This window comes from Carcharodon carcharias, chromosome 19 (assembly GCF_017639515.1).
Source record: "Carcharodon carcharias isolate sCarCar2 chromosome 19, sCarCar2.pri, whole genome shotgun sequence".
NCBI classification, from domain to species: Eukaryota; Metazoa; Chordata; class Chondrichthyes; order Lamniformes; family Lamnidae; genus Carcharodon; species Carcharodon carcharias.
The window spans coordinates 70,152,100-70,223,773 of NC_054485.1; the positions used below are offsets into that span (position 1 = coordinate 70,152,100).

A 71,674-nucleotide genomic window follows, 5' to 3' on the forward strand; every position below is an offset into this window, starting at 1 on the left:
GGAGCTTTGACATATCATCAGATCTGAAACTGGTCAGTGGTGCAGAGCCTTCCATCAGAACCAATCCTTCTGAAGGTTCGGCTGTGGGTGAAGCTGGGAAGAAATGTGAGTGGGCACCAAGTGTGGTGAGAGCTTCAACCATTCATCGAGCCTCATTAGCCACCGACTCATTCCTAAGGGCGAGAGGCTGCTCAAGTGTGAGATGCGTGAGGAGGGCTCCACAGGCTCATAATATCTCGTAACACTGAAGTATCCCACTGACTGAAGTACAGCCACACTCCAGAACTACCTGGTATTCCTCAGTGATCGTGGTCAGCAGTGCACCCTCCCACCACTAAATGCTCTGTGTCTGGAGGACTCTTTCCCCCTATTTGCCCAGGTCCTGCTCCCAAATGACCTTAAGGTCAGTAACACAGGAGCATCTGAGTGACTGAGGCAGGTGAGTCTTGATCCTGAATTGGGTGTGTGAGTGACTTGGGTTAATCCGACACTCCAGGGACAGCTTAGACACAACTTGGCTCTGTATATAACCCGTGCGGTACCTTCTCTGTGAGTGTTTGATGGGACAGTGTTAATGTAGAGAAGTTATTCCATCCCCATTTTAAATGCGGTGAAGTTATTCCTTCAACAGTTATTTCCCTCCCTAACACCAAATGGACTGCAGCGGTTCAAGAAGGCAGCTCACCACTACCTTCTCAAGGGCAACGAGGGATGGGCAATAAATGCTAGCCCAGCCAGTGAAGCCCACATCCCATGAATGAATTAAAAAAAACAGTTCATATCCCAGTGTTTTTTAAATGTGATGAGGGTTTCTGCCTCTGTCACCCTTTCACACCTGTCTCCCTCTCTCCGTGCATGTGCTGATCTCACTACTCCCTATCATCGCTGCTTTGGATGCTGTGGGTCTTCCTCTTCTCATCTGCTGACCAGTGTTCAGAAGTTTGAATCTGAGGAAGTGTGAACCCAAGCAGCTGTCACGTGGGCGGGGCTGGAGTTGGAGGTGACCACCTGTAAATCCCAGCTCCTGGTAGCGGGAAGCAGGATCATAGCCTCTACCCCATACCTCCTCCTCCACCCCTCCTTCACCCCCATCACTGCTCCTTTTCCCCCATCCCCCCCTCCTTTGCCTCCATCCCCCCTCCTTCACCCCATTCCCCTTCCTTCACCCCATCCCCCCTTTCTTCACGTCTGCCCCACTTCTTTCATCTGCTATCCCCCCTCCTTCCCTCACCATTCCCCCCTCCTTCCCCCCATCCTCCTTCTTTCCCCCCCATCCCTCCTCCTTCCCTCCCAATCCCCCTCCTTCCCTCCCATCCCCCCTCCTTCCATCTCCCCATCAAAGCCACCCATCAACATGGTTAAATGTATAACATGGGACTACATTCTACGTTGGTTTTCTGTGACTGATGAGAGACTGTTTTCTCCAGACTGTGGAGTAAAAGTATAAAAGTTTGACTCTCCCAGTTTTGACTCCATCTCCCTTACTGGTGCTGAAGGGCCTGTCCTCCATTTAGACCCTGTCCCAGTTAAGATTGTAGATCTAAGGTGCTCCGCTCCATGGCCTGGTCCTCAAATCATTTCTCTCCCTCTTGAAGCTGTCTGCTTGCCATTCCTTTACTACTAGTTTTCTATTTTGTCTGGTGGTGAGGGGCATTTCTTTCTGACTCGAGGTAAAATGGGACAGATTGTAAAAGACCCTCTGTGAATCTGACATGAGGTCATCAGATGGTTTTACAGAGGGGCAGCGTGTGGATGAGAAATAGGTGGGGACTGAGGATAGACCCTTGGTTGGACTCCAGAGCGATGGGGGTGGGAAGATTAACCATTGCAGGATATTCTTTGGCTACAACTGAAGAGGCAAAAGTGGGCTAAGCAATAACAGTCCCACTCACTGGACACAGATGGGCCAAATGTCTATTTCTGTGCTTTAAAAACTAGAATAAAAACAATAAATTCTGGAAATACTCCACTGGTCAGTCAGCATCTGTGGAGAGAAACAGAGTTAATAACGCAGCTCGAGATGACCTTTCATCAGAAGCGAAGTTGGATTTTGGGTGGCTCTTCTTATTGTCAGAGAGCACCGCTCCTCAACTCACCAGCTGCTCAGCACCCACTGACTCAACCTGACCCGATCTGCCCACTTTTTCACCAGCACCGCCCTGTCTCTCTCTCTCCCACCAACACTGGCCTGCCTCCCCCCATGGTCTAACTGTTCGTTATTTAATTCCCCAGCGCTCGTCACCCTGGAATCAATCTCCAAATCACACTCCCCAAGTCACAGTGATGCTCTCCGAGCACAGATTTACTCCCAAATTCACTCCCCGAGTCAGATTCACTCAATAGGAGTCAATCCTGAAGCAGTTTCAATCTCCCACCCCACTCTCTTCTCTGTTACTCCTTCCCATGCCCCTTTCTCTATCATGCCACGCTACCTACTGTGCCTCTCTTCTCCCGTGTCCCCCCACTTGCTCCCGTGTCCCCCCCCTCTCCCGTGCCCCCCCCCCCGTCCCATGTCCCCCCCTCTCTCCCGTGTCCCTCTTCTCCTGTGTACGTGCTGATCCCACCACTGCACGTCATCACTGCCTTGGATACTGTGGGTCTTCCTCTTCTGATCTGCTGTCAAACACATCTGAGGCTTCACATCCCACACTGATGTTGTCAGTTTGAAAGTCTCCGAAGATGAAGAATGCTATTCCCACGCTAGAAATCTCTGTCAAACATTTACCAGGGGAACTGAGACAGCAACTGCAATAAGTGATGTTTTATTCAGATGGGACAATGACAAGTTTAAATCCCCACCTGATGTGTTGCTCAAAGTCACCTCCGTTTCACTGGTCAGTTTACCAAACTTCAGGAAACTCATGTTACTCCAGAAATATTTGGATTGGCTGTGAGAGACGTCAATCAGAGAGACCACCCACTCTGCCCATTCTCTCCTCTTCGTCTTTCACAGCTGGTTCACTTCCTGTAGGGACTGAAAACCAAGTGAGGAGATGGTGAGTGAAGGAACAGAATTTATAATAATTACATCACATAATATCCACACTAATGTTCAGGCAGTCTGACTATCCTGTGGGGAATCAGGTGTGGAAATGTCCCTTATGCTGTGTGAGAAGATCCAGCTGAGAGAGCTGTTTACTGGGTGCTTTGTGCTGAACTGTTTGACTGGAGCTGTGTGTTGGATATTGTGTTTATTGGAAGCATTTCCCTTCTGATTTACCGGCTGAGTTTTGTTGATGGGTCATTACTGAATATGAGAAGGTGAGGTGTAATTATCTGGAAGGTGCAGAGTGTCTGAAGATTGTTACTGATTTCCTAGTGTTGAGTTCTCTGTGTGTGTGTGTTGGGAGCTGGTTATTATCCTGTGGACTGTGAATGGACAGTTCTGTCTGTGTGTTGGGATTTGGATGTTTTCCGTCTTTTCAAATCCCTCCAAGACCACCACCCCCATTATCTCTGTAACCTCCTCAGAAAACGGGAAAAAAAAGACTTGCATTTATATAGAGCCTTTCATGACCACCAGATGTCCCAAAACTCTTTACAGCGAATGCAGTACTTTTGAAGAGTGGTCACTGTTGTAATGTAGGAAATGTGGCAGCCAATGTGTGCACAGCAAGCTCCCAAATTATATTCATAGTCTTGCAAAGCACCTTGGGATATTGAACTATGTGAAAGGTGCTGTATAGATGGGGGAAGACGGAAAACTTAAGGATATGAACAATCAGACTCTCTTGTAAAGGAAGAGATTAAACTAAGATTCTGCCTGGAATCTTCTGTTTCTGATTTTCACACTAAAGGCTCACAGCACACAGGCCCAGCCCTGGCCGGCCAGACCTCCAAACTGCAAGAAGGGCTGGGCCAGGGACCTGTACAGCGAGCTGGGCCAGTCCAGGCTGGGTTGGGCCTCCCTGCTGCGAGCCATGCCAAACCAGATGTCCCTCCTGTGATGTGGACAGGGTCTGCACGCTCTTATGCAGGCCAGTCCACAGGCTGCAAACCAGGCCGGGCCGGGCCTCCCTGCTGGAACTAGGCTGGGCTGGGCCTTCGTGCTGCAAGTTCGGTTGGGCTTCACCGTGCCTCCATGCTCTGAGCTATTTCTCGTGCTGCAAGCCAGACTGGGCCTGTCCTCTGTGCTGCGAGCTGGGCCCCAATGCTGCGAACTGGACCGGGCCTGCGTGCACTGAGCCTGGCCAGGAATCCTTGCTGTGAGCCAGGTTATTCTGGTCCCCTGTGCTTCTAGCCTTGCCAGGCTCTGCTGCGAGCTTGGCAGGGCTGGGTCCATGCTGGGTCTCCATGCTCCTCTGTGTCGTGAGCTGGGATAGGTGAGGCCTCCGTGCTGTGAACCAGCCCCAGCTAGGCCTCTGTGCTGCAAGCTGAGCCATGTGGAATGCCGGGCCAGGCCACATGCTGTGATCAATGCAGGGCCAGACCTGTGCTGCAAGCCTGAACCCCAAGCTGTGAGCCATGCCAGACCTGTGAACTGGGCCAGGCCTGATTGCTCTAAGCCTGGCTGGGCCTCTGTGTTGCAAGCAAGGCCGGGCCTGCATGCTCTAAGTAGGGCAGGGCCTCTCTGTTGCGAACCGTGCCAGGGCAGGCCCACACATTGCAAGCCGGACCAGGTTGTGCCTCCAAACTGTGAGCCAGTCTGGGCACCAATGCTGCAAACGGGGCAGGGCCTCTGTGCTGTGAGCTTGGCAAGGCTGGGCCTCCTTGTCCAAGCTATGAGCTGGGCCCCCTATTGAATGCTGGGCCCCCAGGCTGCGAGAAACACTGGGTCTCCATGTTTGAGTTGAGCCTCTGCAGCGAGCTGGAACTCCCAGGCTGTGAGCTGGCCTGGGCTGGTCCTCTGTGCAGAAACAGAATTGATCCAGGCTGGTGTTTATGCTTCACACGAGCCTCCTCTCACCCCTCTTCATCTCCCCCTATCAGCTTATCATCCCCCTGAAAGGCATCTATGCTGCTCACCCCAACCTTTCCATGTTGTGAAACTGAATTTAATAAATTCTGGAATTTGTGGAACTTTTAAAACAAAATCCCAAATGTTTTGCTTCAGTAAAAGGAACCTGCTGTACAATTGCCTGGTCTGGTCTACGTATCAACATGTGACTCCATCCCACATAATATGATTGACTCTTAACTGCCTCTGAAGTGGCCGAGCTCTCTCTGATAAACAATCACAGCACGGGAGCCAGGCACTCAGCACGGAGACCCAGCCTGGCACGGAGACCCAGCCCGGCACGGAGGCCCAGCCCGGCACCGAGGCCCAGCCCGGCACCGAGGCCCAGCCCAGGACTGAGGCCCCGCCCGGCACCGAGACCCCACCCGGCACCGAGACCCAGCCCGGCACCGAGACCCAGCCCAACCCTGCTTAAGCACAATAGCCCGGCATGGCCTGGCTCTCAGCACCAAGGCACGGGCCGGCTCATAGCACGGAGGGCAAGCCCAGCCTGGCTCATAGCATGGGGGCCTGGAATACAGCACAGGGGCCCAGCTCAGAGCATGGGGGTCCTGCCTGGTACGCAGCACGGCATAGGGGCCAGGCTCACAGCATTACCCTCATCGACCTTTTCTGTTACCTCTTCAAAAAACTCCAGCAAGTCAGTTAAACACAATTTCCCCTTTAGAAATCCATGCTGGCTGTTCCTTATCACCCATATTTTTCCATGTGAGTACTAATTCTATCCCAAATAATTGTTTCTAGAATCTTGCCCACCTCTGAAGTTAAACTGACTGCTCTGTAATTACTGGGCTTATCCGTACAATTCTTTTTGAACAAGGTGTAATGTTTGCAATTCTCCAGTCCTCTGGCACTACCCCTGAGTCTAGGGAAGACTGGAGGATTATGACCAGTGCCCCTGCAATTTCTACTCTCAGGTCCTTCAGTATCCTTGGATGCATCTCATACAGTCCTGGTGCTTTGACAGTCTATTCAACACTTCCTTCTAATCAATTTTGAATCCTTCTAGTGATAGAGTTTCCTCATCTGTCACCATGGCCTGGATAGCAACTATCTCCTTGGTAAAGATGGATGCCTGATACCTCAGCCATGGCCTCTTCATCCATATGTAAATTCCCTTTTATGTTCCTAATTGGCCCTATTCCTCCTTTTACCACCCATTTACTATTTATATGTCTAGAGAAGACTTTGGGATTCCCCTTTATGTTGGCTGCCAGTCTTTTCTCATAATCTCTCTATGTTTTCCTAATATGCTTTTTCACCTCCCCTCTGAACCTTTTGTATTCACCTTGGGTCTTAATTGTATTTTCTGACCGACACATGTCATAAGTGCACTTTTTCTTCTTTAATCTTAATTTCTATCTCTTTTTTCATCCAGGGAGCTCTGGATTTGTTTGTCATACCTTTCCCTTTCGATGAAATATACATTGACTGTGCCTGATGCAATTCTTTTTTGGAGGTAACCCATTGTTCAGCTACAGTTTTTCCAACCAATCTTTCGTTCCCATCTATCTGGCCCAGCTCCGTTCTTGCCCCAACATAATCAGCTCTCCTCCAGTTAATTATTCTCACTCTGGATTGCTTATCATCCTTTTCTATCATCATCCTAAAATGTACAACACAATGATCACTATCTCCTAAATGCTCCCTCAATGACACTTGATCTACTTGGCCTGCCTCATTTCCAAGAACCAAGTCCAACAGTGCATCTTTTCTTGTTGGATTGGACACATACTGCTGTAGAAAATTCTCCTGAACACAATCTGGGAACTTTTGCCCCTCTCCATCCTTTACACCACCAATGTCCCAGTCTACATTCGGGTAATTAAAGTCACCCATTATAACTACTCTATAATGCCTGTATCTCTCTATAATTTCCCTGCAGATTTGTTTTTCTATGTCCTTCTCACTATTTGGTGGTCTACAGACTACACCGAGCAATGTAATTGCACCCTTTTTATTCCTTACCTGATATCAAATTGATTCTGTCATTGAACCCTCTGGGACATCCTCTTTCTCCAGCACTGCAATGCTCTCCTTAACCAGTACCGCCACCCCTCCTCCTTTCCTTCCTTTCCTATCTCTTCTGAACACCTTGTACCTGAGAATATTTAACACCCAGTTCTGCCCTTCCTTGAGCCAGGTTCTGTTATCGCCACAACATCATACTTCCACATGGCAATTTACACCTGTAACTGCCCAATCTTATTTTCTATACTCCATGCATTCACATACATGGATAGTAACCCTGATTTAGATTTTGTTAGTTTCTCCCTTACCCCGACTGCCCCTATTTACTTACTAGTCTCTATACTAGTGCTATCTGTCCCTCTCAGTATTTTGTGCACCTCTAATATTTTCTCTTGGTTCCCACACCCCTGCCAAGTTAGTTTAAAGCCCTCCCAACAACATGAGCAAAATGCCCTGCAAGGAACTCTGTCCCAGCTCTGTTCAGGTGCAATCTGGCTTGTACAGGTGCTATCTCCCCCAGAGCCAGTCCCAGTGTCCCAGAAATCTAAAGCCCTCCCTCCTGCACCATCTTTCCAGCCACGCATTCATCTGCCTTATCCTCCTATTTCTGTATTCACTGGCACTGGGAGTAATCTGGAGATTTCTACATTAGAGGTCCTGCTTGTTAATTTTCTACCTAGCTCCTTGAATTCTGATTGCAGGACCACAGCAACCACCCCCCCACCCTTCCTACTTAAGTCATTGATACCAATGTGGACCATGACCTCTGGCTGTTCACTCTCCCCCAGAAGAATGTTCTGCAGCCAGTCTGTGACATCCTTGACCCTGGCACGAGGGTGGCAACATACCATCCTGGAGTCATGTCTATGGCCTGTCTGTTCCCCTAACCAATGAATCCTCTATCACTAGTGTTCTTTCTTCTTCCTCCCCTCCTGTACAGCTGAACCACTCGTGGTGCCACAAATCTGGCTCTGACTGCACTCCTCTGATGAACCAGGACCCTCACCAGCTTCCAAAGGGGAAAATCGATTTGTGAGCAGGACCGCATGGGACTCCTGCACTACCTGCCTATTTTTCTTGGACTGCCTGGTGGTCACCCATTCCCTCTCTGTCTCCAGGCCCTTAAGCTGCAGTGTGACCATCTCACTGATTGTGCTATCCACATAGCTCTCAGCCTAAAGGATGCACCACAGGGAATCCAGCCGCCGCTTGATCTCTGAAACCTGGAGCTCAAGTTTCTGCAGCTGACAGCACTTCCTGCACATGTGGTCAGCTAGGACATTGGTAATGTCCATGACTTTGCACATACTAGAGCACACATATTCCAGAAAATGACCAAGAGGCCATTTCCTTCATTCCCAGCAGACTGTGTGAAGTCCAGTCATATTGTCTCTCTCAGAGCTCCAAAAACACAGCAACAGGGAGGGGCTCCCACTGACCCTGGCCTCAGCTTTGGCCACAAAGGCAACAACTCAAGCCCCAGAAGTGGAGCTGAGATGGGCCAGGAGGCTGACACCTTGAGCTGAATTTTACGAGTCTGGTGTTGGTGGTATTGGAGGTGGGGATGCTGGGGAATTAGGGGGTTCGCCTCCCGGTGGCTCCCTAATGTTACGCTACATTGCCCAGCCCCACCCTCAGCCCCAGCCCCAGCCCCAGCCCGAGCCCGAGCCCGAAGTAAGCCAGAAGTAGCTGACTCTGACTGGGTTGAGTTTTACAACCACTGGTTACCGTCCCTATCCTTCCCAGAAGGTGCTGACTCTGACTGGGTTCAGTTCCAATATGACACTCATATGCCCAATCTACCTGTGTGACCATAGGAAGAGAAGGAGTCCCACAACTAGATCATGGCTGATCTCTAAACTCCTTATAGCTACCAATTACTGACATTTACATAGCGCCTCAATGTAGGAAAATATCCTAATGCAGTTCACAAGACTGTTAATCAGACAGAAATTGACACTGAGCAGTATTCCCACTTTCAACATGAACACCTGAAAAATTAAAAAAAAACTGCAGTTTATGAGGGAGGCGAAGGAACTGATTGGTTGGGCGGGTAAAGCGCCGAATGGCCGGTTTCTATGTTAGTTCAATCTTGGATCGTGACGAACAGGCCTAACCAGAATGCATAGCGCGGGTGAATACGGTCCATCTTCAACCGAAAGGCCACACTGCGCAGGCGCACAAAGGCCCTCTCACACACCACCCTGCCCCACCCCACTTCCGCACTTTGGCTCTGCTTTTCAGCGCGGGACATACGCACTCGGTTCGACTCCAGGAAACTGAGCGGGGCTGAGCGCAGCCTCTGCAACAGTGAGTGCGGCTCTCAGAGGCTGAATCACAGCCGCTTGGAGAGCATGCCCACTGCCAGCGCCTGGAGAAAATGATAGAGCGGTTTCTGGGTTGCGGGGGTTTATGGGAACTGCAGCCGCCATTAATCTCTAAATTTTAGTGTTTTATTGCAGGCTCCAGAGATGCTGCCTGCCCTACTGAGTATTCCAGTATTTCGTCTTTTTATTTCAGATTTCCAGCATCCACAATATTTTGGTTTTGTACTTCTTGCATGCATCGCTCACAGAACCGAGTCTAGAAACACAGGTCATTCAGTGCTGGTTTGCACTAGGGTGGCTGTTGGATGTGCAAGTTGATCCTTGTTCTTCTGTGTAAGTTTGCATCAGTTTGAGCTGAAGTGGCGATGGAGGTGGAGTGCTAAGTGCTTTTGAGTACAGTAGGGCCCAACAACATCTGATCTGTGATGGTCAAGCGAGTGTCACAATTCGCTGGGGATAGTGCATTACAATATAAAGCCTCACTGCTCCCCGAACCGCAACAAATGTGAAAAGTTTGATCAAACCACCAAATTGTTTAATTTAGGTTCAGAGAATACGAACACCAGCTTTGTAAATTTACTAAGTAAATAGCTGTTTATTGAACAAATTGTCTTAACCCGTGGCAAAAGGAAGAAACATGAACTGCTAATTTCTAATTCTGTAACCTAAACTCTACCCCTTCTTAAATTCCTATACACACGTACAAGACACAGAAGACACACAAAAACATGGATTTTAAGGGTGGGATAAAACAGTTCAATAGCACCCATTCCAGAGTACAGGATTCGGTGGATTGATTTTGATTAATGTCTTCCAAATTCCTTTCAGTTCTTTGTTGATGACACAAGGTGATCTTCCCAGCACTTTCAGTCTTTAGTTCACTAGTTGAGAACTTGCTTTTCAATATCTCTAATGGTGATTTTCCCCTTTTCCTCTTGATAGTGGCTATTCAGAGAGAGCAGGTTATAGAGATATGAGGAGAAAAAAACAGTTAGCTATTATTGTAGAATTACTGGAATCTTGCACATACAGGAGAAAGAGGTTTTAGATATTTTCTCTTTTCAGGCTAGGAGCTTTTTTCTTCTGCACTGCTCTCACACAAACCCTGGTCACCTGTTCAGGGGCCAATTAAAAATGTTGTTGCCAGACAGTTCCCTGTTAGACCAGACTCCTCCTCAGCACCATCCTATCTTTCATGGTACACTCTGTTCCAGGGCAGCAATATTGTATACATTCATCACAGGTTCCAGTAGACATGTCTTTCAAACTACAGCCATTGTAATTTTACTCCATAGTCCAACAGAAATAAAAAGATATGCTTTTACATGCCTTCACCCTTAAAAGAGATGAAACACCATTTCAAAAATGTGTTTCATCACAACGTAAGTGACACATGGACAACAAAACATGAGATTTACTTCCATTCATCCTTCCTCCCCCTTATACAATCTTATACAATCTTCAGCATTTTTTACCCCTTTAACTCATTATAGTGTTTTACAACCAGGACAATACATCTGCGATCGCATTATCTTTACCGGCAATGTGAACAATCTTTACATTGAATGGTTGAAACAATAAACCCCATCTAAACAGTCTCGCATTTCGAGTTTTAAACTTTTCAACGAACGCCAGTGGATTATGGTCAGTGTAGATTAGTGTTTCTTTGCTATTATGTCAGATATAATGTTCAATGTGTTGATGAAATAACAACAATGCTAGAGTTTCTTTTTCTGCTATAGAGTACTTCCTCTGATATTGATTTAGTTTCTTGGAGCTTCTCTATCTCTAACTGATCATCTTCTAATAGGACTGCACCTACCCTCAAGGCATGAGCGTCAATTGCCATTTTAAAAGGTTTGGTAAAGTCAGGGGTGGCCAACATTGATTCATTTATTAAGATTGCCTTTAGCTTTTCAAAGGCTGCTTGACATTCTGTTGACCATACCACTTTTGCTGTGAGAGGTACAGCTATTGTGCTGATGTTAGGCACAAACTTCCGATAAAACCCACATACTCCCAAAAACTCACAATTTCTCTTTTAGTTTTAGAAATGGGGAATTCTATTAGAGTGTTCACTTTTGCTGTTTTTTGCAACACTTGCCCTTGTCCTATGATGTGGCCTAGATAAGTTACCCTTGCTTTTGCAAATTCGCTTTTTGCCAGATTTATGACTAAGCCAGCCAACTGCAATTACTTAAACAGGTCTTCTAATTGTTTTACATGTTCTTCCCATCTGTTACTATATATTACAACATTGCCTAAGTACACCACACAGTTCTGTACTTCAGCTACGACTTGATTTATAAGTCTTTGGAACATAGCTGGGGTGTTTTTAAACCCAAATGGCATAACTCGATGTTGATACAATTGACTTGTTGTAACAAAGGCAGATATTTCTTTAGCCCTTGATGTTACTGGCACTTGCCAGTACCCCTTCAATAGATCAATTTTAGAAAGAAATGAGGCACTGCCAACCCTATCAATGCAATCTTCTAACTGAGGAATCGGGTATGAATCTGTCCTTGTTACTACATTTACTTTCCTGTAGTCTATGCAAAATCTAGTGGATCCATTGGCTTAGGAACCAACATGATTGGTGAACTCCAGCTGCTTTGGCTGGGCTCAATCAATTGATTTTCCAGTGTATATTGGATCTCTGTTTCTACCTGAGCTTGTTTCTCTGAGTTCAGCCAATAAGGATGTTTTATTGGCACTGAGCCTCCTATGTTCAAATTATGTTTAACTAACATATTACATCCAAGTTTATCCCTATAAATTCCCTTATACTTCCTAAGAAACTTTATTAGATCTTCCCATGGACTTTGCTCTAAATATGAGAACACAGTATCTAACTGTCCCATTATTTTTGTATTTGTACAATATTCAAATTGTAGGAGGTTCACTTTGTGCATTGTCTACTTCTCTACTGTCTCTGTCATCCTCCATTACTCCTACCACCTGGCATGTATGACACATTTTACAAAATTGCAGTATGTCCTTATGAAGCCTTGGCCAGATAAAATGCCTGTTCATCAATTCTTGAATTTTCCATATTCCCACATGTCCTGCCATAGGATTTTCATGTGCTACTCACAATATCTCCTTACGATATTTGGGCAGTGAAGAGGAGATGTTACACTCTCTGATCCTGCAACGACTACACAAGACTTAGGCTTCCTTTTAACCGGTTTTATTCAAGCATATGCAAGGGAGCCACAATCATTCCTAAGAATGAAGACCCAGCTCCCTGACTGATTACATTTCACTACCTTTGTATTTTTTCTTATCATAACACATTTAGAACATTTGAATGCATCCAATCGGTAACCAACACACCAGTTTCATACTATCTCTATCCTACTGAGTACATAAACGTGATTTTGCTATCCAATTATTCTAAAGCATGTATACATAATTATACAACCAATCAGGATTAAGGCATGTATACATGAACCTTGATTCTTACAACTCAAGATTGTTTGTGTTTCATCAAAGCCCCCTCTTTGTCCATTGTTCATCTTCCCATATCTAAGCTAAAACCATCTGCCCCTTCTGTATCTGAGAGAGGAGTACACTTAATTTAATTTATGTCATACTTTTGTCTCCAGTCTGACTCTCAAGGCTGTGCAATGTTTATCTAGTAATCTTCAACTCTTAATATGTTTAGCAGCCATGTCTGCCTGGAGATTTTAGGGTTTTTTCAGTAAATCTTTACTGTATTCTCTTTTAGCATTTTTAATTTCCCTCTAACAGGCAGTACCACTATCTGACGATTAACCAGTCATTCCTCATCTGCAGGTCTGTGAAGGTGTCTCCACTTCCTCATCAGAGCTCCGTTTTTAAAGTAATAGCACCCCAGAACTCCTTCAGCCTCAGCTTCAGTGTGAGCTGACTGTGCTAACTTGTTTAACACAGGATCTGCTTTCTGAGCCTCAATAAATGAAGACATGCCAAACACTTCCTTTGAATTATGCTCATCCTTCAAGAAAGTTTTGGCTATTCTAACATTTGCTCATGGTATTACTTTGACCTCTGGTGATGGACTTTGTTTACCCATTGCTCTGGTCACCATGTTGGAAAAATACTAGGAACTGTTCTTGTAACTGGTCCATCTTTTTAGCCCCTCTCAGACTTTACGTAATTATAAAAAAAAATTTCACTCCTGCCAAATCATTCCCCAGGAATGAATAAACTCCATCCATGGGTAATTTCTTAACCACTGATCCAGACAACAAATCACACTCCAATTACACTTTGTACAGTGGAATCGGCATATACTCTCCACTTATCCTATTTACCAATACTTTAGCTTTCATTGGACTTTCTGGAGGGAAAACTAAGCCCTTTTCCAGAAAAATAGTTTGAGTAACTCCTGTATCTTTTAATATAGTTATGGGTTTAGCTGCATCATTTGATGAAAAAGGGGTTACCTTCCCTTTAGACAAAAACCCTTTTTATCTCTCATCTACCTTATTCACTTCATCTGCATTCACAGCAGTGTTTATCTCCAGTCCCTCTTTTGTAGTTAAAGCTACAATTTGATCCGTGGCATTTTCTTTTTGAATTTCCTTTCAGGTTCATTCTTACGAACTCCCATAATTCCCATGGCCTTCCCTCACAACTTCCAGCATTCTGAACGAATGGGTCCCACTTTATTACAATGGAAATACTTAGGCCATTGAATTTCATCTCCACCCTCAGTACCTTCCTGCCTGATCTGGGGAGATCTCAAGGGAATCCCGGCTATCCATTCTTTACCCTGGCTACTTGCCTTCCTTTCACTGTCCCACTTTCTATCCTTCTCAAATTTATGGGGGTGATGGAAGAAAGGTTAAGTTTTATGGATCAGCTCATAATCGTCAGCCATAACTGCTGCCTGCCTGGCAGCTGCAACCCTTTAGTCTTCCACATGGGTTCTTATTACAGAAGGTATGGAGTTTTTAAATTCTTCCAAGAGAATGGTCTCTCTGAGAACTTCATAGGTAGTTTCAACTCCTAATGCTCATATCCACCAATCAAAATTACCTTGCTTAACCCTTTTTAATTCAATGTAAGTTTTCCCAGGCTGTTTCATTAAATTTTGAAACTTTTGTCTGTGTGCTTCAGGGACCAACTCATTTGTGCTCAAAATGGCTTTTTCACCACATCATAATCCCTAGAAACCTCCTCTGACAGTGAAGCATAAATTTCCTGCGCTCTACCTGTCAATTTGCTCTGCAGGGGCAATGTCCAGTTTTCCTTTGGCTAGTCCATCTGTTTAACTATCTTCTCAAATGAAAGAAAGAGTGCTTCAACATCTCTTTCCTCAAATTTTGGAAGAGCTTATACAAATTTAAACATCGCCCCACTGGGTTATGATCTGGAAATAAGTCCTGCCTCTCTTACTGGTGTCTCCTTTTTAATTACCAGCATTCTAATTTGGAATTCAATCTCTCTCTCTTTTTCTCTTTCCTCCTTGCCTGACCTCACCATTTCTATTTCCTTTCTTGTTTTCTATCTTTCTCCTGTCATTCTGCCTGTTCCTTTTAGAAAGCCCTTTTTCTTTCCTTTTCTGCTACCTCTAGTTCCAATTTTTTAATTTGCAGCTGAATTTGAGCCCATTCCAATAAATCACCCCTTGCAGAACTCGATCTCTCAGGTATTCCTTCCAGTTTTAAGTGCTGTGCCGTCTTTTCGATTATCTCTGCCTTCTTAGCTTTGGCAGGCCATCCTACTCTTAATTAACTTGCCAATTCAATTAATCTGGCTTTTGGGATCCCTTGGAAAATCATCAGGGACATCTCTGCTACTTGCAGGAAAGCTTTAATAGTTTCCAATGCTGTGTTATTTTTGATAGTACAAATGTGGTGTTTCTTTTTAACTTTTATATTTACTAAATCTACACCCAAATCGTCATTGTCTTTTGTTCCAACATATTCCAGGACGAGCCCCCAAACTTTGTCATGTCTCACTGGGGATAGTGCACTGCAATATCCAGCCCCATTGCTCCCCAAGCTGCAACAAATGTGAAAAGTTGGATCAACCACATAATTGTTTAATTTAGGTTCACAGAATACGAGCACCAGCTTTGTAAACTTAATAAGTAAATAACTGTTTATTGAACAAATTGTCTTTAACCCATGACAAAAGAAAGAAATATGAACTGCTAATTTCTAACTCTATAACCTAAACTCTACCCCTTCTTAAATTCCTATACACACATACAAGACACGCAAAAACATGGATTTTTAGGGTGGGATAAAACAGTTCAATAGCACCCATTCCGGAGTATAGGATTCGGTGGATTGATTTTGATCGATGCCTTCCAATTTCCTTTCAGTTCTTTGTTGATGGCATTAGGTGGTCTTCCAGCACTTTCAGTCTTTAGTTCACTGGTTGAGCAGTTACTTTTCAATGTCTCTAATGGTGATTTTCCCTTTTTCCTCTTGACAGAGAGAGAGCAGGTTATAGAGATATGAGGAGAGAGAAAAAACAGCTAGCTATTATTGTAGAAGTATGGAATTTTATACACACAGGAAAAAGAGGTTTTAGGTCTTTTCTTTTTTCAGGCTAGGAGCTTTTTTCTTCTACACTGCTCTCAAACAAACCCTGGTCATCTGGTCAAGAGCCAATTAAAAATTTTGCCAGGCGGTTCCCGGTTAGACCAGACTCCTCCTCGGCATCATCCTGCCTTTCATGGCACACTCTGATCCAGGACAGCAACATTGTATATATCCATCACTTTGTTCCAGTAGACATACTTTTCAAACTGCAGCCATTGAAATTTTAATCCACAGTCCAGCAGAAATAAAAAGATGTTTTATTACAGGAGGTAGACTCTAGTGGAGATGAAGTTGCTGAACAGAAGTGATCCCAAAAATGAAAAACAATGTTTTTAGCAACTGCATTTGCAAAAGCACGTGCGAACTGGGGGCACCATAAGAATGGTGCAGAACTGGACCCTGTTTTCACTGGTGATGTGAATTATAGACAAAAACTCTTCAGGTGACAATGTTTGGCTAATACCAGTCTCCTGTCTGAGAGGACTAATAACCAGAGTATGGTGAGGGAGTGGGGTGAGTGTTCACAGATCTGAGTTCCCTTAGCCTGTAAAACATTGATGTACTAATGGTGTGATATGTTTGTGTTACACTGATCCAAGGTTCATTTCATGTTCTGGGAAATATCTTGCATTTGGTCATTGCTGAATATTGTGTTATCTGTCTGCTGTTTTTATCAATCTTTTGTATAGATTTATATCCCACAATAAATCACTTCCTGACTTAACCCAGATTAACTGATTTGTCAGTAGGTCTGACAGCATCTGTGAGAGAGAAACATAGTGAACATTTTGATTGCATATGACACTTCTTCAGAGTTTCACAAATCCACAAATGCTGTCAGGCTTGCTGAGTTTTTCCAGCATTTTCTGTTTTTGTTCCAGATTTTCAGTATCTGCAGTAATTTGATTTAACTGATTTGTCAGCATGGTGTGTTGCTATTCATGGAAACACTCAGGAGCCTACAGTAAGAGTCCTGTACACAATATATTGGTCGTTGTCACTGTGGGCTGGTATACTCTCTCCTTCAACGGGTTTATAATTTCCAGTTCACAGGAAGTATAACATTTCCCGAGGAAACAAACACTTGCAGTTATGTATCAATTTCATGAACTCAGACATCTGAAAGCTCTTTACAGCCAGGGAATTACTGTTGAAGTGTGCTCCCTGTTGTAATTTAGAAAACGTGGCAGCCAATGTGAGCACAGCAAGCTCCCACAAACAGCACTGTGATAATGACCAGATAATCTGTTTTTGTGATGTTAATTGCAGGATCCATATTGACCAGGACATCAGGATTTCCTTCCCTGCTGTTCCATGACATAGTGTCTTGGGATCTTTTTCAGTCAGCCAAGAGGGAATTCATCTGAAATATTTTACCTCTGATAGTGCAGCACTCCCTCAGTACTGCGCTGGAGTGTCAGCTTCAGTGCTCAGGTCTCTGGAGTGAGACTTGAACCCACAACCTCCTGACTCAGAGATGCAAGTGTTAACTAAGCCACGGCGGCAAATAACTCATAATATTTCTGTTGTAATAGATTCAGTTTTGAAACAGTTAAGTCCCAAGGCTGGGAACAGAATCGTTTCCACTGAAACCCTTCCACTCCCCACAATCCCCTTCCCCACTCACTGAAGCTCTTCCCCTCCCCCGATCCCTTTCCCCACCCACTGAAACTCTTTCCCTCCCCCGATCCCTTTCCCCACCAACTGAAACTCTTCCCCTCCCCCTGAAACTCTTCCCCTCCCCCTGATCCCCTTCCCCATCCATTGAAACCTTTCCCAAACCAGCAAAATATCTCCCCACCCAATAGAGCCTTTCCTCATATATGTTCACCCTTCCCCTCCTATTGAAACACTTCCCACCCACTGAACCCTTTTCCCACCCACTGAACCCCTGCACCACCCCCTGAATTACTTTCCCAGTCCGCGAACCACTTTATCAGCTGAAATCATTGCTCTGCCCCGGAACCCTTGTCTGCCTGCTGAACCTCTTACCCTCCCTGTGAAACCTTCCCCAGCCCCTGAATCAACTCTCCAGCTCCTGAACCAGTTTCCCCGTAGCCTTAAACCACTTCCAGACCCTCACCTCCTTCTACACATCCCGGTATTTGTAAGATATCTTGAACCGTGAATGGTCAGAGTGCTGACACTACGGGACTCCTGTCTTATCTCGGTCCATATCTGAATGATTATTCTGAACTTTCAGTGTTTCCCTGCACTGGCCTCCCCTTCCCAATTTCTGGAATTCCCACATCTGCTCCCAGCCTCATTCCACCCTGGACGCCTTGTTTTCAGACACACTGATCCTAAAACGAAACAAGACAGGGGTATGAAGCAGTGATCAATGCAGTCAGTTTTATTTCTGATTACAGCCCATTATTCAGACAGCAGGAATACAGGGTCAGGGCTTAGGAGAGTGAAACAATCAAACAGAGCCTGTTTCCCAGGAACAAAGGTTTCATTCATTGAGAATGTGGAGAGCTCGGGCTGCTGCCAATCCATCACTAGATCTCCGATCTTGGCTTGCAACAATATTTATTTTTTGGATCATGGCAATAAGAAGTTCTTAGTCTCGTAAGTACCATGTCGGTACTTTGACAGGCGGAATGACAAGTTCCTCCAAATTCTCTGCACATGTCCTTGGGCACTGAAATTCAAAACGAAGAATGTATTGAATGAATCATCTATACACTGAGGAACAGAGAACAATAAGAAAACATGAAGCTGAGTCTGTCACTGTTTCTGCGACTGACTCTGGGCCAGATATCAACCTTAACTCTTACCGGAAGAGAGAATTGGGAGCTGGATTGGATTGGGGAGGAACTGAGAGTATTGTAGAGTGTTGGTTACAGTTTAGTAGGTCTTAGAAAAGTCTTTGTAATCTTAAATAGGTTAACTATAAGTCTATTAATTAGAACGATGTACAAATGTACAGTAAAGGGTTCAAGCTAGGAGCTGTCTCCATGCTTGCTTCAACACACAGCTCTGTCCAACACAACACTGACCTCTAGGACCTAGAACAAAGCTCCACAACTGACACCTGACAGATGGAGAGTTTCTGGACATGTTGGTGGAGATAGTAATGTTGGTCCAGGACACTGGGAGAACTTCCAGCTTCTCCCATATTATACCAGATATTCCCTGTCCCATGAACAGGTCAACAAAGTCTGTTTATTGTTTCATCCAAAACATGACATCCCCAGCAGTGCAGCACTCCCGCAGTGCTGGGCTGTGTGTATTGGAGTGGGACATCAACCCACAGCTTGTTCACTCAACTCCTGACTGAGACAGAAACTGACACCAGTTACTGACAATGAATCATTTCATCCCTTGTCACATCTACTTAATCCATCTTCTCACATCCCCATATCTATGAAAGCTGCAGTGTTAATCCATTTAAATAACCCTATTTGAAATCGTTTTACTCTCATTTCCCCTCCCCTCATATAATGAAAAGTTGACTCCCAATTATCCATTCTTCACCTGGGAGACTGGACAGTGAGTTTGGGGGAAAGGGACTGAAGGAACTCCCGATCCTGTCCTCACACACAGTCCACACTCTCTCACTCTGCAGCAGGTAGCAGTGATCAGGAGCAGCAACTGTGAATTCCCCCTCTGTAATCCCTGGGTACTGAGGGCAATGACAGAGTCTCCCATCTGGATTAGTGCTCTGGGTATGGTCTAACAAATCAGCCCTACCAAGTAATTTGTTTTCATTGTTGGTCTGTTTGGATCAGCTCTCAACATCCACCATCCCCATGACCCACTCAGATAGTGACTAAACTATCAGAGGATTTACCTGTGGAACTGGTTTACATTAAACTCTTCAATCTTTCTTATCTCATAATCACCTTTACAAAACCAACCAAACTATTACATGAAAAAAAATTGCTTAAAAAATGAAACTGAAGAGCACTGGCTGCTGAGAGATCAGTGAAATATGCAGATCTGTACCTATAGAGTTCGACCAGCCCCTGATGGGACTGGGCTGAGTCAGTACCAGAACTACAAGCACCAAGACCAGTCCTTTCATCATCTTCAGAGGAGTTCCTCAGAGTCAGGCTCAGAATGCTGGTGTAGAAATGTTCTGTATCTAGTCTCGGAGTGTTTCCTGCTTTTATAATCACACACCACAGGGAGTGTCTCTGTTTTCTGGTAAAAACCTTGGAAAAAGGTGTTTCCCTTTCTGTTGCCTCCTCATTTCTATGAATGTCACATCCAGTCAAGCACGACCTGCACTGCTGGTTTAGTGAACACTTGGAATGGACCCCAGCAGAGCCTGCGTGGCTAGTGTTCCAGCTAATGGGAACAGCTTTTCTTTGTCTACCTAATCTAGACCTGTCATAATCTTGTATACATCTATCAAATCTCCCCTCAATCCCCTTTGATACAAGGAGAACAGCTTCACCAACCAAATCTTGTAATTCAAATCCCTCACCCCGGAACCATTCTGGTAAATCTCTTCTGCACCATCTCAAGGACCCTCACATCCTTCATAAGTTATGGAGCCCAGAACTGGACACTATATTCTATTTGTAGGCTAATTACTGTTGTGTATAGGTTGACCATAACTTAGCTGCTTTTGTACTCAATACCTCTAAATATGAAGCCCAAAATCCCCTATACTTTGCGAATTATACTCTCAATACATCCTGCCAGCTACAAACATCTATGTATATGTACCAGCAAATCCCTCTGTGCCTGCACACTGCTTAGAACAGTGTCATTCTGTCTCTATTGTCTCTCTCTATCCGTTCTGAAAAAATACATCACCTCACACATCACACATATTAAATTGTATGTGCCTCTTGTCTGTCCATTCCACTAGTCTATCTATATCCTGTTACAGTCGATGGGTAACATCTTGTTTTCCACACTTCCAAGGTACAGATTCACATGACATCTCCTGGTCACCAACCTCTCTCACTGCTCCGTACATGACACTCCCGTACTCACCAACCTCTCACGCTGCTCTGTACACCACACTCATGAGAGAGAGAGAGAGATAATAGATGCAGGAAGAAGTGGCAGAAAATAAGTAAGTGAGAGAGCTAGAGAGAGAGAGGGAGAGAGATATGCAGAAAGAGTGAGAGATAATAAGGTGAGAGAGACAAAATCAGAAAGAGGGAATTAACAAGAGGTGCAGAGATGAGAGGCCTCACTCTAATTTTAAGGGATATTCAATCTTCTGGACTCGCCCACCAGAATTAGTTTCTCTTTATCTCTCCTATCTATTCCTTCAATAATTTAACACTTCAAAATATGGTCCCTTAACATACTATAGTGAAGGGGATACAAGGCTGGTCTATGCACCAGTCCTCATAATTTAAATCTTCTAGCAATTGTCACAAAAGTATAATTCTCATAATATTGTGATTTATTGTAAACATAGGTTAATAGTGGGTTTTGGATAGTTTCTGTGTGTGTGTGTGATTTAACTGAATTGGAGACAGCTGGTCTGGAGGCTTTGACTCATCAAAAGGAGCGAGGTTTGAAATGCTCAATACGTAAACATGGCTGAAGTCTTAGAATGTGAGATGAGGAGAATTTACATTTTTTAGATAAATTAGGGTAGTTTGAATTTCAAAGAGATGGTAGGATGTCACACCTAGCCAGAGAAGCTAGGCCAAGCAATGTGTTTATTTTTTGCCAAAAGTTACTGATAATATTAGCACCATGAAATGGGTTATATTATGAGAAAGGTAAAGTTCCAAAGACATATGGGAACAATGGGATTTATATTAAAAGGGAGAAACATATATAAAGGAGAATCAGGCTATGTAAGATCTAACAGAAGTGTGAAACACCTCTAGTATTTGTGCACTAAGCCTGCTGTCTACAGAAACTGAAGCTGGGAAAAGCCACTTTGAATTCTGCTGTCCAGGGTATTGTGGTGACTTGCCTGAGTCTGTTTAAGTCTATTTTATTACTGATGCCTTAACAGGGGTGTGACTGGGAGCCAGATTAATTAAGGGGTTTAGAAGTTATTATAGTAGTAATTTGTAGACCTATCTATGTGCTTCAAATCTTTTCTTTCGTTAATAAATATTTAATTTAGCTTTCTAAATTACATGTCAGAGGTACCATCTTCAGATCAATTAAACCAAGTGAATGTAAATGATCCCATGATACTAAGTCGCAGCAGAGCAGGGGAGTTATTGCTGATGTCCTGGTCAATACGGATCTTACAATCAACGTCACCAAAACAGATGATCGGATCATTATCACATTGCTGCGACTGGGAATTATAAACCCACTGATGGAGAAAGTGTACCAGCCCACAGTGACATTGACCAATATATTGTGTACAGGGCTCTTATTGTAAGATCCTGAGCATTCCAGTTAATAAGAACATGCCATGCCGATAGAACAGGTAGTTTGGGTTAAGTTAAGAGAAATGAATTAAAAGCAATCACTTCTTCACAAAAAGGGGGCTGGAAATCTGGAACACTCTCCCCACAAAAATCTGTTCAGGCTGGGGTGAATTGAAAATGTCAACACTGAGATTGATAGGTTTATTGTTAGACAAGGGGATTAAGGATTACAGAGCCAAGGCAGGTAGATAGAGTTAAGATATGGATCAGCCATGACCTAATTGAATGGTGTAACAGGCTCAAGGAATCACTCCAGTTCCTACATTCCTTAAATTCCTCTCGATTGTCCTCTCCACTCTCATCTCCAGCAATTGGTCAATGTCATCCTCTTCAACCTCCAGCTGAGCTTCCGGCCCCAAACCTTCTCCATAACAAAGATCACCTACTTCCCCCTCTGTTACGTAGCCCGTTTTCAACATCCCCACCCGTGCATTCATCCATCTGCTGTTGAAATCCTCATCCATGCTTCTAGACTAGACTTTGCTCTCCTGTCCAGCTTCCTATCTTCCACCCTCCATAAACTTCAGGTCAGCTAAACCTCTGCCATCTCTATCCTAACTCTCACACCTATTACCCCTGTGCTCACTGACCCTCACTGGTTCCCAGTCCCCCAGTGCCTCACATTTAAAATTCTCACTGTTAGTGATTTCTAATTTGGTTTAATTGTATAAATGTGGAGTGTGATCTCTAATTTTGTTCATACGAGACTTAACCAACTGGTAAAACAGGATTCTTTGGACAGTAAATTTTAGAAAGTTTATGAAAGAAAAGATGTCATTAACAAAGTGAGGATAATGATTGCAACTTCAGCCAATTGCAGAGTCTGTTCAAGTGTAAGTTACATTCACCCTCTCAGCTCTCTGGTTTCAATCTCAAACCCACTTGTGGACATTGACAGATGGTTCACACTCTGGAGTCTCCACAATCTGACTCACAATAAAACCTTACAAACCCTTCTTTTTAACCTCTGAATGATCATCACCCCATTTCAGAGTCAGGCTATTATTGTTCTATGAGTGGTTCTACCTGTTGCTAGATAAATTTGATTGCCTTTTATTTACATCTTTCCACCAAAAGCCATCTGGCCTCAGTATCAGACCGGAATACAATGGGGTGCTTCACATTGTTCCTTTATCTGATTTTGAACAACTCTCTATTCATTCAGCCAGACTCTACAAGGCCATGATGTGCTGTCCCAGGGACCTTATCAGGGTTTCAACTAGATTCAAAGATAAAAACAAAAAACTGCGGATGCTGGAAATCCAAAACAAAAACAGAATTACCTGGAAAAACTCAGCAGGTCTGGCAGCATCGGCGGAGAAGGAAAGAGTTGAAGTTTCGAGTCCTCATGACCCTTCAGCAGTTCTGTTGAAGGGTCATGAGGACTCGAAACGTCAACTCTTTTCTTCTCCGCCGATGCTGCCAGACCTGCTGAGTTTTTCCAGGTAATTCTGTTTTTGTTTTCAACTAGATTCCCTTGTTTGAGCAGTTTCAGCTGAAACTGCACTTACTTACACAAACATATATAGATTGATTATACATTAACATGTCAATGAAAACACAATCTTTCTGGATAAAACTATCAAATCCAAGCCCAGGCTTTTGGGAAAGGCCGAGGCCTTCAGGTAAAATCTTTAGAGAAGAAATTGAAAGACATTTCAATAAATGTGTCTCCAGGTCTTGCAGCCAAATTGCTATGGTGCTGGAGTAACAATCCCGAGATTGAGACTTCAAATCCAACTATGGAAAGTTACATACATAGGATTACAGTGCAGAAACAGACCATTCAGCCCAATTGGTCCATGCTGGTGTTTGTGTTTCACAAGAGCCTCCTCTCATCCCTCTTCATCTCACCCCATTTGCACCAATCACTCTATGTTGTTGTCCTGAATATATTAATCTCTATAATATTATTGGAAATTATTTTTAATTGGACTTGTGATAGGCTCTGCATCTGTGGGTGCGTCCAGTGTGGTTCAATTGGATTAAAATCAGCTAGTTTGGGTGCTATGATGTATTGTAGTTTTGAGATGTTAATTAGATAAATGCAACTTTACAGCAATATTTAATTCTGTGCTACCAAAACTGATTTAATACCAAAACTATACCCGGGGGGGGCAAGGCAGTTTTATTTTTTAAGTGACCATCATCTCGTGGCGATAGTGGGAGTGGGATGGGGGAAAGGAGGGACTGGAGAGCCACAAACGAGTGTTTTTAAGGGGTGGGAGGCAACTGCCAATCTGAACAAAATTGCAATTTGCATTTGTTGAATAAACCATTCAAAGGAATGGGTAAAATCTTGCAGACGCCAAGCAATGTGTTTATTTTTTCAGCTCACCAATAAAATTGGTGGAATGAAAAGGTTTACTGTTTGGAGAGGTAAAATTAAAAACAATGGGAACTTTACATTCAAAGGGAAATCTAGGTATAAAACAGACTGGAGTTTTGTGTGTGCAGGTCAGAGGCATTTAAGATCCAACCAGCCTGTAAGCCTATGACTGTTTATGCAAAGAAACCAAATTTTGAAATCGTAAGGTCAAATGTGCTTTGCCTGGTGTCTGCTTAAAGTCTATAGGTTATTGTTGCCTTGGTGAAGATTTACCTGGGGGTGATTAATTTGGGGATTTGTTTAAAAGTTATTATGTTAATAATTTGTAGACACGTTTAAGTTTGTTGTTCAATTAATAAATGTTTAATTTAGTTTATATAAAAAAACTCTTGAGGTTTGCTGGTTTTATTCCTGAATTCAGAGTTGCATCTCAAACATACTAATTGAAAATATAAGTTATGACAGTTGTTCAAGTTTCCCTCTGGGATTCAAACAACTCAGCCTTTACCAACCGCTGTGTCATAACAGTTGTGAAACTGAATTTAATAAATTTTGGAATCTGCAGAATAGAATCAACACAAAAACATGAACACTTTCAGGTTGTCCTAAAAACCCAAATATTGTCCTTCAGGGAAGGGAACCTGCTACAACTGCCTGGTCTGGTCTACATGTGACTCCAGTCCCACACAACATGGTTGACTCTGAATTGTCCTCTGAAGTGGCTGAGGAAACAATAATAAACCATCACAACACAGTCCAATAGTAAGAGGAAAATGAAATTGATCTGGATAATCCTGGCATTGTGTCAGAATAAGATTGTGATCACAGCCCAGTGAAATCTGTAAAGTCTCTCTTCCCAAGGTCTGTGGACAAGTACCCAAGTGAGGAGAGCTGCCCCAAAGACTGGTCAAGTAGCAGTGATACACACTGAATCGTATCAATCTGGAAACATCCCAGACTCCTCCATCACCATCCCTGGGTATGTCCCATCGCACTGGCAGGTGGGGAAGTCTCCATATTGACTCCATGGAGTCTCATGGCTTCAAGTCAAACAAGTTCAGTGAAAACTCCCACTCCCCTCCTTTCACCATGTTAATCATCTAGGGAAGCAAACTTACAACAGATCCAAAAACTGGGTATCCATGAGGTACAGTGAGCCATCAGCAGCAGCAGGATTGTATTCCATCACAATCTCACAGCCCGGCACAGCCCTCATTCCATGATTATCATCAAAACACCAGAGAGGCATTTCAGGAGCAGCATTGGGTATAGTTTGGAGTCCAGGCTAAACACCAAGACTAACAGAGCTAAACAGCCCCCAACTAACAGATCAGAGCAAAGCTCTGTAATCCTATCACATCTTGTCGAGAATTGTGAACAACCAGTCCAGTAACAGGGCAAGGTGACTCCATTCTCAACCATGTTGGAGTTCAGCTCATGAGTGCAAGACCCAATATTAAAGTGTCTTCAGCTAACAATAGTGAGTGGATAATCAAACCCAGACTCCTCCTGAGATGCTGGGAGAACTCCCCTCCAGATCACTCAACTCCTCCCCACTGTCGAGAAGGCTCAAGTCAGGAGTGTGATGGAATATTCACCATTCACATGGATGGGAACATCTACAACACTGAAGAGTCCGGACAGGATCAGGAACACAGCCGATCCCCTGATCAGAGCCACTACTATTAGACTCAATACCCACTCCCTCCACCACCAGGACACTATCCAGAGATCATACATCACAAGAATCTTCCTTCACCCTGAACATTAGTGTGGATATTATGTGATGTAATTATTATAAATTCCGTTCCTTCGCTCACCATCTCCTCACTTGGTTTTCAGTCCTTAAAGGAAGTGAAGCAGCTGTGGGTGGACTCTCTGATTGATGTCTCTCACAGCCAATCGGGGACAGAAACACTTTGCAATCCCAACCACAATGTTCATGTCAATCGCACAGAACAGCCAGTCATAGAAGAGATAAAAACAAAAAAACTGCGGATGCTGGAAATCCAAAACAAAAACAGAATTACCTGGAAAAACTCAGCAGGTCTGGCAGCATCGGCGGAGAAGAAAAGAGTTGACGTTTCGAGTCCTCATGACCCTTCGACAGAACTTGAGTTCGAACTCAAGTTCTGTCGAAGGGTCATGAGGACTCGAAACGTCAACTCTTTTCTTCTCCGCCGATGCTGCCAGACCTGCTGAGTTTTTCCAGGTAATTCTGTTTTTGTCATAGAAGAGAGGCGGGACTGTACGGAGTCCTGCGGTTCTGCGCAGACACTTGGAGAAGCGCCCGATCGGAACTACATTAGCCATAGTGCATGGAGCCCAATCGCCAGTGCGGATGGCAGAGGAATCGGGCGGGGAAAAAAACAGCCCGCGGTGCCTGATGGGAGTTGTAGTTCTGATGCGTGGAGCAGCGGTTGGCGCCCAGCGTTCGGGAGTTCGAATCTGAGAAAGCGCGAGCCCAAGCGGCTTCACGTGGGCGGGGCTGGAATTGGAGGTGCGCACCTGTAAATCCCAGCCCCGGGCAGCGGGGACCAGGATCGCAGCCGTTTAACCCCCTCTCTACCCTCCACCTTTCAAGCTTCTTCAGTGTTGTCGGAAATGCACTCATCCAGGCAAGTGGGGAGTATTCCATCACATTCCTGACTTGTGCCTTGTAGATGATGGACAGGCTTTGGGGAGTCTGGAAATGAGTTACTCGCTGCATGATTCCTAGTCTCTGACCTGCTCTTGTAGCCGCAGTATTTGTATGTCTAGTCCAGTTCATTTCTGGTCAATGGTAACGCCAAGGATGGGGGATTCAGCGATGCTAATGTCATTGAACATCAAGTGGTGATGGTGGATTCTCTCTTGTTAGAGATGGTCATTGCCTGATGCTTGTGTGGCACAAATGTTACTTGCCACTTGTCAGCCTGAGCCTGGATATTGTCCAGGTCTTGCTGCATTTGGGTATGGACTGCTTCAGTATCTGATGAGTCATGAATGGTGCTGAACATTGTGCAATCATCAGTGAACATCCCCACTTCTGACCTTATGATGGAAGGAAAGTCACCGGTGAAGCAGCTGAAGATGGTTGGGTCTTGGGCACTTCCGTGCACACCAATACATTCACACAAGGGAGATACTAGTCAAGCATGAGGTGTGTGATAAAGCCTTCACAGGGTTTTCAAGATTCCTGGACCATCAGACAAACCATACAGAGGAGAAACCCTTCAAGTGTGAGGTTTGTGATTAGAGCTTTTGTGACATCTTGGAACCTCCTGAAACAGCAGATGATTCACACAGGGAACAAACCATTCAAGTGTGAGATGTGCAACAAAGCATTCACACAGTCATCGACATTCAAGGAAAACTGATGCATTCACACCGGGGAGGAGCTGTTCATGCGTGAGGTGTGATATATCATTCGTGCACCTACTGACCCTTCATGTATTGTTTAGTTCTCTGGGTTGTGGCTGCAGTAACCTCGGTTCAAATCCAAGTCAGGGCAGGAATTTTTTGAAAAAGTATTTCCTCTCTGTGTCATCTTCTGAAAGAATTCAGTGATGAATCAATCTTTTTTACATGAAGAAATATTTTTTGATGAAAATCCCTATTTATTCCTTCCAAACCCAGCTCAGTTTCTGTTCTTGATGCTCCAGAATTCAAACCTATATCTTCTCCTAGATATTTCTCCCTTCCACAATCACTATCCCTCCTTTACGTCCTTCCTTTCATTTCATTGTCACTTTCCTGCTGCATTGCCTGATCTAACACTCACTTTCAACACTTGCCCCGTGAAGTTTGTTCTGCTCCCATCATTGTTCCTGAAAGGGGTACATATCCCATTCACTCCAATGGACATCCGGCCTTTGAAACCAGTCACAATCCTGTGTGAGCGCCAGTCAGACAAGTGCTGGGAAAACAGGGCTGGATTTGGGAAGGTTGGCAAGGCTGATTGCTCAGGATATTTTCTTGTAAATCTAGTAATTCAGTCAATGCTCACTGAAGAACTGGGATTGGTTTGAGTGGTTGAGGTGTGTAGAAATACCACACATGAATCACTTGAGAGCACCAGTGTTCATTTACATTTGAGGTTGTACCACCGCTGCACAGACACCAGTTCAGTTTTGTTTTGATTGAGTGGGTATGAACTGGGTTATATGATCATGTGCAGCAGGAGATACTTTTGTGGGTGAACAAGCTGGTGAGGTTAACCAGGTTAAACTAGATTTCCTGGTGAAATATGTATCCAATATTTTACCCAAACACTCAAATATTATCAAAAGATGTGAACAGGTAAAAATTCCCCATCTGAAAATCAGATTAAAAAAGCATTTTAAGCAGATGTCTTGCTGACCATATTAGTATTGCAGTCAGTCTGAAAAAGAAAAATAGTTACCGGGTTATTAATGGCAATTGCAATGGTATTTTAACATAGTTTAATTTGTTTTGCCTCATGAACGTTGTAAAAGTGAATTCCCTGACACAGTCAGCACAGAGAACTGAGGGAGGAACAGACTGATACAAACACCAGAGGATTCTCACAATTGTCAAACTGACCACAATTTGACGTTACAACGAATTCAGATGAAAGACTCCGGGAATGAATAAATCAGGGGAGCAAAGAGTCAGGAATTTATTTCTTTAACAAAAACACTCTCAAGTCGGAGAGTCCGATAGTAAGAGAGGGTGAGGTGATTGATGAGGAGATTTTTTTTTTCTTTTTGTTCATATCAGGGACAATTTTTATTCTTATTTCTGGTAAATGTAGATAGTTGTCTAATAACGAGAGCCATGGCAGGATACCTCACACACCAGCAGCTGGCAGCCAGTGTCTGACAGTTGGTGACATACAGGATAGCACTGCCACCCGCAGCTGATCAACCATCAGTTCAGACTTTCCTTGTAGAATTATTTCTGCATTATTCTTTCACAGCCTCTATAACCAAGTGGACTCTTAAATCCCAATGGAGTTTTCCTAGAGGTTTGAATTCTGCTCACAGTGGATCTTGAGCTTCTCTGCTGCCCATTTCCTAACTGACACCGAGACCCATTCCCCAATCACCCCTGTGCTCACTGATCTACATTGGCTGTTGGTCAAGCAATACCTCGATTTTAAAATTTCCTTCCTTGTTCGGGACTGTCCCTTTAAATTCAGGGTAACTGAAATGGGTCATGTGACCTGTGCTGGAGTCTGTCTGACAGTAAACCTGGGTGGGGGGGGGGGGGTGGGGGTTAATTGTTAAAGATCAGAAGATTCAGATTGTTTTATTCAGAAGGAGCTGCAAGGTATTCACACTTGGGGACAATGACAGATGTTTAATTCACAATTATTTTGGGTTTTTGTAATGAGTGACTTGTACCTGAAGCTGCACTGAAAGGATGCTGCATTTATAAAGGAGCTTCTATGCATATTGATGTCTTCTTTTGGTGATGTTTGGCGATCTGGTCAAAGGTTCAATTGACCATCTTGAAACGACTGGACTGATGATGGAAGAGGTTCAAGAGAGACACTGCTGAGAAAGACAGTGCTTTGGAATGACAGCTCCCCTGTGTGAGCACTGGAGGGTAAACAACACAGACAACTCTCAGTGTAACGGAAGCAGGTGATTCGGATCCATGTCCGTGTGGAGATGTTTGTGTATGTTGAGAGAGGATTAGGTGAAACAATCCTGTCACATGTCACACTGGAAGGGTTTGTCTCCCTGGTGGGCTCGCTGATGTTCCAGGAGGTCCGACAACTGTGTGAAGGCTTCAATACAGAACTCAAACCGACAGGGCTTCTCCCCTGAGTGTTGATGGACCAGGAGATACACTGACTGTGTGAAAGCCTTGTCACACACCTGAATGGTTTCCTGTGTGAATTCGCTGCAGTTGCAGGAGGTTCAAAGACTTCAGGAGAACTTCATCAGTATTCTCGCACTTGAAGAGATGGAGCAGGAGCTTTGATGAGTTTGTGAAGGTTTTGTTGTATACCTCACACATGAACGGTTTCTCTCCAGTGTGAACGTGCCTGTGATTCACAACGGCTCAGAATTGTGCAGAGACCTCATTACACACTTCATACTTGAATGGCTTCTCCCCAGTGTGAAAGAGTCGGCGTTGCACAAGTGCATATGACAGTATGAAGGCTCGTTTATGCACCTCACAATTGAATGGATTCTCCTGTGTGAATCACCTCAAGGACAATGATCTAAGGAAGCCTTTGACATATCTCACAATGAAACATCTTTTCCACATTGTGGACGTGTCAGTGTTTCATTAGCGTCGATGACTCTGTGAATGACCGGTCACACATCGCACTTTTGAATGGCTTCTCCCCTATATGAATGTGCCAGTGTTTTAACAGGCCTGAAAAATGTGCAAAGTCCTTATTACACACTTCACAGGTGAAAGGTTTCTCCCGTATGAAGACACTGGTGTTCATGGAGGGTTGATGACCGCGAAAATGATTTGTCACACACTTCGCAGGTGAATGTTTTCTCCCCTGTGTGAATACGTTGGTGTACACGAAAGTGAGATGACCGTGAGAATGATTTGTCACACACCTCACACTTGAATGGTTTCTCTCCTGTGTGAATGCGTCTGTGTTGCACGAGTGTTGATGACTGTGTGAACGCTCGGTTGCACACCTCACACTTAAAGGGTTTCTCGCCAGTGTGAATCCTCTGGTGCGTCAGGAGATCAGAAGATTGAATGAAAGACATCTCACAAACCTCACACCTGAAGGGTTTCTCCCCGGTGTGAATCCTCTGGTGTGTCAGGAGCCTTGTAGATGTCGCGAAAGCTTTATCACAAACCTCACACTTGAAGGGTTTCTCCCCTGTGTGGATTGTCCTATGGACCAAGAGATTTGATGACTGTGTAAAGGCTTTGCCACACACCTCACAGGAGTACAGCTTCTCCCCTGTATGAATGCGTTGGTGTGCGCGAAGGATTGATGACTGCGAGAATGATTTGTCACAAACCTCACATGTGAATGGCTTCTCGCCCGTGTGAATACGTTGGTGTGAGCGGAGGTTTGAAAAATGCGAAAATGATTTGTCACACACCTCACAAGTGAATGGTTTCTCTCCAGTGTGACTGCGTTTGTGTAGACGAAAGTAAGATGAGCGTGAGAATGATTTGTCGCATATCTCACACTTGAAAGGTTTCTTTTCCATGTGGCTGTCCTTGTGTTACGGATGATACAAGATTTACCTTGTGTTTTAGGAGATCTTATGAACTTGTGCAGCACTCCTTACACAACTGACACTTGAACAGCTTCTCACCAGTAGGAATGAGTCAGTGGTTCATGAGACTCAATGAATGATTGAAGCTCTCACCACACTTGGAGCCACTCACACTTCTTCCCAGCCTCACCCTGACCGATCACCCACAGCCAAACCTTCGGAAAGGTTGGTTCTGATGGAAGGCTCCACACCACTGACCAGTTTCAGATCTGATGATATGTCAAAGCTCCCCTGACCCGACCAATTTCCAGATGATGGTTTCACTGCCCAACCTTCTCTGTGCTAAGCAATACTGTGAAGGGACTGGATGTCTTCCCACAGTTATGCAGTTATTCCTTGGATGATGGTCAGGATCTATCTGCGGTGTCTATCCTCTCTGTATTCTCTGGTGTAGTACGGTGCAATCCTTCTGTAAAACAGGAAAAGGAAACATGATTTCTTCCAACTCCCTCTCCTCCTTTGCTGAAGGGGCTGACTCCTCAGTTAGAGACTGTTCCACAGTGAATGCCAGTCTGCTATTCCCCTGTGTGGGGGATCAGATGCAAGTCGTTTCTTTTTCCTCACTTGACAGTCACACACCCTCTGTTTCCAGCAGGGACACTGGATAGTGACCAGCAGCAGACAACATGACTTTCTTTCCTCTGCCCAGCCCCCCCATCTTCCCAGGCACTGTGAGGGCAATGGAAAAGACAGTTGGGCGGAGTGTAAAATTCACTATGAGCTCGTATCGTGTTGGCGAAGATCAGTATTACCTTTAAAATATGTGTTTAATATAAAAAACACACTCAGGAGAAATGTTAATTCAATGGAGATTTTGAAATTTCGCCCCTTATTTTCCAAATTTTTTTGAAGAAAACACACTGGGCAGGAAGTGCTAGAAGGTAAGGAAAATATTGCTTCAGTGTAGCTGACTGAAGGGTTCTGGTTTATCCTGGGAAATTAGATACACTGCATTCGAACAGACTGCACATCCCAAATTCAGCTATCAGCCACAGCACTGGGCAAAACTATCAAATCCAAGCCCAGGCTTTTGGGAAAGGCCAAGGCCTTCAGGTAAAATCTTTAAAGAAATTTCCGAGGAGGCGGCTCTCCCTCAGTCCTGCCGCTCCGACTGGGAACATCCCCTCAGAGGAACGGTATAAATTACAGTCCAGAGCATAAAAACAGTGTCCAACACAGACAGAACTGACCATTCACAGTCCACAGGATAATAACCAGCTCCCAACACACACACACAGAACTCAACAATAGGAAATCAGTAAGAATCCTCAGACACTCTGGATTATCTCCCAGATAATTACACCTCACCTTCTCATATTCAGTCATGACCCATCAACAAAACTCAGCCTGTAAATCAGAAGGGAAATGCTTCCAATAAACACACAATATCCAACACACAGCTCCAGTCAAACAGTTCAGCACAAAGCACCCAGTAAACAGCTCTCTCAGCTGGATTTTCTCTCACAGCATAAGGGGCATTTCAACACCTGATTCCCCACAGGATAGTCAGGCTGCCTGAACATTAGTGTGGATATTATGTGAAGCAATTATTATAAATTCTGCTCCTTCACTCACCATCTCCTCACTTGGTTTTCATTCCCTACAGGAAGTGAAGCAGCTATGGAAAAGGAGAGAATGGGCAGAGTGGGTGGGCTCTCTGATTGATGTCTCTCACAGCCAATCCAAATATTTCTGGAGTATGTTCTTTTGAAGGGTCATGAGGACTCAAAACATCAACTGTGCTCTTCTCCGCCGATGCTGCCAGACCTGCTGAGTTTTTCCAGGTATTTCTATTTCTCTTTTTGTTTTGGATTTCCAGCATCCGCAGTTCTTTGCTTTTATTTCTGGAGTAACATGAGTTTCCTGAAGCTTGGGAAACTGACCGGTGAAATGGAGGCGACTTTGAGCAGCAGATCAGGTGGAGATTGAAACTTGTCATTGTCCCATCTGAATAAAACCTCACTTATTGCAGCTGCTGTCTCAGCTCCCCCTGCAAACATTTGACAGGGATTTCCAGTGTGGGAATAGCATTCTTCATCCTTGGAGGTTTTCAAAGTGACAACGTCAGTGTGGGATGTGTAACCTTGGATGTGTTTGACAGCAGATCAGAAGAGGAAGACCCACAGCATCGAAGGCAGTGATGATGTGCAGTGGTTGGATCAGCACATGCACAGGAGAGAGGGACACAGCAGAAAGAGGCAAAGTAAAGAGAAGCAAAGGAGAGAGTGAGAGAGGAGTGCAGGAGAGAGGCAAAGCAGAGAGGGACACAGGAGAGAGGGGTCAGAAGGAAGATATGACTGACTCTGAGGACTTGGGGAGTGATCCCTCATTCCGCAACAGACCTATCTGTTGCTGGTACTACACCAATTGTCTGACCCGTGGCTCTGCCCTTCACCTCTCCCCTGACCCCATGTCCCTTTCCAGAATTTGAGAGGCAACAACATGTTCAAGGACTTTGGAGAGCAAACGGAGGTTGGAGATTGGATGAGGGTTAGTTTTTTGAGGAGAGGGGTGATAACAAATTTAAAGAAGAGGGACAACATCTGAGGACGGAGAACCATGAACAATGTCAGCTAACATGGGGACCAGGAGGGGAAGTTGGGTGATTAGCAGTTTAGTGAGAATAGGAGGGAACAGGAGGTGGGTCTCGTGGACAAGATGAGCTCAGAGAGGGTATGAGGGGGGATAGAAGAGAAACTAGAGAAAGATGTGAGTTCAGGACGAGGGCATGGGGGAGCATTAATGAAAGTTTGACCAGGTGGGTTAGTGGAAGGGAGGGAAGTGGCAGAGGCAACTGATGGGATTGTTTTAATCTTATTTCCCTGAGTGGAGAGGTCAATAACCAGGGAGCAGAGAATTAAAGTAATTAATGGAAGGATTAGAGGAGAGTTGAGGAGTAATTCTTTCACCCAGAGGGTGGTGAGGATCTGGAAATCATTGTCTGAAAGGGTGATAGAGGCAGAAACCCTCATAACATTTAAAAAACACTGGGATATGATTTTGAAGGAATAACTTCACATTTAAAATGGGGATGGAATAACTTCTCCACATTGACACTGTCCCATCAAACACTCACAGAAAAGGTACCGCACGGGTTAGATACAGAGTCAAGCTCCATCTAATCTGTCCCTTGGTGTCCACTGGCAGTGGATGGTTAACCATTTGTCCACCATAACCTTTCAAGTCTGTGTCTCTTGGACTTAAGGGAGTGGATATGAAGTTTGTACCTGGGGAAAGGGCCAGGGTGAGAGAGGGGAATGGTTTTATTGGGGCCTTGGGCATCTCAGGTGGAGGTGAGTGTGGGGATGAGTAAATCAGGATCTGCAGAAATGTTGTGGTGAACGGAGGCCCAAAGGCCTAGACAGTTGGGATTTGGAGAGTGTAGTTGTTAGTGATTTGGAGAATAGTTTTTTCCAGGGGCGGATACAGAAGGAGGTAGAGCTGGAATGTGGGAGGGGGATGTGGGTGCTGAGTAACACATGGAAGTGATCAGAGATGGCCTTCTCTGTGATTGATGTGATGAGAGTAGTGAGACTGGGTGAGACAGCGAGGTCAAGGAGGTGGCCGGGAATCTGGGTTGGGGAAATCACTGAAACTTCGAGACAGGACAAGCAAGGAAACTTGCGGAAAGACAATTACTTCTCACATACAATCTACACTTTGCCAGCATTAATTACTGACACACAAAAAGCAAATCCCGATCCTGTCAGTTCATTACTAGAACGTTTAGAATTGATCCAATCTGGTTGTGGATGAAAAGAAAGGGTCGGCCCAGAAAAAGGCATCAAATTTGGCAGCGATTACATTGAGACAAAAGGTCAAAGTTACAATACCGAACCCCATTTTGTCCAGCCCCAGTGGCCTAATGGATAAGGCACTGTCCTCCTCAGCCAGGGATTGTGGTTCAAGTCCCATCTTGGGTGGAGTAGAGTTTGGTCCAGAAACAAAACTCCTTCCCTCGACAGTCTAGGAACTTTCTGTTTAACTTCTCAATCAGGGAACAATGTCACCTCCACTCTCCAGGCAAATACTGTCCCTTTAACTCCTGTCTTCAGTTTACCCAACATCCCAAACACAGTTACTGCTTTGAAATGTCAACTGATAATATGTAAAATTAGATTGAGAGATTTATGTCAGGAAGGGTATTAAGGAATATGGAACCAAGTGGGGTGGATGGGGTTAATATACAAATCAGCCATAATTGAATTGAATGGAACAGACTTGAGGGGTAAAATAGCCTCCTCCTGTTCTAATGTTCCTAAGTTTATCAGTGGATCAGGATCAACAGGCAGGGAAATGGATTTGCGATGCCAAACAGCCATCATGGAATTAAATTGGGACCAGGATCGAGGGGCTGAATGGCTCCACCTGTTGCTGTAAATGTGTACAACAACGTAACATCATTAGGAGACAAACAATCCCATCCCTGTCCATCACCCATGCACCCTGTTCTCTGGGTTGTAATTTTTTATTCATTCAAGGGATGTGGGCGTTGCTGGATGGGCCAGCATTTATTGCCCATTCCTAATTGCCCTTGAGAAGGTGGTGGTGAGCTGCCTTCTTGAACCGCTGCAGTCCATGGGGTGTAGATACACCCACAGGATTTTGACCTAGCGACAGTGAAAGAATGACGATATATTTCCAAGTCAGGATGGTGAGTGGCTTGGAAATTTCCAGGTGGTGGTGTTCATCTGCTGGCCTTATCCTTCTAGATGGTTGTGGTTGGAAGGTGCTGCCTAAGAAGCTGCACTCATCCAGGCAAGCGGAGAACATTCCATCACACTCCTGACTTGTGCCTTATAGATGGTGGACAGACTTTGGTGAGTCAGAAGGTGAGTTACTTGCCGTAGGGTTCCTAGCCTCTGACCTGCTCTTGTAGCCACGGTATTTATATGGCTAGTCCAGTTCAATTTCTGGTCAATGGTAACCCCCAGGATATTGATAGTGGGGGATTCAGTGATGGTAATGCCATTGAATATCAAGGAGAAATGGTTAGGTCGTCTCTTGTTGGTGATATACCTTGCCTGGCACAAGTGTGGCATAAATATTAATGACATTAATATTTGACATAATGAGATAATAACCTGTTATCGTATTCGAGCACAATAAGTCATTGTCACCAAAATAAAGTCCAGGGGTTTGACAAGTTCTGTTTAATCAAAGTGAAGACCCTTTAACTGGATGGGTCAAACCGTGTGATCACAGGACATGCCTCACCCTCACACTGTACATCCCAGTGAGATCAGATATCACAATAGTTTATAAATGCGGTCAGTGTGAGGCAGGAGACTGCACAACCAGTTTAAGTGAAGGAAAGGGAACTGCACTGACTGTGACAATGGAAATATCACTCGCTAGCTGACACTTGGAAGTTAGTTGCTGTAGAAGGTTTGTCTCGACCTTTCATTCAAGCTTCAGAATTCGAGGTCAGCCGATGAAGACTGAGATCAGAAATGTCTTCACTGAAAGGGTTGTGAATCTTTGGAATCCTCTCTCCCCCAGGGAGCTGTGGATGTTCAGTTATTGAACATATTCAAGACTGAAATTGATGGATTTCTGGATGCTGAGGGAATAAGGGATATGGGGATCGTGTGGGAAGATGGGATTGAGGTAGATTAGCCCTGATTGTATTGAATGATGCAGCAAGCAGTAGGGGCCGAATGGCCTACTCCTGCTCCTATTTCTTCTGTTGATCATGTTTTCTGGGTCGTTGTACCTGTTATTATATTCTTGTGCAACAAGTCATTGTAACTGATATGATCAATTTTATAAAACACATTGAGGAGATCATTACCATGCTGGACAGGGTCTATGGAAGTTTGTCTATCTGGACTTCCAGAAGATATTTGAGCATGTTCCACACAGGAGATTATTCACCAAGATGAAGTTGCAGGGAATTGGAGGGAACATTATGACGTGGGTTGATAATTTGTTTGGGAGACAGAAGACAGAGAGTAGGGAGAAAGGGAATGTTCTCCGATTGTCAGGATGTGTTCGGTGGTGTTCCCTAGGGATCTTTACTTGAGACTTAGCTTTTTATTATATTGATCAATGACTTTGATGGAGGAACAGGATGGGGTAGTTTACTGATGACACTAAGTTAGGTGACACAGTAAGTAATGTAGACGGGAGTGAGATGTTGCAAAGGGACATTGATAGATTAAGTGACAAATCAGGTAGTTTGATTTAAGCTAAAAAGTGAATTTATTGTGAGTTATAATCTATACAGAAGATTGATAAAACAGCAGACAAACAACATCATATTCAACTTACACCAAACTTTGAATCAACCAAAATAACAAAACGTTTGAAAATGACTCAAGGTCTTTCCCAGAACATGAAATGAATCTTGGAAGAGTGTAAGGTGAACATATCACACCATTATTACATTGAGGTATGATGGGCTGAGGGAACTCAGGTCTGTAGAGACCCACACCCATTCCCTCACCATACTCAGGATAGTAGTCCTCCCAGACAGGAGAGTACAAACATTCCCCATGGTATTCGTCAAACACCCGTCACCTGAAGAGAATCTGTCTATAATTCACATCACCAACTAAAGCAGGGTCTGATTCCACCCCATGCCCACTCCTGAGAGCTGGCTCACTTTACTAACACACACACACACACACTCACATCAGGGGAAACTCTCTCAGAAAACTACAGATAGAAGTTTCTTTAAAATCCCTGTGCTTAAATCTGGCTCCCAATTCCGATGGTCAGAAATGACACCGAACTTTAGTGCAACAGGTTGCAAGTCATTTCCATCATACAAACACATGCAGAATTGAAGAGATCAAGAGTGGTTTGTAAATCTGTTACAGAGTGGACAACGACACTGCAGTCATCTGCAAACTGTAGATCATGTGTATCTATCGCGGTCAGTTTAGTTTAGGCAGGGAGGTGACTGAGGTAAATAAGTTTCCCATCTAGATGGTATTTAATACTGACATCAGAGGGCAGTTGATCTTTGATGAGATGAATAATCACTGTCAGGTAGATTGTAAATAGAATGGGGGCTATCATGCAGCCTTTCTGGAGACCAATCTGAATTTTGAAGGCTTCTGTTTCAGATCTCCCACTCGAGACAATTGCAGTTATATCATCATGAAGCATTTGTGATGAAGTTTCTTGGACGTCCAAATCATTGGAACACAATCCACATAGCCACGTGATTTACTGAGTCAAATGCTTTGGTCACGTTGATGAATGAAATGAAGAGTTCCTGGTGATGTTCTCAATTTTCTTCCTGGCAATAAAGGTCATGTCGGAGGTTCCTCTGGAAGTTCTGAAGCCAAGTCAAACTTCTAAGTGATGTCTGTATCAATCGATCCATGTGAGGGACTAATGCCTACTGACTTGTTCGATTGGTGATGAACATCAAGGCCCTAAAACAGCCTGACTGAAGAGAGAAATTCCAGGTGGAGCTCATGAGCAGCTTGCTCACTGTTTGGGTTCCAGCAGGGCTACTCAGCTCCTGACTTAATTACAGCCTTGGTTCAAACATGGACAAAAGAGCTGAACTCCCGAGGTGAAAGTGACTGCCCTTGACATCAAAGCTGCATTTGACTGAGTGTGGCATCAAGGAGCCCTAGCAAAACTGGAGTCAATGGGAATCAAGAGGAAAACTCTCTGCTGGTTTGTGTCATACCTAGCACAAAGGAAGATGGTTGTGGTTGTAGGAGGTCAGTCATCTCAGCTCCAGGACATCCCTGCAGGAGTTCCTCGGGGTAGTGTCCTTGGCTCAACCATCTTCAGCTTCTTCATCAATGACCTTCCTTCCATCATAAGGTCAGAAGTGGGGATGTTCGCTGATGATTGCACAATGTTCAGCACCATCTGCGACTCCTCAGATACTAAAGCAGCCCATGTCCAAATACAACAAGACCTGAACCAAGCTGGGGCTGACAAGTGGCAAGTAGCATTCACACCACACTTGTGCCAGGCAATGACCATCGCCAACAAGAGAGAATCTAACCATCGCCCCTTGATGTTCAATGGCATTACCATCATTGAATCCTCCACTATCATCATCCTGGGGGTCACCATTGACCAGAAATTGAACTGGACTAGCTATATAAATACTGTGGCTACAAGAGCAGGTCAGAGGCTAGGAATCCTGCAGCGAGTAACTCACCTCCTGACTCCCCAAAGCCTGTCCACCATCCGCAAGTCACAAGTCAGGAGTGTGATAGAATATTCCCCACTAGCCCGGATGAATGTAGTTCCAGCAACACTCAAGAAGCTTGACACCATCCAGGGCAAAGCAGCCCACTTGATTGGCACCACATCTACAAACATTCACTCCACCACCGAAGCACAGTGGCAGCACTCTGTAACATCTACAAGATGCACTGCACAAACTCACCAAGGCTCCTTCGGCAGCACCTTTCAAATCTATGACTGTTACCATCTAGAAAGACAAGGGCAGCAGATAGACAGAAGACCAGCTAGTTCCCCTCCCAGTCACACACCATCCTGACTTGGAAATATATTGCTGTTCCTTCACCAAAATTGGGTCAGAATCCTGGAGTTCCCTCTCTAACAGCACTATGGCTGTACCCACACCACAAGGACTTCAGTGGTTCAAGAAGGCAGTTCACCATCACCTTCTCAAGGGCAACGAGGGATGGGCAATAAATGCCGGCCCAGCCAGCGAAGCTCACATCCCGCAAATGAATTTTTAAAAAAATCTGGAGGAGGAGGCAGCAACTCAACAGTTGACACAAAGCCATCCAACTCAATTCCCGAACACTGGGGTAAAATAAAGGTAGCTGCACTAAACTCCTGTGCACGGACCATTGGGTTCGAGCTTCATCGTCACGAGGACTGGTTTGACGAATGTGATGCTCAAATATGTGACCTCCTGGAACAAAAATGATCAGCCTTCGCTGTCTGGCAGGACAGTCCAAGTTCGCAACTGAAGAAGGCAGCATTTCAGCAGCTCAAGACTGATGCCCAAAGACAAATCCAATAGATAAAGCAAATCTGGTGGGAAGAGATAGCCTGAGAGATCCAACACTATGCTGATCATCATGACATGCAAATCTTCTTTTGACTGTCAACCGAGACACATCCTGCCCTCCCCCTGACTTCCCAGCAGGGGTCACTGATGAGGAATGGGATTCCTGGCTGATTATCTCCTTCCATAGGCCAGAGATGCTAAGGTTAATTGAAGTCCTTCCATTACTATCCCAGGAATGGCTCCTACCTCCAGGTGCTTGTGCTGGTGGATCAGAAGCTGAAGCCTTTCTAACCACTGAGTTTCTGATTGCCTTTTTAGTCAGAGTGAGAGTCATGAGTGACTTGTACCTGAAGTTGTACTGAAAGGATGCTGAGTTTATTACAGGAGTTTCTATACATATTGATGTCTTCTTTTGATGATGTTTGGCGATCTGGTCAAAGGTTAAATTGGCCTTCTTGAAATAATTGGACTGATGGTGGGGGAGATTTGAGACAGACACTGCTGAGACAGTCAGTGATTTGGAATGACAGCTCCCCTTTGCGAGCACTAGAGGGTACACAACACGGACAACTCTCAGTGTAACAGAAGCAGCTGACCTGGCTCCAAGTCGGTGTGGCGATGTCGGTGTATGGCGAGAGAGGAAGAGTAGGTGAAAAAATCCTGGCACACGTTACACTGGAAGGGCTTGTCTCTCATGCAGTTTAGCTGATAATACAGGGGGTCTGACAACCGTGTGATGGCTTTATTACAGAACTCACACTGATAGGGTTTCTTCCCTGCTTGAGTGCATTGATGGACCAGGAGATACACTGACTGTGAAAGCCTTGTCACATACCTTACACCCAAATGGTTTTTACCAGTGTAGATCCACTGGTGCTTCTGGAGGTCGGAGGAGTGGGTGAAAGCTTTGTCACAAACATCACACTTGAGGGGCTTCTCTCCAGTGCGAATCCTCTGGTTTCCCAGGATGGTGAAGAAGTTATGAAAATTTATCACAAACCTCACACTTGAAGGGTTACTCGCATGTGGATCCTCTGAGGGAGGAGATCCAATGACCTTCAGAAGGATTTGTCTCCCATCTTGCATGGCATCGTCTTCTCCCCATTGTGAATGTGTTGGTGTCTCCGGAGGTTTGATGACTGTGTGAAGGCTCGTTCACACAACTTACACTTGAAGGGCTTCTCCCCTGTGTGAATTCTCTGGTGCCTCAGGAGACCAGAGGATTCGGTGAAAGTCATCTCACAAACCTCACACCTGAAGGGTTTCTCTCCTGTGTGAATGCTCTGGTGTATCAGGAGGCTCGAGGACCTGACAAAAGCTTTATCACAAACATCACACTTGAAGGGTTTCTCCCCTGTGTGGATCCTCTGATGGGCCAAGAGGTTTGATGATCGTGTGAAGGCTTTGTCACATACTTCACATTTGAATGGTTTCTCCCCTATGTGCACACGTTGGTGTACGCGGAGGTACGATAATTGTGGAAATGATTTAGCACACACCTCACACATGAATGGTTTCTCCCCAGTGTGAATGTGCTTGTGCGCACACAGGGTTGATGAGTGTGAAAATGATGTATTGCACACCTTGCACTTGAATGGTTTCTCCCCAGTGTGTATGCGTTGGTGCACATGGAGGGACTTTGGCTCCAAAAATGCTATGTTGCAAACATTGCATGAGAATGGTTTCTCCCCAGTGTGAATGCGTTGGTGTCTAAGGAATGTCGATATGCGTGAGAATGATTTTTTGCATTCCTCGCATGTGAATGGTTTCTCCCCTGTATGACTGCGTTGGTGTACGCGGAGGGTCGTTAACTGGGAGAATGATTTCTCACACACCTCGCACATGAATGGTTTCTCCCCTGTGTGACTGCGTTGGTGTGTGTGGAGATTTGATGACTGCGAGAAGGATTTGTTGCACACCTCACACTTGAAAGGCTTCTCACCAGTGTGTACCCGTCGGTGTTTCATGAGGATCGATGACTGTGCAAAAACTCGGTTACACACCTCACAGTTGAATGGTTTCTCCCCGGTGTGAATGCGTTGGTGTTCAAGGAGGGTTGATGACCGTGAGAATGATTTCTTGCACACCCCACATTTAAATAGTTTCTCTTCCATGTGGCTGTTCATCAGATACACCTTGACTATTAAGAGGCCTTACAAGCCTGTGGATCCTCCCTCACACACCTCACACTTGAACAGCCTCTCGCCTGTAGGAATGAGTCAGTGGTTCATGAGGCTCGATGAATTATTGAAGCTCTCACCACACTTGTAGCCCACTCACGCTTCTTCCCAGCTTTACACTGACCAATTGCCCACAGCCGAACCTTCGGAAAGGCTGGTTCTGATGGAAGGCTCCACATCACTGATCAGTTTCAGGTCTGATGACATGTCAAAGCTCCCCTAACCCAACCGATTTCTAGATGATGGTTTCACTGCCCAACCTTCTCTGTGTTGAGCAATGCTGTGAAGGGACTGGATGTCTCCCCAGAGTTGTGCAGTTGTTCCTTGGTGATGGTCAGGATCTATCTGCGGTGTCTATCCTCTCTGTAGTCTCTGGTGCAGTACAGTGCAATCCTTCTGTAAAACAGGAAAAGGAAACATGATTTCCTCCAACTCCCTCTCCTGCTTTGCTGAAGTGGCTGACTCCTCAGTTCGAGACTGTTCCACAGTGAGTGCCTGTCTGCTTTTCCCCTATGTGGGGAATCAGATGCAAGTCCTTTCTTTTTCCTCACTTGACTGTCACACACCCTCTGTTTCCAGCAGGGATACTGGATAGTGACCAGGATCGGACAATGTGGCTACTTTCTTTCCTCTGCCCAGCCCCCCATCTTCCCAAGCACCATGAGGACAATGGAAAAGACAATCGGGCAGAGTGTAAAACAGGCTATCAATTCACAGTGAGCTCATGTCATGCTGGTGAAGACCAGTTTTACCCTTACAGTATGTGTTTAATATAAAAAACACTCAGGAGAAAAGTCAATTCAATGGAGGTTTTGAAATTTCTCCCCTTGTTTTCCAAAATTATTTGAAGAAAACACACTGGACAGGAAATGCTAGAAGCTAAGGAAAATATTGCTTCAGTGTAGCTGATTTATCCTGGGAAATTAGATACACTGCACTCGCTCAGACTGCACATCCCAAATTCAGCTATCAGCCACAGCACTGGGCAAAACTATCAAATCCAAGCCCAGACTTTTGGGAAAGGCTGAGGCCTTCAGGTAAAATCTTTGAAAAAGGCATTAAAAGACATTTCAATAAATGTGTCTCCAGTTATGGCAGCTGAATTGCGATGGTGCTGGATGAACAATCCAGAGATTGTGTGATCAAATCCAACCATGGAAAGTTACATACATAGAATTACAGTGCAGAAACAGGCCATTTGGCCCAGTTGGCCCATGTTGGTGTTTATGCTTCACATGAGCCTCCTCTCACCCTATCAGCTTATCCTTCAAATCCTTTACCCCTCATGTGCTTAACTAGTTTCCTCTTAAAGGCATCTACACTATTCACCTCAACCACTCCATGTTGTGAAACTGAATTTAATAAATTTTGGAATTTGGGGAATAGAATCAAAATAAAAATATGAAAACTTTCACATTGCCCTAAAAACACAAATATTGTCCTTCAGGGAAGGAAACTACTACAACTGCCTGGTCTGGTCTACATGTGACTCCAGTCCCACACAACATGGCCAAGCAAACAATAATGAACAATCACTACAAAGTTCAATGATAAGAGGTAAAGCACCGCCCTGTCAGACAGTACATTCCAAATCCTAACCACACATTGTAGAAAAAATGTTTCCCCTCAAGTCACCTCTGATTCTTTTGCCAATCGTCTCCTATCTGTAACCTCTAGTTACTGACCCTTCTACCAATGGAAACAGGTTCTCTTTATTTTCGCTGTCTAAACCCTTCATGATTTTAAACATCTCCAATAAATCTCCTCTTAGCCTTCTCTGCTCTAAGGGAAACAATCCCTTCATCCTGAAACCATTCTAGTAAATCTCTTCTGTACCCTCTCCAAACTTCAGAGATGTTGATGATGGGGATTGTTAAGACCATAAGACAAGGGAGCAGAAGAAGGCCATTCGGCTCATCGAGACTGCTCTGCCATTCAATGAGATCATGGCTGATCTGATAAAAGACAGGAAACATCCAGCTCCCAACACACACACACAGGACTCAACAATAGGAAATCAGTAAGAATCCTCAGACACTCTGCACCTTCCAGATAATTACACCTCACCTTCTCATATTCAGTCATGACCCATCAACAAAACTCAGCCTGTAAATCAGAAGGGAAATGCTTCCAATAAACACACTCAATATCCAACACACAGCTCCAGTCAAACAGTTCAGCACAAAGCACCGAGTAAACAGCTCTCTCAGCTGGACCTTCTCACAAAGCATAAGGGGCATTTCCACACCTGATTCCCCACAGGATAGTCAGACTGCCTGAACATTAGTGTGGATATTATATAATGTAATTATTATAAATTCTGCTCCTTCACTCACCATCTCCTCACTTAGTTTTCAGTCACTACAGGAAGTGAAGCAGCTGTGGAAGAGGAGAGAATGGGCAGAGTGGGTGGGCTTTCTGATTGACATCTCTTACAGCCAATCCAAATATTCCTGGAGCAACAATGATTTTCCTGGAGCTTGGGAAACTGACCAGTGAAACGGAGGCAACTTTGAGCAGCAGATCAGGTGGGGATTTAAACTTGTCATTGTTCCATCTGAATAAAACCTCACTTATTGCAGCTGCTGTCTCAGTTCCCCCGGGCAAACGTTTAACAGAAATTTCTAGTGTGGGAATAGCATTACGGAGTTACTCTGTGCCTGGAGAGTGACTGTTACTTGGAGATTGGTTGATACATACAAATAGACGAACTAGGAGCAGGAGTCGGCCACTCGGTCCCTCGAGCCTGCTCCACTCTTCAATAAGATAATGGCTGATCTGATTTTAACCTCAGCTTCACATTCCTGCCTACCCCTCATAACCTTTCACTCCCTTGCTTATCAAGACTCTATTTACCTCTGCCTTAAAGATATTCAGGGACTCTGCCTTAGCTACCATTTGAGGAAGAGTCTCACAGCCCTTAAAGAAAAAGTTTTTCCTCATCTCTGACTTAAATGGGTGACCCCTTATTTCTAAACAGTCACCCCAGATTCTAGATTCTCCCAGAAGAGGAAACATTCTCTCCACATCCACCCTATCAAGTCCCCTCAGGATCTTATATGTTTCAATCAAGTTCCTCAAGGAGGGAGGGGGGAGCAAGGGAAAGAGGGGGAGAGGAGGGAGGGGGGAAGAGGGGGGTAGGGGGAGAGGGAGGGGAGGCTGCTGGTCTGAGCGGGGGCAGTCGTGAGTATTAGGGGGGTCCACTGCTGTTGAGAGCAGGAAGGGGCAATGAGAGTGGGGTGGGGTGGGGCAGTGAGTGGGGCAGAGCTGTCAGACTGGGGAGAGGCGGGGAGAGTGGGGCGGAGCTGTGACAGTGGGGCGGGGCTGTCAGACTGGGGAGGGGCGGTGAGAGTGGGGCAGGGCTGTCAGACTGGGGAGGGGCGGTGAGAGTGGGGCACGGCTGTCAGACTGGGGAGGGGCGGTGAGAGTGGGGCATGGCTGTCAGACTGGGGAGGGGCGGTGAGAGTGGGGCAGGGCTGTCAGACTGGGGCGGGGCGGTGAGAGTAGGTCGGAACCTTGAGAGTGGGGCGGGGTGGGGGGTTGAAAGTGGGGAAGGGCGGTCAGACTGAGGAGGGGTGGGGAAACTGGGGTGGGGAGGGGGGTTGAGTGTGGGGTGGGAGGGTGAGTGTGGTGAGGGTCGGTGAGAGTGGGGCAGGGCAGTCAGATTGGGGAGCGGCGGTGAGAGTGGGTTGAGGCGCTGAGAGTGGGGTGGGGGGGTGAGAGGGCCAGGGCAATCAGATTGGGGAGCGGCGGTGAGAATGGGGAGGGGCAGTCAGATTGGGGTGGGGCGGTGAGAATGGGGTGAGAGGGGCGGGGCAGTCAGATTGGGGTGGGGTGGTGAGAGTGGGGCAGGGTGGTGAGAGTGGGGCGGGGTGGTGAGAGTGGGGTGTGGGGGGGCGAAGGAGAGGGGGCGAGGGGGGACAGGAGAGGGGATGGGGGGGTGAAGGAGAGGGGACGAGGAGGGGGAGAGGGGACAGGAGGGGGTGAAGGAGAGAAGACAAGGGGGGGTGAAGGAGAGGGGACAAGGGGGGGTGAAGGAGAGGGGACAGGGGGGTGAAGGAGAGGAGACGGCAGGGGGTGCAGAGAGGGGACGGGGGGGTGAAGGAGAGGGGACGGGGGGGGTGAAGGAGAGGAGACGGCAGGGGGTGCAGAGAGGGGACGGGGTGGTGAAGGAGAGGGGATGGCAGGGGGTGCAGAGAGGGGACGGGGGGGGGGGTGAAGGAGAGGGGACGGGGGCGTGAAGGAGAGGAGACGGCAGGGGGTGCAGAAAGGGGACGGGGGGGGGTGAAGGAGAGGGGACGGGGTCGTGAAGGAGAGGAGACGGTGGGGGGGGTGCAGAGAGGGGACGGGTGGTTGAAGGAGTGGGGACGGGGGGGGGTGAAGGAGAGGAGACAATGGGGGGTGCAGAGAGGGGACGGGGAGGTTGAAGGAGAGGGGATGGGGGGGGGGTGAAGGAAAGGAGACAATGGGGGGTGCAGAGAGTGGACGGGGGGGTGAAGGAGAGGGGACGGGGGTGTGAAGGAGAGGAGACAATGGGGGGTGCAGAGAGGGGACGGGGGTTGAAGGAGAGGGGACGGGGGGGTGAAGGAGAGGGGACGGGGGGTGAAGGAGAGGAGACGGCAGGGGGTGCAGAGAGGGGACGAGGGGGGTGAAGGAGAGGAGACGGCAGGGGGTGCAGAGAGGGGACAAGGGGGGTGAAGGAGAGGAGATGGCAGGGGGTGCAGAGAGGGGACGAGGGGGGTGAAGGAGAGGAGATGGCAGGGGGTGCAGAGAGGGGACAAGGGGGGTGAAGGAGAGGAGACAATCGGGGGTGCAGAGAGGGGACAGGAGGAGTGAAGGAGAGGGTCGAGGGGGGGTGAAGGAGAGGGGACGAGGGTGGGGGGTGAAGGAGAGGGGACAAGCGGCCATAGGAGAAGGGACAAGAGGTGGGGGGGCACTCTTGAAGTTCCACACCTTCCTCGCAGTTCCCAACACTCCCAAGCTATCTATCATCCGCAAACTTTGAAATTGTCCCCTGCACACCAAGATCTAGATCATTAATATATAACAGGAAAAGCAAGGGTCCCAATACTGACTCCTGTGGAACTCCACTACAAACCTACATCCAGCCCAAAAAATATCTATTTACCCTTACTCTCTGCTTGGTATTTTCTAGCCAATTTTGTATCCACGTTACTACTGGCCCTTTTATTACATGAGCAATAACTTTTCTCACAAGTTTTTTGTGTAGCACTGTGTCAAATGCCTTTTGAAAGTCCACTTGCACCACATCAACAGCATTACCCTCATCGACCTTTTCTGTTACCTCTTCAAGAAACTCCAAGAAGTTAGTTAAACACGATTTCCCTTTTAGAAATCCATGCTGGCTGTTCCTTTTCAACCCATATTTTTCCATGTGACTACTAATTTTATTCCAAATAATTGTTTCTAGAATCTTGCCCACCACTGAAGTTAAACTGACTGGCCTATAATTACTGGGCTTATCCTTACAACCCTTTTTGAACAAGGGTGTAATGTCTGCAATTCTCCAGTCCTCTGGCACCACCCCTGAGTCTAGGGAAGACTGGAGGATTATGACCAGTGCCCCTTCAATTTCTACTGTCACGTCCTTCAATATCCTTGGATGCATCTCATAAATCCTGGTGCCTTATCAACTTTAAGCACCGACGGTCTAGTCAACACTTCCTCATCAATTTTGAACCCGTCTAGTGACAGAGCTTCCTCGTCTGTCACCATGGCTTGGGTAGCATCTACCTCCTTGGTAAAGACGGCTGCAAAGTATTCAACTAATACCTCGATCATGACCCTTTTGTCCATGTGTTAATTCCCTTTTAGGTCCCTAATCAGCCCTATTCCTCAATTTACCACCCTTTTACTATTTATATGTCTATAGAAGACTTTGTGTCTTTTGTTGGCTTTATGTTGGCTGCCAGTCTTTTCTCATAGTCCCTCTTCACTTCTCTAATATGCTTTTTCACCTTCCCTCTGACCCTTTTGTATTCCTCTTGGTTCTCAATTGTATTTTCTACCTGACACCTGTCATAAGCACGCTTTTTCTTCTTTATCTTAATTTCTATCTCCTTTTTCATCCAGGGAACTCTGGATTTGTTAGCCCTACCTTTCCCTTTCCATGGGACATACTTTGACTGTGTCTGAACCAATTCTGTTTTGAAGGTAGCCCATTGTTCAGCTACATTTTTTCCTGCCAATCTTTCATTCCAGTGTATCTGGCCCAGCTCCGTTCTTGCCCCATCGAATTCAGCTCTTGTCCAGTTTATTATTCTTACTCTGGATTGCCTAACGTCCTTTTCTGTCATCATCCAAAATGTACAGTACAATGATCACTGTCTCCTAAATGTTCTCCAACTGACACTTGATCTATTTGGCCCACCTCATTTCCAAGAACCAGGTCCAACAGTGCATCTTTTCTTGTTGGATTGGACGCATACTACTGCAGAAAAACTGAGAATACAATCTAGGAACTTTTGCCCCTCTCTGTCCTTTACATTACCACTGTCCCAGTCTACATTTGGGTAATTAAAGTCCCCCATTATAACTACTCTATAATTCTTGCATCTCTCTATAAATTCCCTCCTTACTTATTCTTCTACGTCCTTCTCACTATTTGACTCTTAAATACCTTTTGAAATGACTGAAGAAGCCACTTAGTTTTATCAAACCACTTGTGAATCACAAAGCAATGAAGCCGGATGGTTCACTTAGCTTCAGCCTAGGTACTGGAAATGATAATGGCTCATCCAGCCATGTTGACCCTGCAAAGTCCTCCTTACTAACATTTGGGGGCTGTGCTAAAATTGGGAGAGCTGTCTCACTGACGAGTCAAGCTTGTTTCTTCAAATGGACGTATTGCCTGTTTATCTCCATGTTCATAGTCATAGTCATAATTACTGAATCATACTGAATCATACCCAGCAATGTCCCATGCACCACCAGCACCCTCCCGGGTATGTCCTGTCCCACCAACAGGACAGATCCACCAGAGGTCATGGGCACAGTGGTATACAGTCGGGAGGTAGTCACCCTGGGAGTCCTCAACATTGACTCCAAACCTCTGAAGTTTCATAACATCAAATCAAATATGAGCAAGGAAACCTCCTGCTGGTTGTAACCTACCATAGCCATCCCAATCTCTATATTCCCTCAGCTGATGAATCAGTGCTTCCTCTATGTTGAACACCAACTGACCAACTGGAAGAAGCAGGGATGATGGCAAGGGCATAGAATGTACTCTGGATGGGGGACTTCAATGTCCATCACCAATAGGGGGCTTGGTAGCACCAGTAGAGACTGCTGGCTGAGTCCTGAAGGACATAGCTGCTAGACTGGGTCCAGGGGAGGTAGTGAGGGAACCAAGATGAGGGAGAAGCCTACTTGACCTTGTCCTCACCAATCTATCTATTGCAAATGCATTGTGCATGTCAATATTGGTAGTAACCATTCCACTATTCTTTTGGTTCCCTCAGCCCATCATACCTCGATGAAATAACGGTGTGATATGTTCACCTTACACTCTTCCAAGATTCGTTTCATGTTCTGGGAAAGAGCTTGAGTCATTTTCAAATGTTTTGTTATTTTGGTTGATTCAAAGTTTATTGTGAGCTGAATATTGTGTGGTTGTTTGTCTGCTGTTTTATCAATCTTCTGTATAGATTTATAACTCACAATAAATTCATTTTTAAGCTTAAGTCAAACCATTGATTTGTCAGCACAGTGTGTTCCTATTATCTGAATCACTCAGGAGCCCACAGTAAGAGTCCTGTACACAATATATTGGTCAATGTCACTGTGGGTTTTTGATTTCCAGTTCACAGGAAGTGTAATATTTCCTGAAGAAAGAAAAAAAATTCAGTTTTATATCAACTTTCACAAACTCAAGACATTGAGAAGCACTTTACAGCCAATTAAGTGCTTTTTGAAGTGTAGTCACTGTTGTAATGTCGCAAAAATTGCAGCCAATTTGTGCACAGCAAGCTCCCACAAACAGCAATGCAATAATGGTCAGTTAATTTCTTTATGTGATATTTGTTGTGGGATTATTATTGGCCAGGATATCAGGATAACTCCCCTGCTTTTCTACAATGTAGTGTCATGGGATCTTTGCCATTCACCTGAGAGGGCAGATGGTTTAACTCATCTGAAAGGTGGTACTCACAGTGCAGCACTCCCTCAGTACTGCACTGGAGTGTCAGCTTCAGTGTTCGAGTCTCTGCAGTGACACTTGAACCCACAACCTTCTGACTCAGAAGAGAGTGCTAACTAAGCCACGGCTGACAATAACTTACAATATTTCTGTTATATTGGATTCAGTTTCTAAGGGGTTAAGTCCCAAGGTTGAGTACAGGATGCTTTTCCCCATGTAAACTGGCAGCCTCAAAGTTTGATTTGATTTAAAATGGTAACTAGTTAGAGCTGCAGGTGTCAGCATTGTCTTTGTGTCTGGGTTCCTGAAGCTGTGAAAGGTGGTAAAGTCCCTGGTCTCAGCTGGAATGGACATCTTAAGGGATTGTCTTCAATCAGTACTGCTGATTAACCATTCTGCTTTCATTCACTCATGAAAGTTCTATTGTTTAGGCACAGTTCTAACAGTCTGTCAGGAATAAAACTCGAGGAACAACCCACTCTTCCCAGGAAAGCTCAGTGTTAGTTTTAGTGAGGTTTTTGAGCTTGTTTTCAAATCCCTCCATGGACTCTCCTCTCACTGTTTCCGTAATCTTTTCCAACCTCTCAGTCCTGCACTGGAGTGTCAGCCACAATTGGTCCTGGAGTGGGACTTAAATCCACAAACCTCTGACTCAGAGAACAAGGTTGTGGGTACAAGTCCAATTCTGGATAGATTATTCCACGAACATAGACTAAAGGTGGTCTCGGGGCCTTATGAATAATTCCTGAGGCTCTCGGCTCCCTGTACAAACCCCACCCACCATTTATTGAAAGACAAATATGTTGTCAAATGAGTGAAGAAATTATCCTGCAGATGTTTACACACTGCATTGATCGTGAAGCCAATCAGATCACAATGTACCAGCCTTAAATAAAACTGCTTCAATTGGTCACACACAACTTTTTAAATGTTTGTTTTAGTAAAACTCCTTGGCAAATGTGCAACTATCACAAGTGCAGAGGTTGTGGCTGAGGAGTTTATACTGCTTTGTGTCAATTTTATTAGTGCAATCCAGCTGAAATTGACTGAATCAGGAATTTTAAATATAAATTACGTCAAGCGTCAATAGAGATTTTGTGATCTTTAACACTGGTTTATTAAACATCACCCAGGAAGCTGGTACTAACCACAGGAATGACCATGGCCCCAGATGGGAATAATGAGAGTGGCGAATTTCTGCTGAATGCTGGAGGAGAGAGAGCTAGGGGAGCGAGAGAGGATTGAGGAGGAAGTAGGAAAGAGGATGAAGATGAAAGAGGAGAGAGGGAAGGTGGGTAGGACAGGAAGGAGAGATGGGAGGTGGAAAAATGGAGGAGAGTAAATTACTCCTCTCTTGTGCCCCTCTCTCCTGTGCAAGTGCTGATCCCACCACTGTACATCGTCGTTGTCTTGGATGCTGTGGGTCTTCCTCTTCTGATCTGCTGTCAAACACATCCGAGGCTACATATCCCACATTGATGTTGTCAGTTTGAAAGTCTCCGAGGATGAAGAATGCTATTCCCACACTAGAAATCTCTGTCAAACGATTGCCGGGGGAACTGAGACAGCAGCTGCAATAATTGAGGTTTTATTCAGATGGGACAATGACAAGTTTAAATCTCCACCTGATCTGCTGCTCAAAGTCGCCTCATTTTCACCTGTCAGTTTCCCAAGCTTCAGGAAACTCATGTTACTCCAGAAATATTTGGAGCAATTTGAATTTTAGACAATGTTCCATGTGGTGTGTAAAATAGGTACTACCCTCAAACCTCTATTACATATGATGACATCAGAGGTCACAATATGAGAAGCCACAGTGTAAAAAGGGATTTATCCAAACATCCCCCTATACTTAAAAAGAAACATTGCATGCACTATTGTTTACAACTTACTCCACATACGTAGCCCAGGAAGAAAATGATCAGAAATGAAAAAAAACTGTTTATTCTTTCTAGTTAGTTCTAATTTTGTCTGTCCCTACACACACACACACACACAATCTTTAAAGTGTTCAGGTCTTATTATGGTACGTGTGTGAGTTGTTGTTGACTGTTCATCTGGTGTCTGTTGGTTCCTGAAGTGACATTGTCTCTCTGGGGAATGTTGTTGCCGTGGTAATTGTTGCTGCTGATCCGCTGCATTTGTTGGGGAACGGTTGACCTCTGGGACTGATGGTCGTTGAGTTCCTTGCTCAGTTGGTGAAATCAGATCTGCCTCATCAGCTGTCTGCTGTGAAGGAGCAGCTTCTCTGGTTGCACGTAGGCGTCTGCGGTTGTGACGATAGATCTGCTCGTTCACTTTCACCATGTATGATTGAGGTGACAACTTCTCCACACAGGACCCAAGTTGCCAAGTGAGCTGACTTCTGTTGCGTGCGTTGAATGTTTTCACTCTGACTGGCTCTCCAACGATTTGGCAGCTTCATCAAAGTGAAATTTGTCTTTATGTCGTTTCACTTTGATCTTGTCACTCACTCCCTGTTACTACTTCTGGCCTCAGTAGTTTTTTAACTGTTGGAAGAGTAATCTGGGTGCAGCATGACATTAGTCACTGCACTGGACAACTCTCCATGCCTTCAGTAGGTGTGTTTCTCCACTCTAATATTGCCTTGTACACATCGGTGCTGGATCTAGTTGATTTTTTAATGATCCCTTTGGCTGTTTTCATCGCTGCCTCAGCCTTTCCATCTGACTGGGGATAGTGTGGAGATGATGTGTAGCGTTGAATTTCCCAATCATTCATCAAGTGCCTGAATTCTTCACTCATGAATTGAGGACCATTGTCACTCATCACAATGTCAGGAATGTCATGACGACTGACGTGTGCTTTCAGGTGTTCTACAATCTCACTGGTAGTTGTTGATGTCAGCTGGTCTAACTCCCAGTAGTCTGAATAGTAGTCGACTGTGACGAGATAATCAGTTCCAGTGAGAGTGAAGAGGACTACTCCAAGCTTCATCCGTGGTCTGTCTGGGATGTCATGAATCATGAGCAGCTTTTTACCTTGCTTAGCTTGATGGTCATTACAAACACTGCACTGGCTGATGTGGTCCTTAATCTCTTTGCTCATGTTTGGCCAGTAGAGTACTTCTCTTCCCTCCCTCAGACTTTTCTCATCTCTTTAGGTATAATGACCCTGGTCATTTTGTACAAGATGCCATCTTGGGTGATCACTTCATCTCTGTCTGTCCAATACTCTCTCACAGCAACAGGTGTGTCCTTGATGGTTTCGGGCCATCCTTTCATCACAACTTCCTGTAACATTTGAAGAGTTGTATCTCATTGTGTAGTTTGTTTGATCTGAGCAAAAGTGTCTCTGCTGGGTTGATGACTTCCAGAGCATGTCGTGCTGTTGCTTCTTGTTGAATGTGGAAGATTTCACACTCTGTACCAACACCATCAACTTCCTTCAAAGAGACCGCAGCTCTCAACAGCAGGTCGGTGATGTACATCTGCTTCCCTTGCTTGTCCTTCACTTCCAAATGATATCTCTGCAAGTGAAGAAATAAACTTTGCAAATCTTTGGAACAGATAGAAGCAGTTTGAGAAGATGCATTGAAATGTCTTGTGATCAGACTGCGCCATCACTTTCTCTCTCCGAAACAGGTACTGATTAAAATGTTCACAAGCAAAGACAACAGCCAGGCTCTCTTTCTCAGTCTGTGTCCTTTAGTTTGGGTTAACGTTCTGGATACAAACACAACTAATTGTCCTTGCTGCATGAGGGTTGCTCCAAGACCTGTTTCACTGGCATCTTACTGCAGGGTGACTTCATCATTGACATCATCATACCACAGCACTGGTGTTGTCGTCACTAGTTGTATGATGTGAGTAAAAGCTGTTTTTTGTCCTATGCCCCAATACCAGTGAACATCCTTTCTAGTGAGCGCTTGTATAGAGTCTCACACTGACAGCAAATTGGCTAAAACTTGGCTAGGTAGTTCTCGTTGAGTTTACTGATGTTCCAGGAGGTCCGACAAATGTGTGAAGGCTTTATTACAGAACTCACACCGACAAGGGGCCTCCCTATGTGAATGCGTTGATGGACCAGCACATACGCTGCGTGAAAGTCTTGTCGCACACCGCAAACCTGAATAGTTTCTCACCAGAATGGATTCGCTTGTGCTTCAGAAGATTGGACGAGTGGGTGAAAGCCTTGTCACAAACATTGCACCTGAAGAGTTTCTCCTGTGTGTGAATTCTCTGGTCTCCTGGATGGTCAAAGACGGCATGAAAGCTTCATCACAAACCTTACACATCAAGGGTTACTCCCCCTCGTATGGATCCTTTGATGGACACGGAGGTTGCATGACCTCGAGAATGATTTGTTGCACACATTGCACATGAATGGTTTCTCCCCAGTATGAGTGCGTTGATGTACACGGAGGCTCGATGACACAGAGAATGATTTGTCACACACATTGCACATGAATGGCTTCTCCCCTGTGTGAATCCTCTGATGGAGCAAGAGGCTCGATGAGTCAGAGAATGATTTTTCACACACCTTACACTTGAACAGTTTCTCCCCTGTGTGGGTGCGGTGGTGTGTACGGAGGTTCCCTGACTGAGAGAATGACTTGTCACACACCTCGCACTTGAATGGTTTCTCCCCAGTGTGGATGCGTTGATGCCTTCGGAAGGGAGATGAATGCAAGAATGATTTGTCACAGACCTCGCACTTGAATGGTTTCTCCCCTGTGTGAATGCGCCGGTGATTCACCAGGCCTGATGACTGTGTAAAGCTTTTGTTACACACTTCACACTTAAATGGTTTCTCCCCAGTGTGAATGCGTCGGTGATTCACGAGCGTTGATGACTGTGCAAAAACTTGGTCACACAAATCACACCTGAATGGTTTCTCCCCTGTGTGAATCCTCTGGTGTATCAGGAAGGATGTCGAATTTGTGAAGGCTTTGTCACAAACCTCACATTTGAATGGTTTTTCAGCCATGTGGGTGTCCTTGTTACAATTGGAGCGACGGACACACCTTGTATGTTAGGAGGTCTTGTGAGTGTGGAGTCCTCCTCACACACCTGACACATGAACAGCCTCTCACCTGTAGGAATGCGTCAGTGGTTCATGAGGCTCGATGAATGATTGAAGCTCTCACCACACTTGGAGTCCACTCACGTTTCTGCCCAGCCTTACCCTGACTGATCACCCGCAGCCGAACCTTTGGAAAGGTTGGTTCTGATGGAAGGTTCCACACCACTGACCAGTTTCAGATCTGATGATATGACAAAGCTCCCCTGACCTGACTGATTTCCAGATGATGTTGAGCAATGCTGTGAAGGGACTGGATGTCTTCCCACAGTTGTGCAGTTGTTCTTTGGTTAATGGTCAGGATGTGGTGTCTATCCTCTCTGTATTCTCTGGTGTAGTACAGTGCAATCCTTCTGTAAAACAGGAAAAGGAAACATGATTTCCTCTAACTCTCTCTTCTCTTTTGCTGAAGGAGCTGACCCCTCAGTTAGAGACTGTTCCACAGTGAGTGTCAGTCTGCTATTCCCCTGTGTGGGGGATCAGATGCAAGTCCTTTCTTTTTCCTCACTTGACTGTCACAGACCCTCTGTTTCCAGCAGGGACACTGGATAGTAACCAGGAGCAGACAATGTGGCTACTTTCTTTCCTCCGCCCAGCCCCCCATCTTCCCGTGAGGGCATGGAAAAGACAGTTGGGCAGAGTGTAAAACGGGCTATCAATTCACAATGAGCTCAAGTCATGCTGGCGAAGACCAGTTTGACCTTGACAGTTTAATATAAAAAACACTCAGGATAAATGTTAATTCAATTGAGGTTTTGAAATTTCTCCCCTTGTTTCCATCATTATTTGAAGAAAACACACTGGACAGGAAGTGCTAGAAACTAAGGAAAATATTGCTTCAGTGTAGCTGATTGAAGGGTTCTGGTTTATCCTGGGAAATTAGATACACTGCACTCGCTCAGACTGTACATCCCAAATTCAGCTATCAGCCACAGCACTGGGCAAAGCTATCAAATCCAAGCCCAGGCTTTTGGGAAAGGGTTTGGCCTTCAGGTAAAATCTTTAAAGAAGGCATTAAAAAACATTTAACAAATGAGTCTCCAGATATGGTAGCCGAATTGCTATGGTGCTGGATTAACAATCCAGAGATTGAGAGTTTAAATCCAACCACGGAAAGTTACATACATAGAATTACAGTGCAGAAACAGACCATTCAGACCAATTGGTCCATGCCGGTGTTTGTGCTTCACAGGAAGCTCCTCTCACCCCTCTTCATCTTACCCTATCAGCATATCCTTCTGTTACTTTATCCATCATGTGCTCATCTAGTTTCCCTGAAAGGCATCTGTGCTATTCACCTCAAACACTCCATGTTGTGAAACTAAATTTTGGAATTTGTGGAATAAAATGAAAATAAAAAGATGAAAACTTTCAGGTTGTTCCGAAAACCCAAATATTGTCCTTTGGGGAGGGAACTGGCTACAACTGCCTGGTCTTGTCTACATGTAACTCCAGTCCCAGACAACGTTGTTGGCTCTGATTACTCTCTGAGTTGGCCTCGCAAACAATGATAAACAAATATTACTAAGTCCAATAATAAGAGGAAAGTCAGATAGATCTGGACAATCCTGGCATTGTGTCAGAAAAAGATTAGATGATCTTAGCCCAGTGAACACTGTAAAGTCTTTCTTACCAAGGTCCCAGGACAAGTCCCAAGTGAGGAGAGCTGCCCCACAGACTGGTCCAGAAGCAGTGATACTCACTGAATCACTTCCCAGGCTCCTCCGTCAATATCTTTGGGTATGTCCCATCCCACTGGCAGGTTGGGAAGTCCTCAATGTTGACTCCATGGAGACTCATGTCTTCAGGTAAAGCAAGTTCAAAGAAAACTACCACTCCCCTCCCAACTGATGAATGAGTATTTTACCATGTAAATCATCACTAGGGAAGTAGACGAAGAACAGATCCCAGAACTGGGTATCCAAGAGGTGCAGTGAGCCATCAGCAGCAGGATTGTATTCCATCACAATCTCACAGCCCGGCACAGCCCTCATTCAACGATTATCATCAAAACACCGGAAAGACATGTCAGGGGCAGCATTGAGTATAGTTTAGAGTCCAGGCTAAACATGAAGAGTAGCAGGTAATAAAGAGCTAAACAGCCCCCAACTATCGAATCAGAGCAAAGCTCTGTCATCCTATCACATCTTGTCGAGAATTGTGAATAACCAGTCAATTAACAAGGCAAGGTGGCTCCATTCTCAACCATGTTGGAGTCCAGCTCATGAGTGCAAGACCCAATGTTAAAGTGTCTTCAGCTAAAAATAGTGAGTGGATAATCAAACCTGGCCTCCTCCTGAGGTGGTGAGAGAACTCTCCTCCAGACCCCTCAAATCCTCCCCACTGTCAAGAAGGCTCAAATCAGGAGTGTGATGGAATATTCACCACTCACATGGATGGGAACATCTACAACACTGAAGAGTCCAGACAGGATCAGGAACACAGCCAGTCCCCTAATCACAGCCGCTACTATTAGACTCAATACCACCAGGACACTATCCAGAGATCATACATCACAAGAATCTTCCTTCACTCACTGTATATTCAGTCCTGAACATTAGTGTGGATATTATGGGATACAATCTGTATAAACTCTGCTCCTTCACTCAGTGGATATTCAGTCCTGAACATTAGTGTGGATATTATGGGATACAATCTGTATAAACTCTGCTCCTTCACTCAGTGGATATTCAGTCCTGAACATTAGTGTGGATATTATGTGATGTAATTATTATAAATTCTGTTCCTTCACTCACCATCTCCTCACTTGGTTTTCAGTCCCTACAGGAAGTGAAGCAGCTGTGGAAGAGGGAAAGAGGCGAGTCGGCAGAGAGTGGGTGGGCTCTCTGATTGATGCCTGGCAGCCAATTGGGGACAGAAACATTAATATCCCTACCATAGAAAAATAAAAATACTTGGAAAAATTCAGGTCTGACAAAATCTGCGGCCAGGAACACAGTTAACGTTCCGAGTCCGTATGACTCTTCAACAGAACTAAGTAAAAATAGAAGAGGTGAAATATAACCTGGTTTAAGGGGAGGGCGGTGATTCTTACGGACTCGAAACGTTAATTGTGTTCCTCTCCGCAGATGCTGTCAGACCCGCTGAGTTTTCCAGGTATTTTTATTTTTGTTTTGGATTTCCAGAATTCGCAGTTTTTTGCTAAGATCCCTCCCAAAATATACATGTCAATCACAAAGAACAGCCAATCACAGAGGAGAGGCGGGAATTGTTCCGGCCTCTGCGTCTTCCGGTTCTGCGCAGGTGCTTTGTAGACGCACACCAACTCGGAACTACATTACCCACAGTGCATGGGGCCAGAGCGGAGGAGGAGCGACCGGAAATAATCAGCCTGCAGGCCCAGCTCGCAGCGCCTGATGGGAGTTGAAGTTCTGACGCGTGCAGCGGCGGTTGGCGACCAGCGTTCGGGAGTTCGAATCTGTGACTGGTGAGAGACTGTTTTCTCCAGACTGTGGAGTAAAAGTATAAAAGTTTGACTCTCCCAGTTTTGAATCCATCTCCCTTACTGGTGCTGAAGGGCTTGTCCTCCATTTAGCCCCTGCCCCAGTTAAGATTGTAGATCTAAGGTCCTCCGCTCCATGGCCCGGTTCTCAAATCATTTCTCTCCCTCTAGAAGCTGTCTGCTTGCCATTCCTTTACTACTAGATTTCTGTTTTGTCTGGTGGTGAGGGGCATTTCTTTCTGACTCGAGGTAAAATGGGACAGATTGTAAGAGACCCTAGGAAGAGTGTCTTGCAGTCAGCATCGTGATATAGCAGCTTGGGAAGAGCGTCCTGCAGACATCATGCTGAAGCAGTCTGGGAAGAGTGTCCTGCGGTCAGCAGCACGGTGAAGCAGTGTGGGAAAAGTGTCCTGCAGTCAACAGTGCGGTGAAGCAGCCTGGGAAGAGTGTCCTGCAGTCAGCAGCGTGGTGAAGCAGCCTGGGAAGAGCGTCCTTCAGTCAGCATCACGGTGAAGTAGTCTGGGAAGAGCATCCTGCAGTCAGCAGCGCGGTGAAGCAGCTTGGGAAAAGCGTCCTGCAGTCAGCATCGCAGTAAAGCAGTCTGGGAAGAGTGCCTGCAGACAGTATCGCAGTGAAGCAGTGTGAGAAGAGGGTCCTGCAGTCAGCATCGCTGTGTAGCAACCTGGGAAGAGTGTGCTGCAGCCAACATCGCAGTAAAGCAGCCTGGGAAGAGCGTCCTGCAGTCAGTATCGCTGTGAAGCAGCATGGGAAGAGCGTCATGCAGTCAGCATCACGGTGAAGCAGTCTGGGAAGAAGGTCCTGCAGTCAGCAGCGCGGTGAAGTAGTGTGGGAAAAGTGTCCTGCAGTCAACAGTGCGGTGAAGCAGCCTGGGAAGAGTGTCCTGCAGTCAGCAGTGTGGTGAAGCAGCCTGGGAAGAGCGTCCTTCAGTCAGCATCATGGTGAAGTAGCCTGGGATGAGAGTCCTGAAGTCAGCAGCGCAGTGAAGCAGCCTGGGAAGAGCATACTGCAGTCAGCATCACAGTGAAGCAGCCGGGGAAGAGGGTCATGCAGTCAGCATCACGGTGAAGCAGTCTGGGAAGAGCGTCCTGCAGTCAGCAGCGCGGTGAAGCAGAGTGGGAAAAGTGTCCTGCAGTCAACAGTGTGGTGAAGCAGCCTGGGAAGAGTGTCCTGCAGTCAGCATCACGGTGAAGCAGTCTATGAAGAGCGTCCTGCAGTCAGCATCGCTGTGAACCAGACTGGGAAGAGTGTACTGCAGTCAGATTCGCAGTAAAGCAGCCTGGGAAGCGCATTCTGCAGGCAGCAGTGTGGTGATGCAGTCTGGGAAGCGCGTCCTGCCGTCAGCAGCGCGGTGAAGCAGCTTGGGAAGAGTGTACTGCAGTCAGTATTGCTGTGAAGCAGCCTGGGAAGAGCGTCCTGCAGTCAGCAGCGTGGTGATACAGCCTGGGAAGCGCGTTCTGCAGTTAGCAGCACGGTGTAGCAGTCTGGGATGAGCGTCCTGCAGTCAGCATTGCGCTGAAGCAGTCTGGGAAGAGCGTCCTGAAGTCAGCATTGCAGTGAAGCAGCCTGGGAAGAGCGTCATGCAGTCAGCATCGTGGTGAAGCAGCCTGGGAAGAGCGTCCTGCAGTCAGCATCGTGGTGCAGCTGTCTGGGAAGAGTATCATGCAGTCAGCAGCGTGGTGAAGCAGCTTGGGAAGAGCGTCCTGCAGTCAGCAGCGCGGTAAAGCAGCTTGGGAAGAGCGTCCTGCAGTCAGCATCGCGGTGAAGCAGTCTGGGAAGAGCATCCTGCTGTCAGCATCGCTGTGAAGCAGCCTGGGAAGAGTGTACTGCAGTCAGCATCGGACAAAAGCAGTCTGGGAAGCACGTTCTGCAGTCAGCAGTGTTGTGATGCAGTCTGGGAAGCACGTCCTGCAGTAAGCAGCGCGGTGTAGCAGTCTGGGATGAGCTTCCTGTAGTCAGCATCGCTGTGAAGCAGCCTGGGAAGAGCATCCTGCAGTCAGCAGCGTGGTGAAGTAGTGTGGGAAAAGTGTCCTGCAGTCAACAGTGCGGTGAAGCAGCCTGGGAAGAGCATACTGCAGTCAGCATCGCAGTGAAGCAGCCGGGGAAGAGCGTCATGCAGTCAGCATCACGGTGAAGCAGTCTGGGAAGAGCGTCCTGCAGTCAGCAGCGCGGTGAAGCAGTGTGGGAAAAGTGTCCTGTAGTCAACAGTGTGGTGAAGCAGCCTGGGAAGAGTGTCCTGCAGTCAGCATCACGGTGAAGCAGTCTATGAAGAGCGTCCTGCAGTCAGCATCGCTGTGAACCAGACTGGGAAGAGTGTACTGCAGTCAGATTCGCAGTAAAGCAGCCTGGGAAGCGCATTCTGCAGGCAGCAGTGTGGTGATGCAGTCTGGGAAGCGCGTCCTGCCGTCAGCAGCGCGGTGAAGCAGCTTGGGAAGAGTGTACTGCAGTCAGTATCGCTGTGAAGCAGCCTGGGAAGAGCGTCCTGCAGTCATCAGCGTGGTGATACAGCCTGGGAAGCGCGTTCTGCAGTTAGCAGCGCGGTGTAGCAGTCTGGGATGAGCGTCCTGCAGTCAGCATTGCGCTGAAGCAGTCTGGGAAGAGCGTCCTGAAGTCAGCATCGCAGTGAAGCAGCCTGGGAAGAGAGTCATGCAGTCAGCATCGTGGTGAAGCAGCCTGGGAAGAGCGTCCTGCAGTCAGCATCGTGGTGCAGCAACCTGGGAAGAGCGTCCTGCAGTCAGCATCATGGTGAAGCAGTCTGCGAAGAGTGTCATGCAGTCAGCAGCGTGGTGAAGCAGCTTGGGAAGAGCGTCCTGCAGTCAGCAGCGCGGTAAAGCAGCTTGGGAAGAGCGTCCTGCAGTCAGCATCGCGGTGAAGCAGTCTGGGAAGAGCATCCTGCAGTCAGCATCATGGTGAAGCAGCCTGGGAAGAGTGTACTGCAGTCAGCATCGGACAAAAGCAGCCTGGGAAGCGCGTTCTGCAGTCAGCAGTGTTGTGATGCAGTCTGGGAAGCACGTCCGGCAGTAAGCAGCGCGGTGTAGCAGTCTGGGATGAGCTTCCTGTAGTCAGCATCGCTGTGAAGCAGCATGGGAAGAGTGTCCTGCAGTCAGCATCGCAGTAAAGCAGCCTGGGAAGAGCATCCTGCAGTCAGCAGCGCGGTGATGCAGTCTGGGAAGCGCATCCTGCAGTCAGTATTGCGCTGAAGCAGCCAGGGAATAGTGTCCTGCAGTTTGCAACGTGGTGAAGCAGTCTGGGAAGAGTGTCCTGCAGTCAACAGCACGGTGAATCAGTCTGGGATGAGTGTCCTGCAGTCAGCATCGCGGTGAAGCAGCTTGGGAAGAATGTCCTGCAGCCAGCATCGTGGTGAAGCAGCTTGGGAAGAGCGTCCTGCAATCAGCAGCGTGGTAAAGCAGCTTGGGAAGAGCGTCCTGCAGTCAGCATCATGGTGAAGCAGACTGGGAAGAGCGTCCTGCAGTCAGCATCATGGTGAAGCAGCCTGGGAAGAGTGTACTGCAGTCAGCATTGGAGTAAAGCAGCCTGGGAAGCGTATTCTGCAGTCAGCAGTGTTGTGATGCAGTCTGGGAAGCACGTCCTGCAGTCAGCATAATGGTGAAGCAGTCTGGGAAGAGCGTCCTGCAGTCAGCATCGCTGTGAAGCAGTCTGGGAAGAGTGTACTGCAGTCAGCATCGGAGTAAAGCAGCCTGGGAAGCGCGTTCTGCAGTCAGCAGTGTTGTGATGCAGTCTGGGAAGCACGTCATGCAGTCAGCATCGTGGTGAAGCAGCCTGGGACGAGCGTCCTGCAGTCAGCATCGTGGTGCAGCAACCTGGGAAGAGCATTCTGCAGTCAGCATCATGGTGAAGCAGTCTGCGAAGAGTGTCATGCAGTCAGCAGCGTGGTGAAGCAGCTTGGGAAGAGCGTCCTGCAGTCAGCAGCGCGGTAAAGCAGCTTGGGAAGAGCGTCCTGCAGTCAGCATCGCTGTGAAGCAGCCTGGGAAGAGTGTACTGCAGTCAGCATCGGAGTAAAGCAGCCTGGGAAGCGCGTTCTGCAGTCAGCAGTGTTGTGATGCGGTCTGGGAAGCGCGTCCTGCAGTCAGCATCACAGTGAAGCAGTCTGGGATCAGCGTCCTGCAGTAAGCAGCGTGGTGTAGCAGTCTGTGATGAGCGTCCTGTAATCAGCAGCGTGGTGAAGCAGCTTGGGAAGAGCGTCCTTCAGTCAGCATCACGGTGAAGCAGTCTGGGAAGACTGTCCTGCAGTCAGCAGCGTGGTGATACAGCCTGGGAAGCACGTCCTGCAGTCAGCAGCGCAGTGTAGCAGTCTGGGATGAGCGATCTGTAGTCAGCATTGCGCTGAAGCAGTCTGGGAAGAGCGTCCTGAAGTCAGCATCGCAGTGAAGCAGCCTGGGAAGAGCGTCCTGCAGTCAGCATCTCTATGAAGCAGCCTGGGAAGAGTGTACTGCAGTCAGCATCACAGTAAAGCAGCCTGGGAAGCGCGTTATGCAGTCAGCATCACGGTGCAGCGGCCTGGGAAGAGCGTCCTGCAGTAAGCAGCGCGGTGTAGCAGTCTGGGATGTGCGTCCTGTAATCAGCAGCGTGGTGAAGCAGCTTGGGAAGAGCGTCCTGCAGTCAGCAGCGCGGTGAAGCAGCTTGGGAAGAGCGTCCTTCAGTCAGCATCACGGTGAAGCAGTCTGGGAAGAGTGTCCTGCAGTCAGCATCGCTGTGAAGCAGCCTGGGAAGCGCGTCCTGCAGTCAGTATTGTACTGAAGCAGCGTGGGAAGAGTGTCCTGCAGTTCGCAATGTGGTGAAGCAGTCTGGGAAGAGCGTCCTGCAGTCAGCTGCACGGTGAAGCAGTCTGGGAAGAGCGTCCTGAAATCAGCATCGCTGTGAAGCAGCCTGGGAAGAGTGTACTGCAGTCAGCATCGCTGTAAAGCAGCCTGGGAAGTGCATTCTGCAGTCAGCGTCGCGGTGTAGCAGCCTGGGATGAGTGTCCTGTAATCAGCAGCGCGGTGAAGCAGCTTGGGAAGAGCATCCTGCAGTCAGCAGCGCGATGAAGCAGCTTGGGAAGAGCGTCCTTCAGTCAGCATCGCTGTGAAGCAACCTGGGAAGAGTGTACTGCAGTCAGCATCGCAGTAAAGCAGCCTGGGAAACGCGTTCTGCAGTCAGCAGAGTTGTGATGCAGTCTGGGAAGCACGTCCTGCAGTAAGCAGCGCGGTGTAGCAGTCTTGGATGAGCTTCCTGTAGTCAGCATTGCGCTGAAGCAGCCTGGGAAGAGTGTCCTGCAGTCAGCATCGTAGTAAAGCAGCCTGGGAAGAGCGTCCTGCAGTCAGCAGCGCGGTGATGCAGTTTGGGAAGCGCATCCTGCAGTCAGTATTGCGCTGAAGCAGCCTAGGAAGAGTGTCCTGCAGTTTGCAACGTGGTGAAGCAGTCTGGGAAGAGCGTCCTACAGTCAACAGCATGGTGAATCAGTCTGGGATGAGTGTCCTACAGTCAGCATCGCGGTGAAGCAGCCTGGAACGAACGTCCTGCAGTCAGTATCACGGTGAAGCAGTCTGGGAAGAGCGTCCTGCTGTCAGCATTGCGCTGAAGCAGCCTGGGAAGAGCGTCCTGCAGTCAGCAGTGTGGTGAAGCAGCTTGGGAAGAACGTCCTGTAGTCAGCATCGCAGTGCAGCAGTCTGGGAAGAGTGTCCTGCAGTCAGCAGCGCGGTGATGCAGTCTTGGAAGTGCATCCTGCAGTCAGTATTACGCTGAAGCAGCCTGAGAAGAGTGTCCTGCAGTTCTCAACGTGGTGAAGCAGTCTGGGAAGAGCGTCCTGCAGTCAACAGCACCGTGAATCAGTCTGGGATGAGCGTCCTGCAGTTAGCATCGCGCTGAAGCAGCCTGGAACGAATGTCCTGCAGTCAGTATCACGGTGAAGCAGTCTGGGAAGAGCGTCCTGCAGTCAGCAGTGCGGTGGTGCAGTCTGGGATGCACGTCCTGCAGTCAGCATTGCGCTGAAGCAGTCTGGGAAGAGTGTCCTGCAGTCAGCATTGCACTGAAGTAGCCTGGGAAGCACGTTCTGCATTCAGCAGTGCGGTGATGCAGTTTTGGAAGCATGTCCTGCAGTCAGCAGCGCGGTGTAGCAGTCAGCATTGCACTGAAGCAGCCTGGGAAGAGTACTGCAGTCAGCATCGCAGTAAAGCAGCCTGGGAAGAGCGCCCTGCAGTCAGCAGCGCGGTGATGCAGTCTGGGAAGCGCATCCTGCAGTCAGCATTGCGCTGAAGCAGCTTGGGAAGAGTGTCCTGCAGTTAGCAACGTGGTGAAGCAGTCTGGGATGAGCGTCCTGCAGTCAGCATTGCGCTGAAGCAGTCTGGGAAGAGCGTCCTGAAGTCAGCATCGCAGTGAAGCAGCCTGGGAAGAGCGTCATGCAGTCAGCATCGTGGTGAAGCAGCCTGGGAAGAGCGTCCTGCAGTCAGCATCGTGGTGCAGCAACCTGGGAAGAGCGTCCTGCAGTCAGCATCATGGTGAAGCAGTCTGCGAAGAGTGTCATGCAGTCAGCAGCGTGGTGAAGCAGCTTGGGAAGAGCGTCCTGCAGTCAGCATCGCGGTGAAGCAGTCTGGGAAGAGCATCCTGCAGTCAGCATCGCTGTGAAGCAGCCTGGGAAGAGTGTACTGCAGTCAGCATCGGACAAAAGCAGCCTGGGAAGCGCGTTCTGCAGTCAGCAGTGTTGTGATGCAGTCTGGGAAGCACGTCCGGCAGTAAGCAGCGCGGTGTAGCAGTCTGGGATGAGCTTCCTGTAGTCAGCATCGCTGTGAAGCAGCATGGGAAGAGTGTCCTGCAGTCAGCATCGCAGTAAAGCAGCCTGGGAAGAGCATCCTGCAGTCAGCAGCGCGGTGATGCAGTCTGGGAAGCGCATCCTGCAGTCAGTATTGCGCTGAAGCAGCCAGGGAATAGTGTCCTGCAGTTTGCAACGTGGTGAAGCAGTCTGGGAAGAGTGTCCTGCAGTCAACAGCACGGTGAATCAGTCTGGGATAAGTGTCCTGCAGTCAGCATCGCGGTGAAGCAGCTTGGGAAGAATGTCCTGCAGCCAGCATCGCGGTGAAGCAGCTTGGGAAGAGCGTCCTGCAATCAGCAGCGAGGTAAAGCAGCTTGGGAAGAGCGTCCTGCAGTCAGCATCGCGGTGAAGCAGTCTGGGAAGAGCATCCTGCAGTCAGCATCGCTGTGAAGCAGCCTGGGAAGAGTGTACTGCAGTCAGCATCGGACAAAAGCAGCCTGGGAAGCGCGTTCTGCAGTCAGCAGTGTTGTGATGCAGTTTGGGAAGCACGTCCTGCAGTAAGCAGCGCGGTGTAGCAGTCTGGGATGAGCTTCCTGTAGTCAGCATCGCTGTGAAGCAGCCTGGGAAGAGTGTCCTGCAGTCAGCATCGCAGTAAAGCAGCCTGGGAAAAGCATCCTGCAGTCAGCAGCGCGGTGATGCAGTCTGGGAAGCGCATCCTGCAGTCAGTATTGCGCTGAAGCAGCCAGGGAATAGTGTCCTGCAGTTTGCAACGTGGTGAAGCAGTCTGGGAAGAGTGTCCTGCAGTCAACAGCACGGTGAATCAGTCTGGGATGAGTGTCCTGCAGTCAGCATCGCGGTGAAGCAGCTTGGGAAGAACGTCCTGCAGCCAGCATCGCGGTGAAGCAGCTTGGGAAGAGCGTCCTGCAATCAGCAGCGTGGTAAAGCAGCTTGGGAAGAGCGTCCTGCAGTCAGCATCGTGGTGAAGCAGACTGGGAAGAGCGTCCTGCAGTCAGCATCATGGTGAAGCAGCCTGGGAAGAGTGTACTGCAGTCAGCATCGGAGTAAAGCAGCCTGGGAAGCGTATTCTGCAGTCAGCAGTGTTGTGATGCAGTCTGGGAAGCGCGTCCTGCAGTCAGCATAATGGTGAAGCAGTCTGGGAAGATCGTCCTGCAGTCAGCATCGCTGTGAAGCAGTCTGGGAAGAGTGTACTGCAGTCAGCATCGGAGTAAAGCAGCCTGGGAAGCGCATTCTGCAGTTAGCAGTGTTGTGATGCAGTCTGGGAAGCACGTCATGCAGTCAGCATCGTGGTGAAGCAGCCTGGGACGAGCGTCCTGCAGTCAGCATCGTGGTGCAGCAACCTGGGAAGAGCATCCTGCAGTCAGCATCATGGTGAAGCAGTTGCGAAGAGTGTCATGCAGTCAGCAGCGTGGTGAAGCAGCTTGGGAAGAGCGTCCTGCAGTCAGCAGCGCGGTAAAGCAGCTTGGGAAGAGCGTCCTGCAGTCAGCATCGCTGTGAAGCAGCCTGGGAAGAGTGTACTGCAGTCAGCATCGGAGTAAAGCAGCCTGGGAAGCGCGTTCTGCAGTCAGCAGTGTTGTGATGCGGTCTGGGAAGCGCGTCCTGCAGTCAGCATCACAGTGAAGCAGTCTGGGATCAGCGTCCTGCAGTAAGCAGCGTGGTGTAGCAGTCTGTGATGAGCGTCCTGTAATCAGCAGCGTGGTGAAGCAGCTTGGGAAGAGCGTCCTTCAGTCAGCATCACGGTGAAGCAGTCTGGGAAGACTGTCCTGCAGTCAGCAGCGTGGTGATACAGCCTGGGAAGCACGTCCTGCAGTCAGCAGCGCAGTGTAGCAGTCTGGGATGAGCGATCTGTAGTCAGCATTGCGCTGAAGCAGTCTGGGAAGAGCGTCCTGAAGTCAGCATCGCAGTGAAGCAGCCTGGGAAGAGCGTCCTGCAGTCAGCATCTCTATGAAGCAGCCTGGGAAGAGTGTACTGCAGTCAGCATCACAGTAAAGCAGCCTGGGAAGCGCGTTATGCAGTCAGCATCGCGGTGAAGCGGCCTGGGAAGAGCGTCCTGCAGTAAGCAGCGCGGTGTAGCAGTCTGGGATGTGCGTCCTGTAATCAGCAGCGTGGTGAAGCAGCTTGGGAAGAGCATCCTGCAGTCAGCAGCGCGGTGAAGCAGTCTGGGAAGAGTGTCCTGCAGTCAGCATCGCTGTGAAGCAGCCTGGGAAGCGCGTCCTGCAGTCAGTATTGCACTGAAGCAGCGTGGGAAGAGTGTCCTGCAGTTCGCAATGTGGTGAAGCAGTCTGGGAAGAGCGTCCTGCAGTCAGCTGCACGGTGAAGCAGTCTGGGAAGAGCGTCCTGAAATCAGCATCGCTGTGAAGCAGCCTGGGAAGAGTGTACTGCAGTCAGCATCGCTGTAAAGCAGCCTGGGAAGTGCATTCTGCAGTCAGCGTCGCGGTGTAGCAGCCTGGGATGAGTGTCCTGTAATCAGCAGCGCGGTGAAGCAGCTTGGGAAGAGCATCCTGCAGTCAGCAGCGCGATGAAGCAGCTTGGGAAGAGCGTCCTTCAGTCAGCATCGCTGTGAAGCAACCTGGGAAGAGTGTACTGCAGTCAGCATCGCAGTAAAGCAGCCTGGGAAACGCGTTCTGCAGTCAGCAGAGTTGTGATGCAGTCTGGGAAGCACGTCCTGCAGTAAGCAGCGCGGTGTAGCAGTCTTGGATGAGCTTCCTGTAGTCAGCATTGCGCTGAAGCAGCCTGGGAAGAGTGTCCTGCAGTCAGCATCGTAGTAAAGCAGCCTGGGAAGAGCGTCCTGCAGTCAGCAGCGCGGTGATGCAGTCTGGGAAGCGCATCCTGCAGTCAGTATTGCGCTGAAGCAGCCTAGGAAGAGTGTCCTGCAGTTTGCAACGTGGTGAAGCAGTCTGGGAAGAGCGTCCTACAGTCAACAGCATGGTGAATCAGTCTGGGATGAGTGTCCTACAGTCAGCATCGCGGTGAAGCAGCCTGGAACGAACGTCCTGCAGTCAGTATCACGGTGAAGCAGTCTGGGAAGAGCGTCCTGCTGTCAGCATTGCGCTGAAGCAGCCTGGGAAGAGCGTCCTGCAGTCAGCAGTGTGGTGAAGCAGCTTGGGAAGAACGTCCTGTAGTCAGCATCGCAGTGCAGCAGTCTGGGAAGAGTGTCCTGCAGTCAGCAGCGCGGTGATGCAGTCTTGGAAGTGCATCCTGCAGTCAGTATTACGCTGAAGCAGCCTGAGAAGAGTGTCCTGCAGTTCTCAACGTGGTGAAGCAGTCTGGGAAGAGCGTCCTGTAGTCAACAGCACCGTGAATCAGTCTGGGATGAGCGTCCTGCAGTTAGCATCGCGCTGAAGCAGCCTGGAACGAATGTCCTGCAGTCAGTATCACGGTGAAGCAGTCTGGGAAGAGCGTCCTGCAGTCAGCAGTGCGGTGGTGCAGTCTGGGAAGCACGTCCTGCAGTCAGCATTGCGCTGAAGCAGTCTGGGAAGAGTGTCCTGCAGTCAGCATTGCACTGAAGTAGCCTGGGAAGCACGTTCTGCATTCAGCAGTGCGGTGATGCAGTTTTGGAAGCGTGTCCTGCAGTCAGCAGCGCGGTGTAGCAGTCAGGGATGAGCGTTCTGCAGTCAGCATTGCACTGAAGCAGCCTGGGAAGAGTACTGCAGTCAGCATCGCAGTAAAGCAGCCTGGGAAGAGCGCCCTGCAGTCAGCAGCGCGGTGATGCAGTCTGGGAAGCGCATCCTGCAGTCAGCATTGCGCTGAAGCAGCTTGGGAAGAGTGTCCTGCAGTTAGCAACGTGGTGAAGCAGTCTGGGAAGAGCGTCCTGCAGTCAGCAGCACGGTGAAGCAGTCTGGGATGAGCGTCCTGCAGTCAGCATCGCGTTGAAGCAGTCTGGGAAAAGCGTCCTGCAGTCAGCAGCATAGTGAAGCAGTCTGGGATGAGTCTCCTGCAGTCAGCATCCCGGTGAAGCAGCCTGAGAAGAGTGTCCTCAGTCAGCTCTTGTTGAAAATAACAAGAGTGATATTTCAAGACAGCACGAGGGAACGTTGGAGAGATCAGAACCAGCGCACGTGCGGGGAAGCTTAAAAGTGACGTCTGCACAAAGGTGAGAGCTTATTGGTGAGTAGTGGGTAAGTGTTTTTCTCCAGTTTAAAATAGATTAAGCTGAGGAAAGGGAGGAGTTCCAGTTTTTATTTAAAGTACATAAATAATTTAACTTTTTTTACAGTGTTTAACTTAAAGTAAGGGGTTTTTTTTCAACTAGAGGCATGGCAGGGCAGCTTAGTCCCGTGTTACATACCATCTGCAACATGTAGGAAGTCTTAGACACTTCTTGCGCTCTGACCGACCAGGTGTGCAGCAAGTGCCACCAGCTGCAGCTACCTGAGTTCTGAGTTTCGGAGCTTGAGCAGCAGCTGGAGGCACTGAGGTGTACCTAGGAGGCTGAGAGTTTTGTGGACAGCACGTTTTTAGATGTGGTCACCCCACAGCTTACATAAGTGCAGACAGAGAGGGAATGGGTGACCATCAGTCAGAAGAAAGGTGTTAGGCAGGTAGTCAGGAAATCCCCAGGGTGCATCTCGCTTGAGAACCCTTTTTCTATGTTGGAAAACGGTGATTGTGATGGTTCCTCTGGGGAGTGCAGCCTCGCTCTTGGCGCTGTAAGTGGCTCAGCTGCACAGTGGGGCAGGAAAAAAGAGAAGAGCAATAGTGGTAGGAGACTCGATAGTAAGGGGAATAAGCAGGCATTTCTGCAACCATAGATGTGACTCCAGGATGGTATGTTGCCTCCTTGGTGCCAGGGTCAGGGATGTCACCAAACGGCTGCAGGGCATTCTAAAGGGGGTGGGCAAACAGACAGAAATCGTGGTACATATTGGTACCAACGACATAGGTAGGAAGAGGGATGAGGTCCTGCAAGCAGAATTTAGGGAGCTAGGAAGCAGATTAAAAAACAAGACCTCAACGCTAGTAATCTCTGAATGACTTCCGGTGCCACCCGCTAGTGAGTATAGACATAGAAGGTTAGTCCAGATGAATGTGTGGCTGGAGTGATGGTGAAGGAGGGAGAGCTTTATGTTTCTGGGACATTGGGACCTTTTCTGGGGGCGGTGGGACCTGTACAAGGAGGATGGGTTGCACCTGAACCAGAATGGGACCAACATCCTTTTGGGGAGGTTTGCTAGTGCTTTTGGGGAGGGTTTAAACTAACTTAGTAGGGGGATGGGATCTTGAGAGGAGATTCAGCAGGGGAGATGCACAGCCAAAATTAGAAGAGAGAGCAAGTGAGTCTAGAAGGCATAGAAATTATAGGCACAAGGGAGTTTGGCAAGGTTGGATGGTAGTTATTTAAATGCAAGTAGTCTGATAAATAAG

At 46.9% G+C, this 71,674-nt stretch overlaps 1 protein-coding gene, 1 long non-coding RNA gene and 1 pseudogene across 3 annotated transcripts; all 3 read right to left on the bottom strand.

Annotated features, from left to right (window-relative positions):
- Positions 1-18,138: 18,138 nt before the first annotated feature.
- Positions 18,139-26,571, bottom strand: LOC121291438. The gene is made up of 2 exons (XR_005946003.1): positions 26,321-26,571; positions 18,139-18,444 (listed from the first exon to the last, which is right to left on the bottom strand). It is a non-coding gene; the product is annotated as an uncharacterized LOC121291438 (long non-coding RNA).
- Positions 26,572-29,792: 3,221 nt separating this feature from the next.
- On the bottom strand, positions 29,793-45,220 carry LOC121291436 (annotated as a pseudogene).
- A 7,731-nt stretch (positions 45,221-52,951) lies between these two features.
- Positions 52,952-59,065, bottom strand: LOC121291435 (zinc finger protein 271-like). Of its 2 annotated transcripts, none has more exons than XM_041212599.1 (2): positions 58,823-59,065; positions 52,952-56,419 (listed from the first exon to the last, which is right to left on the bottom strand). In XM_041212599.1, the coding sequence occupies exon 2, from the start codon at positions 55,971-55,973 to the stop codon at positions 55,281-55,283; it is 693 nt and encodes a 230-aa protein (XP_041068533.1). In that variant the 5' UTR covers positions 55,974-56,419; positions 58,823-59,065; the 3' UTR covers positions 52,952-55,280. The 2 variants fall into 2 exon arrangements, with proteins under 2 accessions (XP_041068533.1, XP_041068534.1); XM_041212600.1 differs by lacking the exon at positions 58,823-59,065 and adding an exon at positions 57,770-57,837.
- Between the last annotated feature and the right edge of the window lie 12,609 nt (positions 59,066-71,674).

Excerpts from the sequence above, each read along its gene's own strand:
- LOC121291435 (XM_041212599.1), bottom strand. The coding sequence starts at position 55,973 with ATGGCTGAAAAACCATTCAAATGTGAGGTTTGTGACAAAGCCTTCACA.